General features: G+C 39.0%; 1 protein-coding gene across 1 annotated transcript; it reads right to left on the bottom strand.

Annotated features, from left to right (window-relative positions):
* Positions 1-44,364: 44,364 nt before the first annotated feature.
* On the bottom strand, positions 44,365-46,197 carry LOC112818014 (proline-rich nuclear receptor coactivator 2-like). The gene has a single exon (XM_025865285.2). The coding sequence runs from the start codon at positions 45,817-45,819 to the stop codon at positions 45,400-45,402; it is 420 nt and encodes a 139-aa protein (XP_025721070.2). The 5' UTR covers positions 45,820-46,197; the 3' UTR covers positions 44,365-45,399.
* Between the last annotated feature and the right edge of the window lie 25,892 nt (positions 46,198-72,089).

The raw sequence follows: 72,089 nt of genomic DNA, 5'->3' as shown, positions 1-72,089 counted from the left end.
GGATTCCTGTTTCCTCACGCATATCTTGTTTGTCACTCTGTGCCTGTCTGCTTGTTTGGTTTTGTTTTCCCCTCTGAGATAGGCTTCCTCTGTTTTTTCCTAGAGGAGAAACATAAGGGGGATGATTTGCTGTAAACAACTCATAGCTCCTAACTTTATGGTTTAGCAAGTTAAGCCATTTCTTCTCTCAGCCTCACTTCCAGATTCCCACCGAAGAGACCCTATTTGAGTTGAGTTGAGTCAGGGGCTAACCCAGCACTGATCATCCTCCCCTTCTGGGGTACATCAGAAACAAAGTTTGGGTGGGAATTTTACTTTTTCCTCTCCTGTTCTTGCCTCCATACAGTAATGATCTGGAATAAGGAGAAGAGGTGAAAGTGTTAATCTGGAGATTTGAAATGGTAGTTGGCTCTCATGTTATAGACCTGCTTCTTTGTGTCTTTTTACTTTTTCCAAGGACAAGATATGGCACATTGAGGCTAATGTTTTCTAGAAAAGTATCATTTCTTAAGGGGGCTGTCCGTTCAGCTTTGAAAAATGGTGAGTAAAGGAAAATGATGTCTGTCTTAGTAATTTAAAGAGAGAACTGAATAAGCGCTGGTACAGGACACCTGACTTTCATCTTAAGCAGCAAGCGGTATGGATTCCTTGGTGTCAGGAAAGAAATGCAGCTTTAGATCTTGACACCTGTTCTGAAAGCATCTTTCTCCAAATTGCTGCTTTCATTAATCAAAATAAAGAGCCCATCCGTTCAAGAGCTCTGCTAGCCCCTTGAAGACTCCATATCTCTCTGTAAACAAAGAGCCAAATAGCACCCCTGAGCTCTCATTCCACACCACCCTGGTCTCAGGGACGTAATGTCCTCTCTAGTCCCTGGTCTATGCTGATCAAAGCTGTTTCAGGACTGGTTGTCTTTTTCCAGAGTGATAATGATGTTGACTATCTCACAAACATAATCACAGACTGACCTAACCTTTGAAACGGAGAAGCATTATAATAGATCTTGCCTTCTCCTCCTCACTTGGTGGGAAGATTTGAATCCCAAGCACATAATTACCAACTGAATCTTTGCTAGTGACTATTTGGCTTCTAAGTTCCCTACAGCCTTAATTCTTAGCCCAAGCCACCGCAGGAGAAAGTCTGTAAGGGGTGCAAGCTCTAGTATCTTGAGCCAGAGAAGATTTAAGACAATAATTCCCAAAGTTTTATTCCTTCAACTCTGTATACCCGGCACTAGCTTTTGATGCTTCATTATCTCAGTAATACCTTTCAAGCAGGGAGATCACAATGACCAGAGAGAAATAAAATCTTCACTTTAGATTCTGCCTTCAAAACTAAACTGTTTACTGCACATGAACAAATTAAGCCTGGTGTTTACTCTCTTTTAGAGAGATGATGTTCGTCTTCCTGTGGTTGTTCATAATGGGTTTTTTGGACAGATATGAAAGAATCACCACTACCAGAATTCCCTCATCTAAAATAATATACCTGAGAGGTGAGAAGCAAATCTCTTCTCAATTTTTGAATGATAGAAAAGTGCCAAAATTACTTTCTTTAGATGTTTCAGAGATTTTTCATAGTAGGAAATTCTTTTGAATACCAGACCTAAATGTCTAATGGTCCATAGGTTATAAATAAAATTTTCTCTGTGTTAAAGTAACCTGTATTTGGTGGGGCAGGAGAAAGGCAAAAGTGTGGAAAGGACTCCCCCTTCCTGAGATAGCAGGGCTTATCTTGGAATATAATGCACAGTTCTTATGATGCACGCTTTATCATTCTAGGAAGTAGGTGGACTAGAAAAGAAGGAATGCTCTTAAGTTTCTTAAGAGTTAGATTTTTTCAGGGGCACCTGGGTGACTTGGTTAAGCATCCAACTCTTGATTTCGGCTTAGGTCATGATCTCAGGGTCATGAGATCAAGCCCCACATCGGGCTCTGTGCTGGGTGTGGAACTTGCTTGAGATTCTCTCTCTCTCTCTCTCTCTCAAAAAAAAAAAAAGAGTTAGACTTTTTCATAGCACTTTGCTCAGAGGCTTGTTTTGCTTGGACTAGTAGTGGACTCCACTTGCCCTTTTCAACACCACCGCCTGCTGCCCTACGCCGTGTCAGGTTCAGCCTGATTCTGACACCTGGGGGTGTAGCTCTTAACCTGGTAGCTCATATGAATCACCTGTGCAGTTTTAAAATGCACAGATGGCTGGCCCAAAATAAAGAGTACTCTGATGAGATGGTTCTTGGATCTGTACATAAACAGTGACAAAATAACAGCACCAAAAGTCCTCTGAGGATACTTCTGATAGGCAGCCTCAGTCAGGCCCAGCCTAACTAGAAGCAGGAGGGATTTAGGAGGCTCCAGCCCATCAAGACAGCATTTCTTCCAGTGGGTTCTAAGGTACGTCCCCACATCATATATGAAAGTGAGGTTCACTGTTGCTGAGCTCCTGACTTGGTAAATAAAAGAAAAACACCACCTTCACTCCAACTGGGTGGAATTCTGCCCTTCAACTAAAGACCAATACTTGGAGCTCTGTTAGCTACTTAGAACATTTCATGATCCCCGAGTGTCGGTCCTGATTTCCCGGTGTTGACCGTTGTTTCCTTCATTGCCATTGTTGCCGTTTAGGAAATCAGCACTGTTTGATTTTGGATCCTACAGTAAAAAGTTCTCCCCTGGAATGCCATCCCTGCATTTTGCATTTTGGTTTTACCCCCTATTCCCCCTGCCAGGCTTGGATTTGCTACCTAAGCTAATAATTGATATTGGATATGTCTCGACCTGCGATGGCTCTTCTTAATATGCTCTGTCTCATTACTGTCAGACTATATAGTCAGCAAGGCCTAGAAATATTTCACCATTTTCCTACCCCAGACCCCAGAGGAAGAACTGATAGCAGTTCATAATGTGCTAGTGGAGGCCATAGGAATTACTGAGATTTAGAATCTGGAATAAACCCAGGGATTATTGACAGCCAAAGCACAAGGGAGTCTGAGATGGTGACCCTAATACTGGGCAGGGACCAAAAGTGGTCAGCAGGACCAGGGGCAGTTTGAGCTCAGTGAGGATGTCATACATACCTGGAGCCACACAGTTAATCTTGAGGACATCAGTATCCAAATGCCGGTTGCTAGTCTGTTATCAGATGGGCAGTTTACAACTCCGACTCAGAACCCAACTTCCTGATTTTAGGAAGCACCTGGTTTGAAAGGCACGGAGGAGTAGTTTTCTAACTGCAGTGTCTAGTTGGCCTATACAAATGCAGATTCAGGTGCCCTGGATACCAGGTATTCTCATTCATTAGGTCTCTAATAGGAGCAGGGGATTGCATTTGCTGGGGGGAAAGAAGCCTCAGTGATGTTAATAGAGCTGGTCAGGAATCATACCTTGAGGAACTCTACCCACGTAAAATATATCCTAAAATTTGAAGCCTCAGGATAGGAGGCAAATCGTCTTATTTGTTGGGGAAGGGGAATGTAAGCTTTGGTTACCAGGCAGGGCCTGACAATACCTGTTGAATTTGTTACAAGTGTTAAAGGCTAAACTGAGGCACATTACAATTTTGAAGTGTTTCTTTGAGCAAGCATCGATTTCAATTGGACAGCACCAAATCCAAAATGATTAGGAGTGCTTCACAGACAGGAGCTGGGGCAAGGATTCTATGGAGAAGACAAAGAAGTGAAAGAAAGTAATTATTTGACTGACTGTAGCTTAAGTGGTTGCCTTATTGGGAAACCTAGTGGGATCTTTGTGATTGGTGGTTTTTAAATTTCTTTTTCTCTGCTTCAAGGGCACTGACTCTGGCTTAGGTTTAGCTTTGCTTACCGTAGGCTACCGAGGCATTAGAGCCAGCTCAGTCTGTTGGGGTCCTTGTTTAATGCTGGAAAACAAGCAATTTTATGAGTGCTCTGTTCAGCCATTTACTATATCGTAGGGTTTTCCTAACGTAATTTCTTGAGCACTCTCCAAATCCTTTGTTTTGTAGGTCCCAAGCTAAGGATTTTTAGTTAATATATTTAGAGTAGAAACACCTAAACTGAACGGCCTCAACTGATCATCCTGTGACTTAATGGTTCCTAAATGGATCCCACCCGTGTTTGAGTGTACTTGGCCCCAGTAACAAGCACCAGCGGAGCACGTCCCTGATTTGGCTGTTGCCACGTATGGCTGGCAGTCTTCAGGCCTTCTGCTGCCCAAAAACGGAGTAAGAATTAGAGTAGGAAGTATGTTACTGATGTGCCTATGTGATAATGCCCTTTTATATTGAGTGGATCCCTGAGTGCTGATTTACATAAAAGCCTAAATAAAATCATTTAAAAGCAGTGGGCTCGTGGTTGTTAACCCTTCTCACATTATAAATTCTTGACTCCATGCTGGCTCTGGTGATCTTCCTCCAACGTCAGGCAGAAGTGTCTCCATGAGGAATGACTCGGGCATCATGGCCTCGTGTTCACACACGGATCCTTTCTGCTGCTTTCCTGCAGGTTAAGCAGTAAATTGAACCGAAGACAACTTAAATCAACTCTGAACCTTTATTCGTAGCAGTCTTGAGCCTCAGACTAACAGTCGTGGTCTGACCTAGCTCTCTAGAAGATGCAAACTTAGACTCGCAGATATTAGATAATTTAATGATCTCCCATGCAGTTTCTTTGTTGGGAGTATAATGACTTACTTCATCGTTTTAGCTAAAAATGTCTGTTAGGGAGAAAGAAGGAAATAAAACTCCCTGGAGGTGGTTCTTTTAAAGATGCATCAGATTAACCACCTTGCTCCGCTATTGGTGATGTTGCCATTTGCAGGCCCGGTTTTCAGCGTGCCACCACCATTTGCAGATACCTATGGTGGTTCTCAACTGGCTCTTGAGTTGAATTCAGTTTCCTGATCCTGGGTAGTAAGGATCTCCTCTTCTTCATTCTCCTTTAGCTAAAATTTCTATTTTCTGCCTGCCATGTTCACAGCACTCTGTATTCCAAACCTAATTATTTTTGAGGGTTGATGTTTTAGGCTGTTTTCATATTTACTATTATTTCTCCTAGAAAAACCTCGCCAATTTCTTTTGCTTACTGATTAACACTGTCTTCAGAGGTCTCCGAAGAGGAATGGCCTTTAAAACACTTTTGCAGGTGTTTTCGCTCAGTATAATAGTTCCCGGCTCCTGGTGGTTTTCAACGCCCACTGCACATTAGAATCACCTGGGGAGCACCCTGCTCTGGGACCACACCCCAGGCCAGTTACAGTAGGATGTCCGGGGCAGGGATCCAGGCAACAGTGCTTGGTAATCCTGCCCAGGTGACCCCCACATATTGCACAAATTGACAACAAATGCCTCAGATTGTTCCTCAAATCTTAATGTGGGTAAATGCTAAGGATGCCTAACCTTGGGCGAGCACGTTTTTGTGCATGCATGACTGCTTTTCATTTTGCCTTTGCCAGCTTCCCTAAAGTAAAAAGCATAGGCATTTTAAAATATCACTTAAGGCCTTAAGTTTCTTAAGAAAAACAACTCCCTTCTTTTTCTCTTGCCCTTTACCTTTATATTCAATCACAATGGTAGCCGAGGAGCTTCCTCCATGCTGTGACTTTTAGAGGTGGCCAGGGCAGAGCTAATGACACACTGCTTCTGTGTTATATTAACTCTGTGTTGAAAATAGTGCTGTGTTTGCTTCAATGCAAACAGACATCTCTGACATGTATTTCTGAAAACACCCGGGCTGCGATGTTGAATCAGTACGGGGAGTTTGAGCTGTAGCATTGGCGGTACCCCAAAACATACTGCACTGATGGCTCACTAAATCATTGATAATACATGACTCTCTTACTTCTGTGCAAGTTGGTATGAAAAAAGATGCAAGGGGCGCCTGGGTGGCTCAGTCGTGAAGCGTCGGCCTTCGGCTCAGGTCGTGATCCCAGCGTCCTGGGATCGAGCCCCGCGTCTGGCTCCTTGCTCAGCGGGAAGCCTGATTCTCCCTCTCCCACTCCCCCCTGCTTGTGTTCCCTCTCTCGCTGTGTCTCTCTCTCTCTGTCAAATAAATAAAATCTTGAGGACGCCTGGGTGGCTCAGATGGTTAAGTGTCTGCCTTCGGCTCAGGTCATGATCCCAGGGTCCTGGGATCGAGTCCCGCATCGGGCTCCCTGCTCCTTGGGAGCCTGCTTCTCCCTCTGCTTCTCTCTCTCTCTCTCTCTCTCTCTCTCTCCCCCTCTCTCTCTCCCTCTGTCTCTCATGAATAAATAAATAAAATCTTTAAAAAAAAACTTTAAAAAAAATAATAAATAAATAAAATCTTGAAAAAAAAGACGCAAATATCTGGTTAAACGGGAACTTTCAGCACAGCAGGGAAGGAATCATTTTATCAGATAATTCACTCTTTTGGACTAGACCATTAACAGTAGACAGGTGCAAGCATAGCAAGCAGAGAAACCCAAAGATTGTGATTTAAGAGTTCAGAAGGGATCCCCAGAACTGAAATAATAATAAACTCCCCAGATCATTCTGAATTAGGGGGTGTGGAACATACTTGGAGAGACTCTAGCTTTTCTGACTTCTCCAAAGTTGTATTTTCTCATGATATGCCTGCATAATTATATCTAAGAATGCTCTTCTGAAATGTGAAAACACATTATAATTAGGAAAACAGAATATGGTCAAATGAACATAGGCATTGGAGCAGTGAGACCGAATTTTGAATCCTGGCTCTTTGCACATGAGCTAAGAGAAAAAATTAAACTATGTCATTCCTACTGCTGAGGTTCCAATTTATCTGGGCATGCTTTGTGATCCAATTGGCTCTGCAGCTATCTGTTGAGAGAGCAGGACTCTAGTGGACAATTATTACTGCCCAGCTTATTATTATTTTTTATTTTTTTAGTTTTCGTAAACTATCCTCCTGCTAACTGCTAGGGATGTTAATTACATGGTTTGCCCTGCTTAGTAGCAAGGGTTGGCAACCAGAATTCTCCATCTCTCGGGCCACAGTGGCTGGCTGAGCTATGGGCCCAGTTCCTCAAGCTACAGCAATCAAATGCATACCAATGACTTTTTCTGGAACCAAGAAGGAGGACGTGCTATCCCCCTTTTTGTTGGGGGAGAGAGGGTCTTACCTGAGACTAAAGCCAACATAAAGAGTAACAGATTGAAAAAAAGAGAGATAACGTCAAAGATATTATTTTTTTTTAAAGATTTTATTTATTTATTTGACAGAGAGAGACACAGCGAGAGAGGGAACACAAGCAGCGGGAGAGGGAGAGGGAGAAGCAGGCTTCCCGCCGAGCAGGGAGCCCAATGCGGGGCTCGATCCCAGGACCCTGGGATCATGACCTGAGCCGAAGGCAGACGCTTAACGACTGAGCCACCCAGGTGCCCCAACGTTGAGGATATTATTGAAGTCCTTGGACAAGGCTGTGCCTAAAGACAAAACTACCCCTGGGATTTGAATTTGTTGAGCTAGTAAGTTTTCTCCACCATCCCCTAACAGTTCAATATTGAATTAGATTTCTGTTACTTAAAACCAAGTAATTTCTGACTTAGGGGTTGAGAGGATTTTGAGGAGAGCTAGTTCTAAGAGCTAGTTCTTAGGAGCTAAGTAAGATCAACCTGACACAGTAAGCAAGCCTTGGTTATTAGAAAGAATAGTCTAATAGTAGGCGTGCCTGGGTGGCTCAGTCGGTTAAGCGTCTGCCTTCAGCTCAGGTCATGATCTCAGGGTCCTGGGATCGAGCCCCACATTGAGCCCTGTGTCCAACTGCCCGTGTGCTCAGCGGGGGAGTTTGCTTTTCCCTCTCCCTTTGCCCCTGCACGCCCCCCCCCCATGTTCTCTTTCTCTCAAATAAATAAAATAATTTAAAAAAGAAGAGTCAATAGTAAATTAAACATGACATCCCTCTTTGAGATTTGTCATCCAATGCAATTTCTCCACCTTCCCTTCTCCCTGTCGAAGTCCTGTGGAATACTGGCATAAAAATATCAGGGTGGAGGGATTAAATTTAAAAACCAAAACCAGAAGGAACACTTCCAATAAAAATTTTGTAAAGCATTAAGACCTGCAAAGATGTTTTGGGATATGAGGAGAGGGAAGCACTTGGCACACCACTTCACCACACCACTCCTGACTAGCTTTGCCAACAGAAGTGTGCCCATGCTTCATTTGTAGTGTTTGGCAACAACACTAGATGTCTGGCCTAACTGAAGATGGACCCGATGGCACTTAGAGAACGACTAGCAGAGACTGAGATGTCTCTGGATGTCTGGCAGAGTAACAGCGTGTCCAGCCGTGAGTGGAAATGAATAGAAGTTTCCATTGTGCATCCACTGCCTGTGGATATAATGGTACTTAGGCACGTATGTGAACACACATAAGTTAACACCTGCAGACTCTCAGATATAACCGAGTGTGACTTTTGCAAGCAAGTAGAGGTTCTTTGTCAGTACCTGGGATAAGAGCCACTGAAATCTAGGTTTTTCCTTTTAATATGATACCATTTCAACTCATGGTTTCCTGGGGTCTGAGGAAATTCTGATAATAAATAAGAAAGCATATATGAAACTACTTGGTATATTCCTAGTAAGCATTTATTAAATATATGCTTATTGTCAACATCATCAAGAACATTGTCAACAACAATCAAGAAAATTGTGAAGAAATTATAATAGACTATGAAAGAACATGGCTTAAGAAAGCAAATAATTTACATCAAAAACTAATGATGTAATGTATGGTGATTAACGTAACAATAAAAAATTTTTTAAAAAAGCAAATAATTAAAATATTCAACTTTGAATCTTTTGCAGTTTTTTTTTTTAAAGATTTTATTTATTTTAGAGAGAGAGAGCACATGCGGGAGAACCGGTGGAGCGGGGGAAGGGCAGAGGGAGAGAGAGAGAATCCCAAGCAGACCCCGAGCTGAGCACGGAGTCCACATGCACCTGGATCTCAGAGCCCTGAGATCATGACCTGAGCCGAAATCAAGAGTCAGATGCTCAACCAGCTGAGCCACGCAGGCGCCCCTAATCTTTCGCAGTTCTAAAGGATGATGTTCTATATACTGATACTTTTGAATATATACTTTTTAAAAAAGATTTTATTTATTTATTTGACAGAGAGAGAGCGAGAGAGGGAACACAAGCAGGGGGAGCGGGAGAGGGAGAAGCAGGCTTCCCGCCGAGCAGGGAGCCCTACGCGGGGCTCAATCCCAGAACCATGGGATCATGACCTGAGTCCAAGAGAGACGCTTAACCAACTGAGCCACCCAGCTGCCCTGAATATATGCTTTTCATCTTACCTGATTCATAAAAAAGTTGTGCCCAGAATATATCACATGACCCTGTAATGTTTGCTTGTATTAGTTCGAGTCTGATTTCCAGTCTGTGGTCTTTCTGTATGTATTTCATTAATACTTTTCTGTTAGCCAGTAAGACAAGAAATATTTTATTGCTGTTTGTGCTGCTGCCTTTTTTACTTTCTATTTTTTTCCATGTGAATATCTAATGCCCCATCCCAAATGCCAAGTAGTAGTATTCTCACCTAATAATAAGAGAAATTGTCCAGTTTTGTATCTTTTTAAAAAGTGTTCATCTCATATGAATGAAATGCATTACAAAAGGTTTCTTTTAGCAGCACTCACCTTGTCTTTTTCTTAGTAGTTTTGGGAAAACTTTTTTTTTTTTTTATTTTCCTAATAAGATTAAATGGCAAAACCTGCCCCATACTAGTCCTGTCTCAGATAGTAGCCATGATCTTTATCTCTGGTCTGCTCAGACTGGATCCAAGGAGAATTTTTCAGCACAATCAGGAAGTAGTTTTCTTAAATATCAAGTTTCGTCTTTGGTCTGGTCTCTGGCTGATCTGCTTCTGCCTCTGTCTCTTGGATGACCTAGGGTTTCTCCATCCCTACTGTGATTCTAGTGCCTTTGAGAAGCCAAGCACCATGTCTCTGCCCACCTTTCCCAGGAATGGAGCCTGGTGCAGCAGTTCATCGTTGCTTCACGCTAGACCGTTCTTCTGTGCCAGGGGATATCACGAGTGTCTAATTCTCCAGAAGGGGTTAACCCACCCCCTCCCCAGCCTTAGCCCTCATCAGTCAGGCCAGCTCTTTCAGTCATGGACACACCTCCACGGTGGCTCTCCACTGGCATATGCTTCCCATGACTATTGCTTGTAGCTTTTGCTCTTTCCGTTTAAACAGCTTGTCTTTTCATTTTCATCTCCCCTCCCACTTCATTCCCTGGATTAGTCAGGAATCTTGCAGACTTGGCTTAACAGACACCAAATTCGAACAGATTTACTAACTTCTGTTTTTGAAAATTCCAGACTCCAGTTTCTGCCCCCTTTTCATCTTTTGTAATGGCTTTGCTCTCTGCATCCCATGTTCTCGGGCAGGCTTTGTCCATTCGGGGCCTGGCCACTGAGGCTCACCTCAGAAGCGCTAGCGGGATAAGCTAGTGGCTGAGCAAACATACCTCTTTTGAAATAACTCAGGTGAAAATCTAAGGTGACCGTCAGTGGCCTAACTTGAATTAGATGACAATCTTGAATTACTCTCGGGGGCACAAGCCTGCAATGCAAGTCCTACCCTTAGACACAGGGGTGGGCCATCGCCACCAGAACTATGTGAGATTGGGGTAAGAATGGACCTCCCAAAGAAAAACTGGAATACTTACTAGAATAAGGGGGGAAACAGATAACTTAGCGGGCAAAAGGGGCATTCTTACTACTCTCAGCATATGCTGACTGTCTCAATACTCAGTGGATACTTTAAATTCATCTGGCAGTCTTCGCTTTCATGTATTATTGACAGTACCTTCATTGATAGTGAGACTGTGCAGTAACTGACACAGAATATTACCTTTCTGCTAATTGGAAGACTAACAGGTAACATTTTAGAGCACTTTCTACATGACAGACTGTGAGTAAGTGAGGTCTGCGTTGATGCAGACTTCACTGAGACTGACACAGGGCTCTGCAGCGTTGTTGCCCTGGAAACAGTAAATAAAAACGAGGAATGTTGGGTCCGCCTCCTTTGTCCGGTGGAACTGCACCCCTGTTAAGGGAGCTTTGCCTTGGTGTGCAGGACTCTGGCCTGTGTGATAAGGACAGTATAAAATAGTAACAGGAGGATGGGTTTGTAGATTCTATATGTTCAGGTGGCCCACAGGTACCTCAGTGCTTATGCTCTGGATGGGTGATGGGGCAAAATAACATGTGCACTTGGGCGGATGCTGGGACTGCTGATGACACACTGCTGATGTCCCTGTTGTCACCCCCGCCTTGAATTGTTCTATAAAGTTAAGTAAATGTAGCACCAGATCGAAGCCTATTTTTGTCTTACAAGTCTCGGTGCCATCTCAAACCCATAACTCCAGCTTTCCTGCAGCATAGACACTGTTCTAAGAGCTTTATATACCACTACTTCTTGACTCTTTCCGGAGAATTCTATTAATTTGGAATGACTTAGAGATGAACAAATTGAGACCTGAAAGGCTGCACAATTTACTCATGCATGAGTAAAAACCATGATCATCCTGACAGTCTGACCCAAGATTCTGTACCCTCAGCCCATATACTGTACTGGCCTATCTGTCCCATATGACCTTTCATCTCTTTCATGGTAATGACCTCAATATTGTTGAAAGTTTTTCCCGCTTCTATCTGAAGAAACAGTGTCATCTCATCTTCAGGTGTGAATTTTACTAACTTAGGTCAGATCACTGGGACATGTTAAAAAGGTGTTTTCTTACTGACTTTTTGATAGGGGCACACAGCCTGTTTGTCCTATAATCTGCTGACACACATTTGTTTATGTCAAGTTTTGGAAGACTACTGCATTTCTCCTTCCTGTAGCATTAAACAAAGTTTGTTCTTTTTAATATTGTTCTTACAAGATTGTTTTTCTCTTGACTGAAGTTTCCACCCACAAAGGATTAGCTAAAATCCTTGGTTGGGCTTTTTTCTTACTACCTGTGAAAGCATTCTGTACTACCTCTTGCTAATTGGAAACCATCCATCTGGAAGTTTTGAGCTCAAATATTTTAATGGTGGAAGCTCCTTTTTAGAGAGTAAGTATGTCTTTGCTGATATAGGTGATTGGTTGTTTGAGGCACAATTTGAAAAGCAAGCAGTAAAAGTAACATTTAACCTATTAAAATGATATTTTTACCTAATACTCAAATTGTACTTAATGAAGTCTAACTTTATGTTGTAATTAAGGTGAAACAGACATTTTGTAATATTGAAGTTTTAAAAAAACTTTTTAAAGTGTATAAGGATGATGACCCTGGAGCGCCTGGGTGGCTCAGTTGGTTAAGTGTCTGCCTTCGGCTCAGGTCATGATCCCAGGGTCCTGGGATCAAGCCCCGCATCGGGCTCCTTGCTCAGCAGGGAGCCTGCTTCTCCCTCTCCCTTGGCCCCCCATTCGTGCTTGTTCTCTCTCTCTAGTGCTCTCTCTCTCTCTCTCAAAGAAATAAATAAAATCTTAAAAAAAAAAGATGAAGACCCACATATCAGAGGTCTAAATGGAAGGGCTAGGAATAAAAATAAAAATGTATTCCTTATTGAATTTAAGTTCATAGGAAATCAACCACACCCTCTTTATTTACCTTAGGACCTTATTGGCTGAGTTAATCTGAATTAGATTCCAGCTACAACTGTCAGTCTTAAAGCTAGAAGTTGTAAAGGACCTGCGTAGTTTAACCAAAGTTCTGGGTTACATTAAAATGGCCTCAAATAAAATCAGAAGATTGACTGGATTGAAATTGTTCTTTTGGACATAGGAAAAGTAGTCATGAATGTTGTTTGAAGGCCAAAAAATCAGCATATAAAGTGGTTTGGTTTGGGGATTTTTGTTTATGTGATACTACTCAATATTCAACGAATACTTCTTGAGTAGCTGTACGCGGTCACATGGGAAAGGAGTGACAGCAGAGCAAAGTGAAAAACAGTTCAGAGAAGGGTAGAAAATGGGGAACAGCCAGCCAGGTATTTGCATTAGAATGAACACTAGGAACTATGAATTTACTTAAAACACATAGAAAAATGTAGACTCACATCTATCTCTAGATGTAAGGAAAACACAGTGATTGGACCTTCCCTAAGTAGATGGCAAGATCCAACCTATATTCTTTCTTTCTAGGGGTGCATGTCTTTGCCAGTCCAAAGAATGCTAAACCATAAGAAATAATGATGTCTCCAGAGAAATTGTAGTTAGAACATGGGTTCAAGAAGTAATGGTTTGCATTCATGATTAGAAAGACTATCAATATGCTTAGATTTTTATTTGGACTTCAGTAAAATAGTTACAATACTATAAAGGGTGATTTGTTTTTACTCATAAAACCTTTATCAATGAATTGTTATTCTTCGTAATTGTAATTATTCCTTTTCTTTGTAAGCTGCATTTACAGCATAGAATTGATCCAAGGGACATATTTTGTTGATTGGTGCATTATTTTCTCATGTAGTGTTAGATTAAAAAATGCTTCTACAGGTTTTTCTTTTTTTCTGCATTATTATTTCATGTTCAGTTACTTTGCTTTGGGATTATGTTTCTTAAATGGATAGTTGATATTCAACATCTCATATGTGCATATAAGAAGTCTCATGCCCAGCAGGACAAAAAGGGAAATCATTTGTGTAGATAAAGGTTGTTAGTTGTCATATACCTGGCCCTGGGTACTGTGATGGAGAGATTGTACATACAGACTCTGGAGCCAGCTTGCCTGGGTTCAAATTCCAGCCCTGACACTAGCTGTGTGATGTCAGGCAAGTTACTTATCTTCTCATGACATTTTTTTCATCTGTAAAATAGGGATAAGAATAGTACTTACCTCATAGGATTGTTTTAAGTAGTTAATAAATGTCAGCATTATCCAGTATTATACTATTTTCCTCTGGGTCTATATTTTTCCAAGTCAATCCTTAAAATTCAATGGATTAGATAAGAAAAAATTCATTTCTCATTTTATTAGATCTCCTATGTGTCATGACTCTTACACTACTTTTCCTGTTCCTGTTTTCTTTTTAAGGTAAGACAGTCTAACTCTATTTTGATTTAGTATAATACAAAAGTATAGTATTCATGTTCCCTAATGTTAGGTATCTGTTTACACTTAATGTCCTGTTGGATGTCAATATAATCTGGTGGGAAAGTAGTCATGGGTGGTTTTTGAGTTAACTTATTCCTCCTTTCACAATATTGTGCAGTGAAATGTGCTAATATTCTGAGGGATTCAAAAAGAGAAAAATGTCTAGAATCTGACTAGTAGGAAGAGATAAAAAATTAGGCAAATAACTACTGAAATTATTCCATAGATGGTAAACAGTAAAGTTATGATTCATGTATTAACACCAGCACTTGGTAAATATTAATTCATTCTAAAATGTAGACAATAATCTGAACTCTTCATGACAGATTGGAGATTCCAGAATTCATTTGGGAGATAGAGATTTTATTCTTATCCCAGGAGACTGAAGTCAATTTAACATGAAGGTTAGATTTAAAGTCAGCGTATACAATATCATTTGAAGTCAAAATTACCTTTCATCATTTTTTTAAGTCTTTATTGAAATTCCAGTTAACATGCAGTGTACTATTAGTTTTAGGTGTATAATATAGTGTTTCAACACTTTCATACATCACCTAGTGCTCATTGCAGGTGCCCTCCTTAGTGCCCATCACCTGTTTCCCCATCCCCCCACCCACCTCCCCTCTGGTAACCAGCAGTGTGTTCTCTAGAGTTAAGAGTCTCTTTCGTGGCTTGCCTCTCTGCCTCTCTTTTTGTTCCTTTATTCATTTGTTTTGTTTCTTTTTTTAAAAGATTTTATTTATTTATTTGACAGAGAGAAAGAAAAAGAGCACGAGAGTGGGGTGAGGGGCAGAGGGAGAAGCAGACTGCCTGCTGAGCAGGGAGCCCGATGCAGGACTCCATCCTGGGACTCCAGGATCATGACCTGAGCCGAAGGCAGATGCTTAATCGACTGAGCCACCCAGGCACCCCATTTGTTTTTTTTTCTTAATTTCCACATAGGAGGGAAATCATATGGGTGTTGATGAGGGATGTGGAGAAAGGGGAACCCTCCTGCACTGTTGATGAGAATGCAAGCTGGTGCAGCCACTGCGGAAAACAGGTGATGTATGGGAGTGTTGAATAACTATATTGTACACCTGAAACTAATATTGCACTGTATGTTCACTAACTGGAATTCAGATAAAAACTTAAAAAAAATACGATGAGATAGCACCTCACACCTGTCTGAATGGCTAAAACAACAACAGGAGAAACAACAGGTGTTGGCAAGGATGTGGACAAATGGGAACTCTCTTGCATTGTTGGTGAAAAGGCACTCTGGAGACCAGTATGGAAGTTCCTCAAAAAGTTAAAAATAGAGCTACCCTATGATCCAGCAGTTGTACTACTAGGTATTTACTCAAAGAATACAAAAATACTAATTCAAAGGGATATATGCACCCTAATGTTTATAGCAGCATTATCTGCAGTAGCCAAATTATGGAAATAGTCCAAGTGTCCATCGATTGATGGATGGATAAAGAAGAAGTGGTATATGTGTGTGTGTGTGTATACACACACATATACATATATATGTATACACACACACACACACACACATACACACACACACAATGGAATATTACTCAGCCATAAAAAAGAATGAAGTCTTGCCATTTGCAGTGACATTGATGAAGCTAAAGAATATTTTGCTAAGCAAAATAAGTCAGAGAGACTTTTGTTCATTCTTAAGATTACAGGGGTTGGTTTTGTCTGGACACCTCATCTCATTGGCAGCTTTTCCTCCAGCTTGAGAAGAGCTCTCTTTCTTCAGTTTGGCAACAGATTAGGCAGTTGGCTTATGTTTAAAAGTGCTACTGTATGAAAAAGATGTGTATTTTTATTTATTTATTTTTAAAAATTTTATTTATTTATTTGACAGAGAGAGACACAGCGAGAGAGGGAACACAAGCAGGGGGAGTGGGAGAGGGAGAAGCAGGCTTCCCACGGAGCAGGGAGCCCGATGTGGGGCTCGATCCCAGGACCCTGGGATCATGACCTGAGCCGAAGGCAGTTGCTTAACCGACTGAGCCACCCAGGCGCCCAAAGATGTGCATTTTTAAACACTGGAATCACTCTCATAACAGCAAGAAGCTTACACAAATAGAGGAATTCAGAGATGGGGTGAGGTGGATTAAAGGGGGAGTAGAATTATAACTCCTAGGGCACCTTTATTTTGTGGCCCATTTGGTGGGATGGAATAACTAACAGAATATTGCCAGTGCCCGACTGGCACTATTTTCATTCTTTTTCTGCCTCTCATTCCTCAATTCTTTTCAGTTAGCCTGAGTGTATATACTTGAATTAGTATGAGTTAAATGCATGTTTGTGGTTCTCCAACGATATCATATAAGGATAGGGATGCATAGCATGGAAGAGGTGCACAGTGTGCTGAGGGATTCATCCATCCCAATTGTATTCCCTCCACTTCATAATTTATTTACATTGCTTCATACACATGAAAGTCTTTATTGCTAGACATGTGAGTCAGGTGGAGTGGTAAGCTCTGAAATTTAAATTACTTCGTCCCCTTCATCATGACCCTTCTAAATTCTAGTCCAAGTCTGGAAGAGGCCTATGTCTAGAGGAAGGCTGAGGAATGGCTAGACTAGCCTAGTTCCACTTCGTGGAAGAGGATCCCATCTTCCTTGCATGAAAATTATTAATTTGGGCCTTTCTTAGGAGAACTGTGCCAGTACAGATAGTGAATGGCAGAAACCATTCTTGCCAAACTGTACTGTTAGTTATATCATGCATATGATTTAGATTTGGTTGTGTAATTTGTCTTAGTCATTTCTTTCTTTTTTTTTTTTTTGACCAAGGGCTTTTTTTTATTTTTATTTTTTTTGTCTTAGTCATTTCAATTGATCTTTCTATAATCCTGATAGAGAATACATGCAGCAGTCATCCTTCAGTGCACTAGTGTTAATCTATTTCTCTTCTGCGTCATTAGGAAATATAAGAAAAAAGGATGGGCACCTGGGTGGCTCAGTCATTAAGCATATGCCTTTGGCTCAGGTCGTGATCCCAGGGTGCTGGGATGGAGTCCCACATCGGGCTCCTTGCTCGGCGGGAAGCCTGCTTCTCCCTCTCCCACTACCCCTGCTTGTGTTCCCTCTCTCACTATGTCTCTCTCTGTCGAATAAATAAATAAAATCTTTTAAAAAGAAAAAAAGGATGATATAACTACAATTTATGAAGAAACAGTACATGACTGTTTTGCTAGATTCTTCGGTTATAGCTAGATTCTTTAGTTAGCCGGTTTTGTTCAGTTACTGAAAATGACATCTGAAAGTTAATGCTGAGTTTGCAAATTGAGGTGATGGCTATATGGATGTTCCCTGAACAACTCTTTGAAATTTTCTGTTTTAAAATTTTCATAGTAAAATACTGAAAAGAAAAGTCCTTAAAGTTAAGAGTTTCAAAATAGATCTTTTCAAACATTTCATCCCATAGTCATTTATTGGTTGCACTTGGATAAGTGCTATGGACAAACTTGAATTCAATGTGGTGTCTGCCTTTAAGAATTATATCAATCATCTATTGCTACAACAATGCTGAATAACCTGCTTGGTAGCATGTGATCATAAGTGTTTATTTTCACACTCATGAGTATGCAGGTTAACTGCGAATTGGGTGATCTCTCCTGGCTGTTTCAAATTGAAAATTCCATTGGGTGTGGTTCCTTGCTGCATTTAGGCAACACAGATTCATTCTGAGACCCTGTGTCTTCTTAAGATGATGGCAGAATTGCAAAACAGTAAACCCTACCAAGGAACTAGATTTCATGCCTTTGGTTACATCACTACTCCTAAAACATACTGGCCAAAGCGAGTCACATGGTTGAACCCAAAGTCAAGGAGAGGGAAAGTACACTTTGCCTCTAGTGGGAAGAACTATAAAGTCATGTGGGGAAAGGCATGGTACCGAAAGGAAAGCATTGGGACCAAACTTAAGTCTGTCCCAAAAGGCTTGGATCTAATTCTTGACAAACCAGACAAAATATTGTACTGCCAGCAGTAAGATGGTCATCTTGAACACAGTGATAATGGATTGCTCCATTTGTTCAAAGGATAAATTAATATTATTGAGTACTAATCTGCAGGTCCATGTTTCATATTCAGTGATCCTCACCTTAGATCATTTGAGAGCTGTATAGATTAGTCTACTTTATTATCAGACTGTTTTTATAACAGAGAATAAAAGCAATTCAAAAAGCACTTGTTAAGCCCTTATTATTTTTAAGATTCTTTTCTAGACCCATGGAAACAGTGATAATTCATGTCCAGTTCCCTTCTTTCAAGGAGGTCTCCAGGAAGTGAAATATAAGGACATTTTAATTCTTGTGCCACCTGCTTCTTTAGCAGTAAATCTATGGGTGATAAATTACAGACTTGACTTAGTTTCTGAACAATTTTTAGGAATAAACTGAATTTTCCTTGTGTTTTGATGAAAGGTTTACATCCACTTAAAATTATACCCTTGTTGTATAGATCAACATGGAAGGAAATCAACCATGACATTTTATAATTAAAAATAATGCAGGGGTGTAAGATCTTTATTGCTTGCAGAACTTTAAAAATCTATTAATTTCCCGTTAGTTGCAGCATAATAACCCAAATCCTTAAATGGAAAGGAGAATAAACTTCTTGAACCAAAGTTTGTGATAGAGACCCACATGTGCTATTAATTTAAACTGTTTCTCTGAATAATTTGATTATATTTTATGATACAACCAATTCAGTGAATTGGAAATGTAGAAAATGTTTCATTTGGTTCCCAAATGAGGGATAATGAAAGTCATAAAATGTTTACTAAAATGAATAAATTGCTATTAAGATAAAGTATGTAAATAAGTCCAACCAAAATCAGTCTCTTTCTCTTCATATATGTTGAGAGAGAGAATATATGAATATATATATATATATAGAGAGAGAGAGAGAGAGAGAATATATATGAAGTATGTATATATATATAACAGAATACTTAAAATTTGCAGTGATCGATTATATTTATTTACTTTATGTAATTAATTCACTGCCCCTAAATGGTAGATAGCCTATTCTTACATGCTTAAATGCAAATTTTTTGAGAATTTAAAAGCAAAAAGGGTTAGAAACACATGCCAATCAGAATGCATAAAACTAAGATGCCTGACAGTTTGAAGGATTGTCGAGGATGTGGGAATAACTGGAACCATCATATCCTACTGGAAGGAGTTTATACTGAGAAAATTGCTTTGGAAATTTCCTTGAAAATATCTTCTAAATCTGAACATATATACACTCTGTGATATAGGAATTCAACTCCTAAGTATATAACCCAAAGTAATGTATGTATGTGCATGCATCAAAAGATAAAAAAGATAATATACAAAGGTGTATATAGCAGCATTATTCATACGATCTCTAAACTGGAGTTTCAGGGGTGCCTGGCTGGCTTAGCAGAAGAGCATGTGGCTCTTTATCTCGAGGACATGAGTTCGGACCCCACATGGGGTGTAGAGTTTACTTAAATAAATAAAACTTTAAAAAATAAAAAATATACTGGAGTTTCAGTGCACATCACCTCTAGAAAGAATGAACAAATTAAGAACTATTCACAGTTGAACATTATCCAGCAATGAGAAGGATTAAATTATTGCTATCAACTATAACATGTATGAGCATCAGTATAATATTTAGCCATAGAAGCTAGGAAAAGAGTATACAGTCTACAATTGCATTTATATAAAGTTCAAGACAAGGTAACACTAAGGTATCAGAAATCAGGGTAGTGGTTGCTTTTATGATGGCACTTAGTAGAAGTGGGCCTGATGGGGCCGTAAAGGTGTTGGTAAATATTGTACTTTTTCATCTCGGTGGCGCTTAGATGGGTGTGTCTACTTGATGAAAATGTCATGCTGTATAATTAAGATTTGTGTGCTTTTTTTTGCATGTATGTTTTGAATTGCTTTATTGAAGTAGAACTGATAAAGAATTGCACGCACTTAATGTGGACATTGACAAACACCTGTGATACCATCCCCACAAACATGGGACTACACATACCTAACACCTCCCAGAGGTTTCTTGTGTCCTTTTGTTTTGTTTTTTCAATATGTTTTATTTCTCTAAGACTTAAAAAAAAAAGCCTATGTCTGATTTCTCAATCTGCTGACTTCCTGCCACCCTTATTTTTCACAATTTCTGAAACAGCTGCTTAATGACTAACATATTTTTACAACTTCCTGTTATTTTTCATTCTTCAAATCATAGAGGAATTATTGTAATCTTTTCAAGTCACTCATTCTGTTCACTTACTATTAATTCCTTTTGTGGGGATCAGACAGGAGAACTTAGAGAATTTTATAGACTCTCTTCATTCTTGTATCTGCCAAAAGAAACTTTATGTTACAAACCTTTATTATTGATTCTCTCCATGACATTTAAAATTATATCTTTCATAGGAATTTTGTCTGCTACCACCTTTCTGCCCAAAGTAATTTACAGCAGCCGTGGAAATTCTGAAATTAGATCGGAGACCTTCTGTCCCAAACCACATGCTTCTTGAAACAGAGGGAGTTTTGAATAGCGTGAGGTTATTCCTAATCCTGGCAATAATACTTGAGAATAACGAAAGACTTAATGGGTTGATCTTTTAAATCCATTTTCATATCAAAGGTGAGCGTTTTTTTGTTTTGTTTTGTTTCCTTGAGAAATCGAGGTTAGGTCTGTCTCCAGGCATGCTTTAAGCAATGAACTTGAGTTCCTAGGAATGGAAGACCTCCTAAGGTAAGCAGAGGGCACACTCATTCAGTTGGAAAGCCCTTTAACAAAGGAATTGCTTCCTTGTGAACAGTATTAAAGCAACCTCCCATTACTGAGGCATGTTAAACCACCCCTGGGGTATTTGGCCAGATCTTTAAGCTGCATTACAGGCTTTTCATATAAAATGTGTTTTTCTCTGAAATAGCTCAAACACTCTCCTCTCTCTCTCTGTCTCTCTTTTCCTATACCTAACAGACTCTATCAAAGTTCCCCAACTTCAAACCCTAATTTCCTTTATAACTCTCATGAAGTTCCACATAGGGAGCTCTTGAGAAACAAGAAATCTGGTGATGGGGCAGAGTTCTTTTGTGAGTAGAAGAGGAGAAACCCTTGTAAAATGTACAAGACTTGTCAAAATTATTCTTTTTGTCTTATGCTAAAGTATAGCTTGTAGAATAAAGAAAATCGGTATATAGTGAAAGATAAACAGCATGACTTAGGCACTAAGCACATTTAATCATGAATTCCCGGAAATTCCTTCAAGTTTTATTACTGGATGCTGTGGTTTTAAGTGGCCACATGTGCTTTGTAAGGAGATGTCTTTGACTGCTAGTTGCCCCTCCAAATCTGTTATACATTTATCCCTAATTATATAGGGCACCCCAACTGGAGACCATAGTCCCCAGCCTCCTTTGCAGCTACATATGGCCATTTAGCCCAATTCTTGCTAATGAAATAAGAGCACAAGCAATTTTTGCTTGATCTGGCTTTCTTTTATTGTCTCCTCACACCAGCTGGACGCCAAATGCGGGAGAGGAGCTGGCTATGACTGTGCAGAGGAGGGCTGTGTGCTGGGGTGGGGGGTGGGGGTGCACCAGTGCCCAAGGTGCCTTCACCATCGAGCATCTTGATGGCTCTGAGCCAGACCACACCTGCGGTCTAGATATGGAACTAGCATGAGAAAGAAATAGACTTCTATCGCTTTTGTATGTTTTTATCTTTGTTATGGAGGCGAATCTTTTTCCTAACTCATCCAGATAGGGTTCTTTTCGTTCTTGATTAATAATTTTTGGTATGCTTTCAATTTTTTTAAGATGATAGAACACATATGTGATGATTTCCATGATAAAAATGCTTTCTATTTCCGAAGGCTATTGGTTTTCTCAGGACCTTTGTCTGTATTCTGTGATATTCAAAACAATCCTGTGGTGGCACTTAACAGGATTCTTTATCCCTAGTTTACACATAAGGAAACAAGTTTATTGGCATTTGCTCCTTGATCTTTCCAAACGGTCTCAGGAACCTGTACAAGTTTAGAGGAAATGTAGGTGGATGACAATTTATTCAAGTCAATCCAAGATCTTTTATTGAATTAAATTCCACAAGTATAATAAGGTGTCTCGGCATTTTGGATTGCAGTGTATATGGCTTTTTTAATGTATTCATTTGAATGCAGTTTATCGCTTTATCTCTTTAATAAGATAAAAATATAAATTAAGTGCCTTTTCAAATGAAGTTTTTAAAATATTAAGAAATTTCCTATTTACTCTTTCTTTTTATAAATATAGCTAATTGGGAAAATACAAAGGAAATGTTATACATTTCTCATAGTCCCCGGTACTCCAAATTAAACACTCTTAATAATCGTCATGGAAATTATTTTAGTCATTTTACAAAAGTCTCCATTTTCATGAGTTTCCAAATGAATTTTTAAATGATGTATTTTATTCTTACGTACTGTAAAATTAAGTAACAGGAAAGAAAAATCTGAAAATTACCTGTAACTCCAAGACTCAGAGATAACTACTTTTTATGTATGTGAATGCTTTTATTTTTTTGTATGTGAATACTTTTTTACAAAAATGAAATATGCTCTTTAAAACATTTTCACTTAATGACAGTGGCTAGTTTTCGTGATCCCCATTAGGGCCAGCCATTGCACTGCCAATGTTGTATCCATTACCTTCTTTAGCATTCAGAAGAAAGCCTGTAAGATAAGTGTTATCATTATCACCATCTTTCCACCAGAAGGCACTGAGACTTGGTTAAACAACTTAAGCATCATAAGGAAGGTAGGAAAGTATTCAGTACAGCCACAGGTTGTCTCTATTGAAAGGCTGCACTGCAAACATTTTACTCTGTCAAGAAACACGAGACTGTGAGATACTCCATCCTATACAGGCACCCCACCTGTCCCAGTCAATGTTTTACTTTGGGATATATGTTTCCTAATATTGACAGCATTGTATTTGTTTTTAAGTCTTTGTACGTGGACATTTAGATGGAGTTCATGTTTTTAATTGGGGAAATTTTATATTCTGTCCAGGAAAGGAGAGAAATGGAAAGAATCTGGTTATGTGGCATCTAAGCCCAGTGAAATATTCAAAAAGCATCGTACGTAGAAGCCCCTTGGGAGCATGTTTATCAAAGTTATTCAGTATGGGTGCAAAAATAAAACATTTGAAATTAAATATTTACACCTTGCATTATGAAAAAATGGTCCCTGGAATATGCTCCATTTAGCAGAATTAGCTCAAGCTCAGCAGACACCTCGCCACCTGTACAGAGACACTCTCCTAAGTTAACATTATTAATGCCTGAAGAGAAGAGGCTTTTGAAGTCATCAACAAGTTAATTAGCCATCAAATGCAACTTTAAGGAAGTTGCAAATGATTTTTTGAAAAAAAAAATTAAAAGCAAGTCAACATTGGAAAAATACCTTCTTTAGGATAATACTAATGGTACATTACTAGAAACGTATATAAATATCTGATAAAAGTATATGGATATATAATAATAATCGTACCTATCTTAAATTTTAATGTTCAGAATATGAATAAAAGGATTGTTTGGTTTGATACATGCAGACACGTGATTTCTTAGAAATTATTTTGGAAGATAATTTTTGAGCAGGACTCTTTCTTAGGTTCACTGACATAAATAAATCAAATGTTAAAAATTTATATTTTTTGTTATTTTAACATCCCTTTTGAATTTAACATTTTCCCAGTTAGGACAATAAATTATATGGTCTCCCTGCCCATAAACATTTCTTATCCATTTCTCAGTGATATATGCTCCTTTATTAGCTCAGTCACTATCCTTTTATGGTATCTTTTTAACATTTCAAATAATAAGGTAAATCATTAAATACTTTATATATAAACTAGTAAAAGAAGAAGAAGATGAAATCTTTGCTACAACTAGTCATGAAATTGTATATAGTATTGATTTAAGCTTGTTTCGTTACACAGTTTATTTTCCCTTTACCTTCAGATAAAACCTCAATTAGTCACAATAATTTGCTTGGTAGCATAATTCAAAACTTCATTTCTGAGGTTTCTGAGCCTAGTGGTCCTGCTTGTATTCACTTGATGTCTTGTGCTATTAATTTTTACCATCACACAGAATGATGCAAGGCACCTTTGTGTCCTTGATTTTCTCAGGTAGGTAACTGTCCCAGTATCAGTGAGGGACGCAGTCTGTGCCTCTACAGCTAATTATTACCCCACTCCTGGAAGTGAAGTTGCAGTCCTATTCAATCTCTGCTCCTTTCTTCCATCTTGGATAATCCCTTAGCCTTGACTCCACCGATTTTTAGCTACCTTCACTTTACCATATGTTTGTGCCAATATTTTTTCCAGCGTGGGTCATAGTTAATGCCTCTTGGATTATGGGAGTTAAGAGCAATTTTAGTTATTTAAAATAAGCTGACATGCCAAACACATTTGTTTTCCTGCTTTGTAAATTTTGAAAAACTGTGTTCAGTTTTAAATTAGAAGTAGACATATTAACAAATTTATAAAATTTAGTTTTGGGAAGGAACTTATTTATATATTCCATAATACAATTTATTACTTGATTTTTGTCTTATATGAATTTCTCAGGGAAAATCATTTTTATTCTTTATTTGTTTATATTACTTATATTAACCTATCAAAAAGCTGTTTTTTTTATCTGTAACTAAGAGAATTGCATCTTAAAATAAACAAAGTTCCAATATTACAAAATAGGAGTTTTGTTAATGAAAACTCATCACAGTGTAATGGCTCTTTTAGGAAATAAGGGCAAACTGTTGTTCGTAATTTCACTTGTAGTTCAGAGGAATTTTACCATCTTCTTGAGCATATTAAAAGAAAAAAATCCATCACTGTCTAGCAGCCTTGTAATCTCTATGATGAGCATCATTTCAAGAAAAGACTAAAACTTTGTGAGGTTTTTTTTTTTTTTGAAATTATTTTCTCCTTGCCTTACAGTACATTCAAGGTTTTTTTAATTTTTCTTTTCATTTATAAAGCAACAACAAAACAATACCTAGAGCAGTAAACAACAAAAGACTGAACTTGAAAGAACAATGTGTTCTTCTGTTAAATTTGCTAGCTTTATCTTGTCACTACAATAACCTCTTAAATTTATTTAGTGCTTTATGGTTTATACTTTCACATGCTGTAATCTTAAATTTGATCCTCATAAATAACTCTGAGATATCTACTGTGGGTAATTTTTTATGAAACAGAGATGCGCTGGCTTATACATAATTTTTCCAGCTCTCCCCAAGACCAGTGATATACACAGCTAAGATTATTGACTGTGTCCCTGAATTAACCCTGAGAAATATTAAACCTATCAGCTCAATCTCATTAGCATCATGGTTGACCACCAACCAATGTTACCCAATTTGTTTAATGCTGTTGTTGCAAAAAATGTTACAAAAACACCACTGAGCTGAATGAATGTAGAACTTAGCAATCACAATCACAGAATTCAATTACCACAATTAAGATGCTTTAAAGTAAATTAAAGGGTTTTGCTATATTTATGCTACAATCCTCAACAGAAAAATAAAGGGATTTTCAAAGAGAACCAGAAGGGCATGAACTCTCTAGAGAACCACACTACAATGAAAGATTTATTACTTTGTGTCATTGGGTAAAAGAATTTGAAGATAGTACTCCGTTTTATGGCTTGGAATGGAGATCGTCCATTCTAGGTTATGTTTTTATGGCTTATGTTGGCCATGACTACTGTCATTTTCAGTTTTGGTGTGCCCGGGTATAGAATCTATTTAAAAATTCAAAGTTTTTTTTACATGTTTCATGTAGAGCTTTGGCTTTAGCATTTTTAGGGGTTTTAGGATTGGATCTACATGGCTTGTGTGAACATATAATACAACCAAAATAATTTTTGGCTGAACACAAGGTAATCAATACATTTTGGTTAAAATCATGGTAAAAAATATTAATTAGTCCTGAGTATTTTGGCTATTGGTAATTTTGGTGTAGCCTGCGACCATTTTGTAACCCTTAATATTTTACAGATATATTGTATTTTGTAGAATTTTTCAGGTTTTTTGCACTACCTATTTCCTTTCACTATAATTCATGGTCTGTTGCTCCAGCTTTGTCCTGTCATGGGCAACATAAGAGAATCACTTGAAATAATCAATTGAAATAATGTATCTTACAACTGCATAGATAAATGTACTTTGTATGTTTCTGTTTTTATAGTATTAATATCTCTGTATATGAGGCTGAAATAAGTGTTGTTTTTAGGTCAAAACGATTGGATAGCAGTAGTTTCATAGGGTTTAAACTAATATATATATGTAATATCTATATACATCTGTACAATTTGGAAATATATACATCCAGATGTTGGCAGTGGTTACCTTTGAAAAGATTAGATGATAGTAATATTTGGTTTCCTTTTCTATGTATGTTTTATTTTATTTTATTATTTTATTTATATATTAGACAGGGAGAGAGAGAGCACAAATAGGCAGAGTGAGAGGGAGAAGCAGGCTCCTCGCTGAGCAGGGAGCCCAATGCGGGGCTCGATCCCAGAACCCTGGGATCATGACCTGAGCCAAAGGCAGATGCTTAACAAACTGAGCCATCCAGGTGCCCCTGTATGTTTTATTTTTGAAGAATGAGCAGCCCTTGGGATGCCTGAGTGGCTCATTCAGTTAGGTGTCTGCTTTCGGGTCAGGTCATGATCCTGGACTCCTGGGATCCAGAGCCCTCTTGGGCTCCCTGCTCAGCCGGGATTCTGCTTCTCCCTCCCCCTCTGCCCCTCCTCCCACTTGTTCTCTCAATCTCTCTCTCTCTCAAATAAATAAATAAAATATTTTTTAAAGATTTTTATTTATTTGAGAGAGAGAGGGAACACAAGTAGGGGGAGTGGGAGAGGGAGACGCTGGCTCCTCGCTGAGCAGGGAGCCCGACGCGGGGCTCGATCCCAGGACTCTGGGATCATGACCTGAGCCAAAGGCAGACGCTTAACGACTGAGCCACCCAGGTGCCCCATAAATAAATAAAATCTTTTAAAAAAACGAGCAGCCCTTGATTTGTAATATGGACAGTAATATTGAACAACACTGTACAACAAGATGTGTGATTCTAGACAAGAATGTGACTTGAGATAAATGTTTTTAAATCTCCCACCTGAATTGATGACTCCAAAAAATTACTACTTTTTTTTAACTTTGATTTCTAGATATCTGAGAAAGGAAATCCAAAGCTAATCTCTTATTTTCCCCAACCTCATCAACCCCTATCCCCACTGAATTTTCTCTTTGTGGCCTTCCCTTTCTCAGTAAAATGTAATTCCATCTTTAATTCCCTTAGGCCTAAAACCATTGTGTTTAATCTTGAGATCCTTCCTTTCTCTCACTCCCCACATTCAGTCTAATAGAAAATACCACCAGCTCCACCTCTATCACCCTGGTTCATAACTTCATCAAATCTTACCGGGGTTTATTGCAAATTGTCTCCTAACTGGTCTCCTTGCTTCAATTCCTGGTAATTAGGGTCATCGTTTTAAAATATCAGTTGCAGTATGTCACCTCTCTTCTCAAAACCTTTAAGAGCTTCTCATTTCAATTAAAATAAAATCTATATTCCTTACTATAATCTGCATGGTCCCTGGTGATCTGTACCTGGCTACCTCCGACCTCATTTTCTCCACCCTCTCCACCCCCCCCACCCCCGCCGCCAAGCTTCCTTACCCTCTCCAGTTACACCAGCTTCCTCTGTTTCCTCAGTTGACTGCAATTGCTATATTGGAACACTGTTTCCTGATGTAGCAATATGGCTTCCTCAATCACTTCATTCATGTCTTTGTCCAAATGTTGCAACATCAGAGGACTTCCTTGACCATTCTGTCTAAAATAGTCAGATAGATGGATAGCTAGATACACATATAGATGGATGTAACTATAGATATAGATACAATGTTTCAAAATTCGTCATTTAATGATAGCAAGCAAAGTCTCTGTTGTTTTCTTTTTTAAGATTTTATTTATTTATTTGACAGAGAGAGACACAGCAAGAGAGGGAACACAAGCAGGGGGAGAGGGAGAGGGAGAAGCAGGCTTCCCGCTGAGCAGGGAGCCCGATGCGGGGCTCGATCCCAGGACCCCGGGATCATGACCAGAGCCGGAGGCAAACCACTTAACGACTGAGCCACCCAGGCGCCCCGGGCAGCGGAGGTTTTTAAAAGAACAGAACCACCACCGTCCACCTTTTCTATTCAGCTCATTTAGGATTACAGGAGCAAGAAGTGCTTGAAATCACTTTAGAAGCTAGAAGGACAATTAGCTACTGCGAAAGAATTGGCTTGTTATAGATACGCTAATCCTTTCTGTGTCCCTGAATTTAGAGTCATCCTGTTGAAAGATGATTAGCATCTGAGTTGCTGTAGTGGCAAAGGAATCAAAATGAGAAGGTGAGTGGAGGAGGCTGAGAAAGAATTTGTGGAAGCTGATAACAGATCAGGTGTGGAAGGTGAGGGAAAGAGGGGAAAGTAGCCGCACTTTCTAGCCTGGGCAGTTGGGACAGTAAGGATAAAGTTCTGCCATTAGCCTCATTCGGGAACTCCTACTTCTCCTTTACTAGCAGTCTTCCCTTGGTGTCACAACTAGCAATTCTCCTGACAAATTCGCCTTATCTGGAAGAAATAACACCAACATTGTAAAACCACAGTAGCAACTGTGCTCGTCGAGATGACTAACATAAGATAGGGACAAGGGAACAAAAACCTTCAAGTAAATCAACTCTTTTAAAGATAAAGCAATATCTCAAGAATGAATATAATGGCATTTAAAACTACCGAGTACTTTCTTTCACTGGGAGCCTTTGTTCAAACAAGTACTGCCACCTTTCAGCCGGCATTTCCTCCCTTTTGGATCTACTAAGATAATTAGTCATTTTTGTGCCAAACAGACCTCCATGCTGTGTCATGAAATAAAACACTGATGGAGACCTGTGACCTTGAAATAGTCTGTTTAACTTCTGAAGGTGATGATTTCAGATTTATATTACTAATCACAAATTAAACCTAAGTCTTCTTGTATCACTAAATAATATATTCACCTGCAACAGTGAGGGAGTTGCATATAGACCAATGGTTCTCAAACTTTATCCATCATCAGATTCACTTTGGGGGTTTATTAAAATACAGGTGACTGGGCCCTAGCTCCAAAGATTCTGATTCAGTAAGTCTGGAAGGAGGCTTGCTAATTTGCATTTTGAACAAGTTCCTGAATGACAGTGAGGCTACTGATCTGAAGACCACACTTTGAGAGTCACTGTCATAGAATAATATTTCTCTCTTCCCGGAGAAAGTGTTCTTCAAAATACTGCATTTTAAATCCAGATGTAGAGTAATAGCTATGAGACTGGGGTATTTCTTCAACCTTGTCATTGCCAGTAGGGCAATTTCACACTCCTCTGAACCTCTAAGAGATGTAATCCTTGGGTGAAGTGTTAATTAACCAAATCGCTAGCGAAAAAGAGAAAATAGGGAAAGGAGAAACAAAGAAATGCAGTTTCTAGGTCTGTGTCCTGGAAATGTAGTTCTGGCCTTTATGAAAGGAGTATTTTTAGGCTCCCCACTAAACTCTTATTTTCCACATCTATTGTTATTCACTAAGATGGTCAGGTCCGGCCTGATTCTTTAACCTTAGGGGAGTCAGGGAAGAGAACAGAAGAACTGTCTGCCAGCAATTTCTCCAAATGTTTATGTAAATCATGAGCTGTTTGCCCTTATATTTAAATATCATTTCAAATTTAACTTTTTTCTAATACCAAGGGCTTTTTTAAAAATACGTATTTTTATAGGGAAGCACATCTCAAAATCTAAGACCTCTTTCTGTAATTTACCAGTCCATCATATGATATGAAAGATTGTTCTGGCCTGAGATGCTTTTTCCATGCTAAATGCTTTATACTACAATAATATTTTCACATCAACCTATTAAGGATTATTTTCCACTAAAATAGTTTCTGTAATATATTGTGAACACCATCTCTGCAAGCAAAACCAAACCAAAAAAGTCCTCTTCTCCAAAGAAGTTTTTTGATGATGAAACTTTCACGAGTCCCTCGTCAATGACAAGAACAGTGCCTGGAACACAGCAGGTGTTTTATATCCTTGCCCAGTGATTGGCTGCATGTTTCAAATGAGTCCATAGTACATGAACCACTGTTGATCTAACCCTCACGCATTTTGGCTTCCCAGAAGAAATGAATGAATTAATACAAAGTTTGAATTTGGAAAATGGCTACACGAAATGCTCAGGCAATTGGTGAGCATATCAGCAGAGGATGAATTTCAGTGGTATAGGTGATCATCATAAAAGTGGAAACAATATAAGATGGGTTTCTACTCACAAAAATATATTGATCAACATCCTTGATAAAATTTCTTTTTTTCTCTTTTATTTAAATTCAATTAATTAACATATAATGTATTACTGGTTTTAGAGGTATAGGTCTGTGATTCACCAGTCTTATATAATACCTAGGGCTCATTACATCACATACCCTCCCCAATGTCCATCCCCCAGTTACCCCATCCCTCCAACCCCCTCCCCTCCAGCAACCCTCAGTTTGTTTCCTATGATTAAGAGTCTCTTATGGTTTGTCTCCCGCTTTGTTTTCATCTTGTTTCATTTTTTCCTCTCTTCCCCTATGATCCTCTGCCTTGTTTCTTAAATTCCACATATCAGTGAGATCATATGATAATTGTCTTTCTCTGATTGACTTACTTTGATTAGCATAATACCCTCTAGTTCCATCCACATCGTTCCAAATGGCAAGATTTCAATTTTTTGATGGTTGTGTAACATTCCAGTGTGTGTGTGTGTGTGTGTGTGTGTGTGTGTGTGTGTGTGTGTATCACATCTTCTTTATACATTTATCTGTCGATGGACATCTGGGCTCTTTCCACAGTTTGGCTATTGTGGACATTGCTGCTATAAACATTGGGGTGCATGTGCCCATTCGGATCACTACATTTGTATCTTTGGGGTAAATAACCAAGAGTGCAATTCCTGGGTCGTAGGGTAGCTCTATTTTCAAATTTTATTTTTTTAAAGATTTTTATTTATTTATTTATTTGACAGGGAGAGAGACAGGGAGAGAGGGAACACAAGCAGGGTGAGTGGGAGAGGGAGAAGCAGGCTTCCCGCTGAGCAGGGATCCCGATGCGGGGCTCGATCCCAGGACTCTGGGATCATGACCTGAGCCGAAGGCAGATGCTTAACGACTGAGCCACCCAGGCACCCCTATTTTCAACTTTTTGAGGAACCTCCATACTGTTTTCCAGAGTGGCTGCCCCAGCTTGCATTCCCACCAACAGTGTAGGAGGGTCCCCCTTTCTCTGCATCCTTGCCAACATTTGTTGTTTCCTGAGTTGTTCATTTTAGCCATTCTGACTGCTGTGAGGTTGTATCTCATTGTGGTTTTGATTTGTATTTCCCTGATGCCAAGTGACGTGGAGCAATTTTTGTGTGTCGGTTGGACATTTGTATGTCTTCTTTGCAGAAATGTCTGTTCATGTCTTCTGCCCATTTCTTGATTGGATTATTTGTTCTTTGGATGTTGAGTTTGATAAGTTCTTTATAGATCTTGGATACCAGCTCTTTATCTGATATGACATTTGCAGATATCTTCTCCCATTCTGTTTGTTGTCGTTTGGTTTTGTAGATTGTTTCCTTTGCTGTGCAAAAGGGTTTTATCTTGATGAAGTCCCAATAGTTCATTTTTGCTTCTGCTTCCCTTGCCTTTGGAGATGTATCTAGCAAGAAGTTGCTGCAGATGAGGTTGAAGAGGTTGCTGCCTGTGTTCTCCTCTAGGATTTTGATGGATTCTTGTCTCACATTGAGATCTTTCATCCATTTTGAGTCTATTTTTGTATATGGTGTAAGGAAATGCTCCAGTTTCATTCTTCTGTGTGTGGCTGTCCAATTTTTGCAACACCATTTGTTGTACAGACTGTCTTTTTGCCATTGGATATTCTTTCCTGCTTTGTCAAAGATGAGTTGACCATAGAGTTGAGGGTCCGTTTTTGGGTTCTCTATTCTGTTCCATTGATCTATGTGTCTGTTTTTGTGCCAGTACCATACCGTCTTGATGATTACAGCTTTGTAATAGAGCTGGAAGTCCAGGATTGTGATGCCACCAGTTTTGGTTTTCTTTTTCAACATTCCTCTGGCTATTCGGGGTCTTTTCTGGTTCCATACAAATTTTAGGATTAAGTTGATGGTATTTTGATAGGGATTGCATTGAATGTATAGATTGCTCTAGGTAGCATAGACATTTCAACAATATTTGTTCTTCGAATCCATGAGCATGAAATGTTTTTCTATTTCTTAGTGTCTTCCTCAATTTCTTTCATGAGTATTCTATAGTTTTCTGAGTACAGATCCTTTGCCTCATTGGTTAGGTTTTTTCCTAGGTATCTTATGGCTTGGGGTGCAATTGTAAGTGGGATCGACTCCTTAATTTCTCTTTCTTCTCTCTCTTTGTTGGTATATAGAAATGCAACTGATTTCTGTGCATTGACTTTATATCCTGCCACTTTACTGAATTCCTACATGGGTTCTAGCAATTTTGGGGTAGAGTCTTTTGGGTTTTCCACATAAAGTGTCATGTCATCAGCGAAGAGTGAGAGTTGGACTTCTTTGCTGATTCGGATGCCTTTTATTTCTTTTTGTTGTCTGATTGCTGAGGCTAGTACTTCTAGTACCATGTTGAATAGCAGTAGTGATGATGGACACCCCTGCCGTGTTCCTGACCTTAGGGGAAAAGCTCTCAGTTTTTCCCCATTGGGAATGATATTTGCTGTGGGTTTTTCACAGATGGCTTTTATAAGATTGAGATATGTTTCCTCTATCCTTACACCCTGAAGAGTTTTAATCAAGAAAGGATGCTGTACTTTGTCAAATGCTTTTTCTGCATCTTTTGAGAGGATTGTATGGTTCTTGTCCTTTCTTTTATTAATGTAGTGTATCATACTGATTTGTACATGTTGAACGAACCTTGCAGCCCAGGGATAAATCCCACTTGGTCGTGGTGAATAACCCTTTAATGTACTGTTGGATCCTATTGGCTAGTATTTTGGTGGGAATTTTTGCATCCATGTTCATCAGGGATATTGGTCTCTAATTCTCCTTTTTGGTGGGGTCTTTGTCTGGTTTGGGGATTAAGTAATGCTGGCCTCGTACAATGACTTTGGAAATTTTCCTTCCATTTCTGTTTTTCTAAGAGATATATTTCTGTAGTTTTAATTTAGCAGGTTAAAGTACAACAAGATACCACCTAAAAATGATCAGTGGACATTTTTCTCTACTGCCTTGGACTTCACTATCCCTTTTAGCATTTTGCATTACCAACTGTAGGGGAGAAAAAAGTTTTCCTCCACCCTTTAAGGGCCTTTGGGTGGGTCTGAAAATTAAACCAACAAAGACTGTTTAACAGGAGAAAAGCATACAATTTTTATTGAATCTTTACATGTACATGGGAGCTTTCACAAGAGAATGAAGACCTGGAGAAGTGACCAGAGCAGAAAGCTTTTACACTTTTTAGACAGAGAAACAGTACATTTGTGAAGAATTGACAAGACAGGCAGTTGGGCTGGGGTAGTAAATGGTGAAATAATAACGAAGGTAAGAATAATGAGAATTAGTTTAACAAGGTTTCCTTATACAGGTTTCTCGGCCCCCAGTTCCCTGTCTCTGGTGATAAGAATGTCTTCTTTCCCCCTGATACAGGGAGGGTGTGTTTCACATGGGAGTTTTATGACCTCTTCCTGAGAAGGGCAAGAGGTGACGTCAGGGATACCTTCCTGCCTGTGCCATTTTCTAGAATTCCTTCAGCTTAAGATCTTTAGTGTGCCTGTGTGCCATATTGGGGGGGATGGGCGCTGGGGGTCATGTCCTGAAGCCCATCACAGTATTTCCTTATTTCACATTTGGTGACTGGACAGGAGACTACTGCACACTGAAGGCACACTTCATAAGCCTTTTTAGATTTTAAGTAGATGAAGATGAGAAAGATGGAGAGAATGCTAAGTGGCCTGTGCTTCTACTAAGTGACTATTAAAGCTGATTTAGAATTACTATTATCTTAAGACTCCAGAGGTGGACTCCCAGTGTAATTCATGGCATAAAAAAGGCTTTAGCTGAAGACCATGGGGAAAATCTAACTTTTTAGATATAATCAAAGTACAAAATTGGACTTTTGGGTGATAAAAGCTTAAATTAGACTAAATGAGCATAAATATCAAAAAAATATCTTGGAAATTTATGAGAAACCAGGGTAAGATAAGTCAAAAGAATTAATTTGGAGTCTAAATAAGGACGAGCTTGAAATGTTTGTGATATAGGTAACAAGATATAAAAGCATGTGATTGACCAAGATGTATCATGAATCTACTGTATAATTCAGGTTGTTTGGAAATCCTATTAAAATTAACTCCTCATAATTAAAACTGACTTCCTTAGTCACAGAGAAATTTTCACATTATCTTTAGTCTGGCTAATTAGTACAGTATTGGTCTTGATATTGGTGTCCAACTAAATTGTGTATGTAAAGTTAGGGAATATATTTGTCAAGAAGGTTGTCTAATTTCAATGGGTTTGGCCTTAAATTTTTTTTTTCCTATTTACTTGGGATTCTTATAAAGTCTACTCTTGAGACTTCATGTTAGTCACTCCCTCCTGATTGGAAAAGACAGGACTAGAGACTGTCATTCGTATTCACTGCCTTATATTTCAGAAGAGTGCCATGTAGCTTGAATACAGGTTACACACAGTTTGCTCTGTGGGCTTTTTCTCCAAAGATAGCTGTGCAAATAAAAATGAAAAAAAAAAAAAACCCTATCAACTGATCAAACCAGAATTTATTTCTTGTTAAACTATGTTTCCAAGAGGATAGGAAGAACCAAGGGGTGCATGAAAGCAAGATTCACTGTATACCAACATGGTGCCTATGAATCAAAATGACAGATATATAGAACCTCCATAATTATTTGTTCCTGTATTGAATCAATGGTGTGACTTAAGGGGACACTATCCAGTAAGCATCCTGCCTGCTAAAGTCATATTAAAATGGGATTTGTAGTTTCCTCAGTACCCGAAAGTAACACTGTCACTACTTTTTAACTCTGATATTTAAATACAGTATCTTTCTTTCTCTAACCCCTTCCCCCAGTACTGAACAACAAGTACTGAACAAACAGGACTTGTGCTGCCTGCCTTATCACAGTGGTTTCTTTATTTATTTTTGTTTGTTTTAATGTGAGTTCCTCTGCCTCTAAATTGTAAATTTTCCAAGGACAATAACTGTGCCTCAGTACTTGGCATATCATGCACGCTAAATAAATGCTTATTGATTAAAGATATTTTGGGCAGTGTGAGCATAAACATAATTATTCGAATAATCCAGCCAGCCTTTATTGAGTGCGGGCTATGCACAAAATATGTGGCTTGACATTAAGATACAAACATAAAGGGGATACCTCTTTAAGGATCTTACAGTCTAGTTTGGGATGCAGATACATAAAGAGGCACCTTTTGTATAGCATGGTTAGAGAAGGATAAGCTAGACATAAGGCAGTATGGGAACCTGGACTGGGAATACTCATAGTTTGGTTTTAGAAACATTCTTTTGAGGGACACCTGGGTGGCTCAGTCATTAAGCGTCTGCCTTCGGCTCAGGACATGATCTTGGGGTCCTGGGATCGAGCCCCGCATCGGGCTCTCTGCTCGGTGGGAAGCCCGCTTCTCCCTCTCCCACTCCCCCTGCTTGTGTTCCCTCTCTCGCTGTGTCTCTCTCTGTCAAATAAATAAAATCTTAAAAAAAAGAAACATTATTTTGAAATGTGGTTCATATATTCAATGGAGTATTATTCAGCCATCAGCCACCATTTGCATCGACATGGATGGGACTGGAGGAGATTATGCTAAGTGAAATAAGTCAAGCAGAGAAAGTCAATTATCATATGGTTTCACTCATATGAGGAACATAAGGAACAGCATGGAGGACATTAGGAGAAGGAAGGGAAAAATGAAGGGGGGGAATCGGAGGAAGAGAGGAAACATGAGAGACTTATGGACTACGGGAAACAAACTGAGGGTTTTAGAGGGGAGGAGGGTGGGGGACGGGTTAGCCCGGTGATGGGTATTAAGGAGGGTACGTATTGCAATGAGCACTAGGTGTTCTACACAAATAACGAACCATGGAATAATACATCAAAAACTAATGAAGTACTGTATGGTGAATAACATAACATAATAAAAAAAAAGATTCTTTTGGTAGGAGGTATGCAAAGAATTCAGGGAAAAGGAAGGAGGACATGTGAGTGCTAGTCATGATTTTCCCCAGAACTTTCCATCCTTTACAACTTTTTAAAACTGCTCCCTCTTTCTAGGCCTTATGCCCCTTTCCCAGTTTTCTTTTCAAGGCGATAGATTCAGAACATCTGCTCTATGTTCACATATAGGTATTTGATTCTTTAGTCTGTCGTTTAGTACCTATGAGCCCTGGACAAGTTACAAAATAACATCTTTGAAGATAGAATGTATTGATTCATATGAAAGGTTTCCCGTGCTGCTTGGCATTTTGAATGATCAAATGTTCTTTTTATGAATGATCCTATCTGGATGATATACATGACTTCTAGTCACCGTCAGAAAGCAGAGGACAGGGCGCCTGGGTGGCTCAGTTGGTTAAGCGACTGCCTTCAGCTCAGGTCATGATCCTGGAGTCCCGGGATCGAGTCCCGCATCGGGCTCCCAGCTCAGCAGGGAGTCTGCTTCTCCCTCTGACCCTCTTCCCTCTCGTGCTCTCTCTCATTCTCTCTCTCAAATAAAATAAAATAAAATAAAATAAAGCAGAGGACAACTCTGGTAATCAGCTCTTCAATAATAGGAAACAAAAGTTTTACATAAAGAAAATGAGGATTTATAGCCTTTTTTGATGCTTTGTTTAGTTTTCTCAAAAATAAATTATTTTATTCATTTTTAGAAAAATGACTTTTTAAAAATTTTGCCACAGTTATACATGTATATGTTTTAAAACCAAGTTATATATGTATATGTTTTAAAACCAATCTGCTGGACAGATAGGTTTATAATACAATCACTGATCTCCTGCCCTCAATCACCCCTTCTTTGTATTACCCCCTCGCCCCCCCATAAGGAGTTTGAAAAATTTCTGCTTTCATTTCTTTTTATGGCTACTGTACTATTTCTAAATGCTATTATTATATGATAATTTTTTTACTTATTAAATGTATGGTTTAGCTACAGCTTTCCTGATTGATGATGCACAGTCAGCTTATTATCAATATCTCATTACCTCTTTCTGCTCCTGCCAAGTCAGTTTTATATCAGTAATGTAAATTCTTCCACGTGTTTTTTCCTCCCTCTGAAACATTTTTAACCTCCATTTCTTTTGTTCCATTATTCTAAGTAAATTTTTGGATCACTTGTTGTATTAGGGTTTTTAGAGAAACAGAACCAATAGATATATAATAAAATATATAATAATATAATAGATTATGTATATATGTGTGTGTGTATGTAAAAGAGATTAATTATAAGGAATAAGGTTATGCCTTATGGAGTCTGGCAAATTCTAAGATCTACAGAGTAAATTGGCAAGCTGGAGATCTAGGAGAGTTAATGGTGCAGTTCCAATCTGAAGGCCTATTAGGCTTAAGACCCCGGAAGAGTCGATGTTTCAGTTTGAGTCTGAAAACAGGAAAAATTCTAATGTCCAAGTTCAAAAGCTATCAGGCAGGAAGAATTCTCTCTTACTCTGGGAAGGGTCAGCATTTTTGTTCTATTCAGACCTTCAATGGATTGAAAGAGGTACATCCACATTATGGAGGGCAATTTGCTTTACACAGTCTATCAATTGAAGTATGAATCTCAGCCAAAATCACCATCATAGACTCGCCCAGGGTAATGTTTGACCAAATTTCTAGGTACCTCATGGCCCAGCCAAGTTGACACATAAAATTAACCATCATAGTTACTCTGGGCAGAAGCCAGGCACCACATCAAGAAGATAGTCAAGCAGCCTTGGAGAGAGGTGCATGTGGGGAGGGACTGAGGCCTCTAGCCATTATTCATACCAGTTTGTCAGCCATGTGAGTGAGTTGTCTTTGAATTGAATTCTCCAACTCCAGTCAAGTTTAGATGACTGTAGCCCTGGCCAACATTTTGATAGCAACTTCATGGCAAACGGCAAGCCAGAACCTCTCACCCAGCTATTCCCAAATTCCAGAGCTGCAGAGACTCTGGGAGATAATCAGTGTTTATTGTTGTTGAAATCACTGACTTTAGGGGTAATTTGTTATGCATCCATAGATGTCTCATACACAGTATTTTGGTTAGGTGATTATTATTTGCTACTGATTCTAGCAGCATGATAGAATAATAGTTTGTTCTCTAACTGGCTCAGTGTTATGGCTCCTATGACAGTGAGCTAAGTTTCCAATGTCAAATTCAAATGGATTTTTTTTAAATCCGGAAAATTATCTTATCATACTTTCAGTATTGTCTGAAGACTCATTCTTAATGTCTTTTCCTTCCATTGGACTCTCTCCACCGCCTGAGGACCTCTCTTCTTTTGTTCTAGTACAAACTGATTCTTCACTTGCAGGGCTGTTTGGCTGTCATGCTGGGTGTTTGGCTGGGGTGTAGTCACTCTTTCCAGGGAAGAAAAGAGTTGGGAAGGTGTGGTAAATACCTGAGTACCATGGTTTGTTTGTTTGTTTGTTCAATGAGAATCAAAAGGAGGCTGCTATAGGAGTAGGGAGAAATACTGGCTACAATTAATCAGTTATCAGCACAAATTCTCATTCTTGCCCTCCTATTTCACTTGGTCTTTCTGAGTTACACGTTTCTTCAGGGTCATTGACTATACCCATTCCGTGGGTATTCTTGGTTGCAAATGGTTTTGCTGAGTTATTAACAATACTCCTGGATATGCTGATCTTTTTACAGATATTTGTTATCATTGTTTGTCTGTTGATAGCACTACTGCCATGGTTTGGGAGCCTTAGGCCTTTCTATTCTATGTATTATAATTTTAATGAAGTGTCCGGAGAACTAAGGAAGACATGTCTGTATTTTTTTTTAATTTTTTATTGTTATGTTAATCACCATACATTACATCATTAATTTTTGATGTGGTGTTCCATGATTCATTGTTTGTTCATAACACCAAGTGCTCCACGCAGAACGTGCCCTCTTTAATACCCATCACCAGGCTAACCCATCCCCCCACCCCCCTCCCCTCTAGAACCCTCAGTTTGTTTTTCAGAGTTCATCGTCTTTCATGGTTCGTCTCCCCCTCTGATTTCCCCCCTTCATTCTTCCTCTCCTGCTATCTTCTTCTTTTTTTTTTCTTAACGTATATTGCATTATTTGTTTCAGAAGTACAGATCTGTGATTCAACAGTCTTGCAAAATTCACAGCACTCACCATAGCACATACCCTACCCAGTGTCTATCACCCAGCCACCTGATCCCTCCCACACCCCCACCACTCCAGCAACCCTCAGTTTGTTTCCTGAGATTAAGAATTCCTCATATCAGTGAGGTCATATGATACATGTCTTTCTCTGATTGACTTATTTCACTCAGCATAACACCCTCCAGTTCCATCCACGTCGTTGCAAATGGCAAGATCTCATTCCTTTTGATGGCTGCATAATATTCCATTGTGTATATATACCACCTGTTCTTTATCCATTCATCTGTCGATGGACATCTTGGCTCTTTCCACAGTTTGGCTATTGTGGACATTGCTGCTATAAATATCGGGGTGCACGTACCCCTTAAGATCCCTACATTTGTATCTTTGTGGTAAATACCCAGTAGTGCAATTGCTGGATCGTACGGTAGCTCTATTTTCAACTGTTTGAGGAACCTCCATACTGTTTTCCAGAGTGGCTGTACCAGCTTGCATTCCCACCAACAGTGTAGGAGGGTTCCCCTTTCTCCACATCCCCGCCAACATCTGTCGTTTCCTGACTTGTTAATTGTAGCCATTCTGACGGGTGTGAGGTGGCATCTCATTGAGGTTTTGATTTGGATTTCCCTGATGCCGAGCGATGTTGAGCACTTTTTCATGTGTCTGTTGGCCATTTGGATGTCTTCTTTGGAAAAATGTCTGTTCATGTCTTCTGCCCATTTCTTGATTGGATTATTTGTTCTTTGGATGTTGAGTTTGATAAGTTCCTTAGAGATTTTGGATACTAGCCCTTTATCGGATATGTCATTTGCAAATATTTTCTCCCATTCTGTCGGTTGTCTTTTGGTTTTGTGGACTGTTTCTTTTGCTGTGCAAAAGCTTTTTATCTTGAGGAAATCCCAATAGTTCATTTTTGCCCTGGCTTCCCTTGCCTTTGGCGATGTTTCTAGGAAGAAGTTGCTGCGGCTGAGGTGGAAGAGGTTGCTGCCTGTGTTCTCCTTTAGGATGTTGATGGACTCCTGTCGCACGTTTAGGTCTTTCAACCATTTGGAGTCTATTTTTGTGTGTGGTGTAAGGAAATGGTCCGGTTTCATTCTTCTGCATGTGGCTGTCCAATTTTCCCAACACCATTTGTTGAAGAGACCATCTTTTTTCCATTGGACATTATTCCCTGCTTTGTCAAAGATGAGTTGACCATAGAGTTGAGGGTCCATTTCTGGGCTCTCTATTCTGTTCCATTGATCAATGTGTCTGTTTTTGCACCAGTACCATGCTGTCTTGATGATGACAGCTTTGTAATAGAGCTGGACGTCCGGAATTGTGAAGCCACCAGCTTTGCTTTTTTTTTTTCAACATTTCTCTGGCTATTTGTGGTCTCTTCTGGTTCCATACAAATTTTAGGATTATTTGTTCCATTTCTTTGAAAAAAGTGGATGGTGTTTTGATGGGGATTGCATTGAATGTGTAGATTGCTCTAGGTAGCATTGACATCTTCACAATGTTTGTTCTTCCAATCCATGAGCATGGAACGTTTTTCCATTTCTTTGTGTCTTCCTCAATTACTTTCCCCATTGAGAATGATATTTGCTGTAGGTTTTTCATAGATGGCTTTTATGATATTGAGGTATGTACCCTCTATCCCTATACTCTGAAGAGTTTTGATCAAGAAAGTTTGCTGTACTTTGTCAAATGGAAAACATGTCTGTATTTAAAGTGCCAGAAGCCCAGCTTATTCTATTTTGAAATATCTATTTTATACTATCTCAGAAGCCATCTGATTGAAAAATATTCCTAGATTTAAGCCACAAAGCCTACTTGGATTTGGGGAGCAATAACAGATTTGGAAGAAAATAATGTGGTTCCCTATGAAGCAAAGTCAGTTTGAAAAGTAGTGAATCACAGAACTAAGTATAAGAGATGCTTTAGAGGATACTGACAATATGCTTTATACTTTCATTCATTCTTTCAGCTGATTCACTCTGTGACTATGTAATAGGTGATGTCTTTTGTTACACAGGGGCCTCTGATGGGGGGATGAAAAAAAAGCAAGGTGTGTTTTCTGGCCCCAAGGAATTGATGAAATAAAAACTGATCATGTGAACAAATAATTCCAATTAAGTATAGAATGTAACAACTAGAAAATTGAATGAAAGAAAGAGACATAGAGGGCAAGAATGACACCATCTAGGCAGGAATATTTTTTTTTTTAAGATTTTATTTATTTGACAGAGAGAGACACAGCGAGAGAGGGAATACAAGCAGGGGGAGTGGGAGAGGGAGAAGCAGGCTCTCCGTGGAGCAGGGAGCCCGATGCGGGGCTTGATCCCAGGACCCTGGGATCATGACCTGAGCCGAAGGCAGACGCTTAACGACTGAGCCACCCAGGCGCCCCTAGGCAGGAATACGTTCTTATTCACTTCAAATATCCTACATCTTAATCCAAGTCTTGGCATAGAGTTGATGCCTGTATTCATTGCATGTATGGATATGTGATTGGGCTGAAGTCAAAAGGATCTACAAAGCTTCATGATAGCAGAATTTGGTCTGGGTCTTAAAGAATTGGCAGGATTTTGGCGGGTGAGGTTTGAAGATAAATAACATTCCCAAAATATCTCTATCAAGCTTTGAAGAACTGTGATAGCATGGAGTACACTTTAGAAACTCAGTTGAATCCCTTCAGTGACCCTTGAAAAGCATTGTGACATTGGAACATAGAGCCATTTGAATGCATGATTAGAAATAGGAAGTCTGTTTGGCAAAAAACTGGGCAGAGATTGCTAGTCTCCCCCATATCAGTTATAACCTTCTTCCCTTTAGTGATAGAATCCCCTGGGCTTAAGCTGGGTTGGGGACACTTGATAACTTCAGGTCAGTGGGACGTGAGTAGAAGTCCAGAAGCTGAGGTTAGTTTTCGACATGCTCAGTTTAGAATGCCCATAGTAATCTAAGTACAAAGTTCACTTTGTCATTTGGACTTAAATTTTTCAAACTCCAGAGTGAGATTTGGGCAGGAGACCATTCTAAACACTGCTGCCAAATAAATCTTCCCCAAACTCAATAATGTTCAGCCTCTAATAGAATAATATTCACCATTTAACAGTTTCATATAAAGGTTGGTTTTCATGGGGTACCTGGGTGGCTCCATCATTAAGCGTCTGCCTTCAACTCAAGTCATGATCCCAGGGTCCTGGGATCGAGCCCCACCTTAGGCTCCATGCTCAGCGGGAAGCTTGCTTCTCCCTCTCCCATTCCCCTTGCTTGTGTTCCCTCTCTCGCTGTGTCTCTCTCTGTCAAATAAATAAATAAAATCTTTAAAAAAATAAATCAGCTAAAAAAAAAGGTTGGTTTTCCTAAAAAAAAAAGTGCTGGATTGAGCTGTGTTTATCATGGTATTGCTCTCCTGAAAATAACTTTTTCTGTGCATTAGATAAGGCACAGATTAAACTATTCTAACAAAGAGACCTCCTCAAAACCATTGTTATACAGAGAAGTCCAGGAAAAGTAGATGAGAATGGCTCCATGAGGATATCCAGGACTGAGGTTTGTGAGGCATCTCAGCCATCCTAAATCCACATTTTTGAAGGTCCTTAGTGTCACTGTCATTTCCATCTGGTGGGATAGAAGGAAATCCAAGGCAAGTAGCTTAATCGTAGTCGAGAAACCCTTAAGCTGTATAGTTCACTTCCACTCCATGGCATAGACAGGACACATAGGGTATATGAATTAAATGGTGTTGAAAGAAGTAATATTTTAGGAGGAAAAATGGTTGATTGCCACATAAACAGACAAGTATGACTGTCTGTGAGAAAACATCCTGGCCTGATTTGGAGCAGTAGCAGTGCATAGAAGAAAAAGGGGGCCAATTAAAGAAATACTGCATTAGAGGATTTGTTTGTGAAGGAAAAGTCACAAGTCTCTCTGGAATTTTGGAATTGAATGACTGGGATGATAATGTTATTAAAGAGAGAGCAAAGTCAAAATTATAGTGAATTTATGGAGGAAATTAATTAGTATAATATGTTGGAATTGAGTGTTCATGAGACATCTAAATGGAATTCATCTCAAGAGGACAAATCTGATTTTTATAAAGTTCCATGTTTATTTTCTTTTGTCAATAAAAATGATCGAGGAGAGGCTTCTCCCTCCTCCCCCTGTCCTGGCTTCTCTATGAATTAATTCGCAAAGCAAACATATATTGAATATTTGCATTGTTTTTTGGGGGGGGGAGAAGCAATTTTATTTTAATTTCATGCTTGAAATTCACGTATGTACATTAAGTACTATGTAAACTTGAATTTAGGATAGCATTATTTGACTTGAGCAATATTATTACCTCATCTAAGTTTACTTGGAGAAATACGACTTGGCCATTCTGCTTTAAAATGTCAAAAAGCTGCCAAATTAGAATAGGGCACTTAGGAATTTTAAATTGACTCGCCCACACACGTTTGTAATTTACTGTTGGGTTAGCTGTTATACTTAGGTAAAACATGGTATCAACAAGGTATTATGCAAGAAATTACATCTTTTGCATAAATGGTCCCCTGGGTTGCACTTTGACTAGTAACAAAAAATATATATACTGACATATGCTAAACTATATTTGTTATAGATTACAAAAGTTATTGAAAGCCAAAATGAATCTTTAAGGTTGGAGGGACCCTTTAATAGTTAATCTTTGGGCTTAAGGAAGAAGAATTAAAACAGTCCCATACTGCATTTCACATCTCTTAAAAATAGGAAGTGTTTTATCAGCTTAAAACCTTTACAGTTATATAAAACTTATTACACTAGGATTTACTTTGAAATATAGTTTACAACCAGATCAATTATACATACACTGGCACTTTAGCACAAGGGCAAACTTTAAAAACAAATTATCTTGGACCTTTAAAATCAGGCCATAGTATAAAAACAGAGTCCATGGTCTTACATTCAGCAAATTCATACTAAAATATTCTATTTTCGTAGGATAAATGCCAACAAAACTTTACATATGCTACAAGTTTATTACATATATTTACATGGCTCTTTCCTAGGTACTTAAAACTTTCACATTATATAGCTCCCCACTTTTAAGCTTTGCGGGGAATGAGTTGAGACCAGATCACTGTCAGAATAGCTTATGCAGTGCTATAATACAAAAATGTATTTTGAAAGCTACCCAGTGACCACCAAATACTGTCTCTAAAAAATGGTTTTGGTGCTTTAGTTGGCAGATACTGCATGAAAGAAAACGGCCACTGGGGTATATGGTCTCATTCTAAATTAGATAGCCCCTAGTGCCCTTTCCACATTCACCAGCACACAGTTTACTAAAATGCAACTATTCTCTTAAGAAAAATTCACATTTTCTTTTTGGCAGTGCATCAGGTTGTTGGCGTATTACTGGTTTGGGTGGTTCTAGGACTTAAAACTCAAATATTCAACTACTTTTCAATCCCTGTATGTCTTTTAACTGGATGCTTATAATCAGATTGACTCGTTTTCAACAAGTCAATCTGATCCATGAATGATATTCTTAAATTAGTATTTTTGCCCAACCAATAGGAAAAGCTTATTACCATTCCCCAAATCTAAACTTGACAGGTTTAAGAGTTACTCAATTGAGAACACAATATCAAGTACAATTAGCAATAATTTAGTTAATTTTAAGTTGCACTGATACTACCATTACAACACAGTGCACACAACAGGTAAAACAGGTTAAGATGATGTCTGTATTTTCTACATTCATTAGCAGTTTTACAGATAAATTCCCTAATGAATTTGGTCTGAACAATGGACAACTACCCTTAAATATAACTAAATTTAAACATTAGTATCTTACTTTATACCTGTACTTTAAGTAAGGTTTTAAGTTGAAATGTCATTATTTCCTTATCAGAAGGATTAAAAGAAACTGAAACCCAGTGGTTTGGTGGTTTAGGAAGAACACTTGGTGATGGTGGCTCACTAAACTTGGCTCCAGCGTAGTTCTGATTAGTCTGAGACTTAAAAAGTAAGCTAGGACTTGATAAGCTAGAGTTCCAGTTTTGATTATTTGGGAAATTTTTGTTTTTTCCCCCATTTTGCATGGCCTGCCGTGCAGCTGCTGATGAGGTATAAGTATGTCCTCTTTCTTTCTTCTTATGAACGATCTTCATTTGGGAATTCTGATCCTTGGTCTTCTGTCTGTTAAGCTGTTGCTGGTTCTTACTAACGTTTCTTGATTGAGGGGCTGGAATGTTATACCTCTCTCCGCCACCCATCTTCAGCTTCTTTGTCACCTTTCAGTCTGCTTTTCGGATTGCAGGATTTCCACTACCTGTCCCCTTCCCTGCTGCCAAGCCCAGGATAATAGGTGTTGCTTTCTGCCGGATCCTTTCCTTTGTCTCAATACAGAAGTTTTCATGGGCCGATCTGCTGAGTTCAGCCTAGGAGCTGAGGCCAACATCTGAGTCTCCTCAGCACACAAGTTTGAGAGAAGTCCTAGCCACTTCAAGCTCGGACGGTGGCGGCGGCGGCTCCTGCTCAGCGTCGAAGCCTCCCTCCCCTTCCAGGGAGAGACGAGGCACGGAACGAACAAAGCCCACGGGCACTGATGAGCTAGCTGCTGGCCACCTTGGCGTCCCGACCCGACCTCCTCCTTCTGCTTCTACCCTGTTTTTTTTTTTTAGTAACCCCATGTTTTATCTTTATAGCCACAGTAGACCTATACATGAACTGCATTTTTGTATAAATGTTTTCATTTATGAGTTTGATTTTCCTTCTTCCGTTTAATTGAGCAAATGGAATTTTATCGTCTGATTGTGTGTAGAAATCCTTGTGTCTCTGTCTCCCAGTCTTTGTAACTGAGAAGGGACAGGAATTAGCTCAGGCCCCTGATCTCCTTTAGGTAGAACAGGCACTGAAGACACCAGGCTGCCCTTTATATAGTTAGTGTGAAAAAGAACAGGGAGAAAACAGGCTCTGCTCTAGCTCCAAGAGTTAATTTAATTCCTCTTGCTGACTTTGTTGACAGTTGGAATCCCATGATTCTGGACCTTGCTGACCTATCCGTAACTGTTGATTACTCTGTGTTTATCTGCCTGAGTGGCAGTCTCTGGAATCATCCTCTTTTCTGTCTAGAATTGTTCCCTGCCTGCTAGACTACCCATTGAAATCTTTACTTTTAAAAAGACAATTTATTATTGAAATTTTCAAATATCTCCAACCCTGGAAAGAATAATATAATGAGCCCAGGTATCCATCAGCCGAATTCAACATCTGTGAATATTAAGCCAATCTTTTATTGCTTCATTTAATCCCCCCTTTTTTTAAAAAGATTTTATTTGTTTACTGAGAGAGAGAGAATGGTAGAGAGAGAGCACGAGAGGGAAGAGGGTCAGAGGGAGAAGCAGACTCCATGCCGAGCAGGGAGCCCGACGCGGGACTTGATCCCGGGACTCCAGGATCATGACCTGAGCCGAAGGCAGTCGCCCAACCAACTGAGCCACCCAGGCGCCCTAATCCCCCTTTTTTTTATAATTAATTTTGCTGGACTCTTTTAAGGTAAATCTCAGACATCATATCATTTTACCCAAAAATACTTAAGTATGTATCTCTGATCAGTATATGAATATATACACATAGATGGATACCTGTGTGTATATATATATATCTTCACATATATTATTATTACACTGAATACATTTAACAATAAGTCTTTAATACTCCATACTGGATTTTTTAATTAATTTATTTTTTTAAAGATTTTATTTATTTTTGAGAGGGGGGGTAGAGAGAGGGAGAGAGACCGAGAGCACCTGCAAATCAGGGGGAGGAGCAGAGGGAGAGGGATAAGCAGACTCCGTGCTGAGCATGGAGCCTGATGTGGGGCTTGAGCCCAGGACCCTGAGTTCATGACCTGAGCTGAAATCAAGAATCAGATGCTTAACTGACTGAGCTACCCAGGCATCCCCATACTGGATTTTTATTAGATTTCCATGATGGTTTCAGAGATATCTTTTTATAGTTGGGTTTATTTAAATCAGGATCCATATAAAGCCCACATATTAAATGTGGGTGCTAAATCTCTAGTCTTTTTTATTACCTAATAGTTCCTGTATGCTTTTGTGTCTTTGAGAAAGAAGGTCACACTCATATATATGGTACTTCCGAGCATGTATTTTTCTTTCCAGAACTTTCTGGAACCAACCTCTTTCTTGCCTAGCCATCTAGTAACTATTCTTGCTTTGTCAGATTCTACATACTGCCTCTTTGTGATAAGCCCTGTTCTGTTGCCAACAATAGCCTTGAGGGACAGGAACTCTTTCCCCTAGACGTACTCATCTGCCTCCTGGTAGTTTTGTCTTTGTTTTAAAACAATGCTGATGGGATCTCACATAGACACTCTCTTAGACAAGGATAAATGGTATTTGTATACGCTGTCCCTCACTTCATTATTTTAAGACTTTGTATTAATTTTATTGGAAATCAAAAAATATAACCATTGCATCACTGAAGAAATAACAATATTAAAAACAAAAGACGGTTTTTATTTTAATTTTTAAAAATATTTTATTTATTTATTTGACAGAGCAAGAGAGGGAGAGAGAGACCACAAGTAGGGGGAGCAGCAGAGGGAGAGAGACAAGCAGGCTCCCCACTGAGGAGGGAGCCTGATGTGGGGCTTGATCCCAGGACCCCAAGATCATGACCTGAGCCAAAGGCAGATGCTTAACGGACCGAGCCACCCAGGTGCCCCAAAAGGTGGTTTTTATGAACAGAGACAGGGAGTAAAAGAGTTATAATATGAAAGAATCACCCATATTTGTCAGATTTGGAACTAGACCACCAGATGTAATTTTTTTTGTGGATGTTTGCTCCTCTCACCAGAATGCTATTTTATAATAGACTCAAATGGTTTACATATTAGTATTCTAAATTATGTCACTGCATATGATGTTGAGCTTTCAAGATCTACATCTATCTAATGAACACAGCCTTCAACTTTTAAGTACAGATCTTTATTTGCTATCAAGTCACTGTTTCATTTCTCTTTATTTCTGTGAAAAAAAATTATATACTTTGATTTGTTCGTTTGTGTCTTGCCACCCTTACAAATTCTGGTGAGGATATAATAGGATGTTAACACAGTATTTTAAATGCTTTCAAAGATGGGGGCTTGTGCAGTTGTCACCAAAGCAAATGCAGCTGGAAAAAAATGATATGTCTAATATCAAATACAATTAATGTAGTGATTAAGTAGACTGATGGACTATCTGGAATCTACAAAATATAAGAATCTCTAATCAGTAATGTTATAGTGAATTTCAAGAGCACCTAGAGGGCAGTGTCCTAGCGTCTGTGTGTGTAGAAGAACACTGATATTTCTAGGTGAAATATAAACTATTATATCAAATCACACCATGAGCAGTGGAGACTGTATGTAAGAGACGACTTCTGTTTTTAGATGGACAGTTTTAGATTAGCAACTGAGAGATTATTTATGCCTTTGAAATATAACTGATTTTTATGGGACAAATTCTCAGAGTCACTTGAATCCATTAGCCTCTATAGCATACTAAAGGAATGGCAACTTAAATCAGAGAGGGAGGCCTAATTAAATTAATGGTTAGATATTCCGTATTTCAGAAATATCAACTCAGGAAGAAACTGCAGTGACTACTCATGGTAGGAAAAGAAGATCAATTTGGAACTTATATTTTTGAGTAAATGAATGAATAATCTCTTTTGAGCCAAGGCATCTTTTCTACAATATCTATATATGGGAACGAGGTCATGCCTCCTCATGGATCTTTGGAAGAAAAATCAATATTAAAAGCTAAGGTAGGGACACCTGGATGGCTCAGTCAGTTAAGCATCCCACTGTTGATTTTGGCTCGGGTCATGATCTCAGGGTCATGGGATTTAGCCCTGCATGGGCATCTGTGCTCTGTGCAGAGTCTGCTTCTCTCTCTGTCTCTTTCAAATAAATAAATAAACAAATAAATAAAATTATTTTTAAAAAAAACTAAGGGAATTAGGATATTCTGAAGTTAAGAACGGTACCCACTTGGAGAAACAAATTTTTCCTTTTAACTTGCTGGGCAGACCAGTGACCAATGGATAACACCACTTCTGGTCCTCTCCTCTGGGAAAATGTGCATCCTGGAAGTTGTATGGATTGGGGCTGCACTTACACTTCTCCAACATTGCATTAAAAACTGAAACAATTTTTCAGTCAAGTTCCTTTTCTTAATTGTTTTCATTGCAAAACCCTGCACCTTTTAAGTTTCATTCTAAATTCTGCTTTATTGACCTGAGGAGTAAGCTGAATTTTCCCACTTGGGATGTAGGAGGGATTCCTTAGTAAAGATATTCCACCATAGTTTCTCATTGTTATTTTACTTCCCTCATTTTGCAGCAAGGAAATTAAAGTAAAACCATTAAATTTTTAAAAACCTATTTTCCAATAAAGATAAATGTACATTTTCATTCTTTTTGTGTTACTGAAGTTCATAAACCTCAACTACTTTTTAGAAGTTATCTATATTGATAGGGATGAGAAATATTTCTCCAGACGAAACACATTTTAAAGATTTATTTATTTATTTTAGAGAGAGAGAGAATACACGGGTTGGGGGGAGGGGCAGAGGGAGAGAATCTTCAAGCACACTCCCTGCTGAGCATGTAGACCGATGTGGGGCTCAGTCTCACGACCCATGACATCACAACCTGAGCTGAAACCGAGTCAGATGCTTAACTGACTGAGCCACCCAGGTGCCAGAAGAGACCCATTTTATTTTTTTTAATAATTTTTATTGTTATGTTAATCACCATACATTACATCATTAGTTTTTGATGTAGTGTTCCATGATTCATTGTTTGTGCATAACACCCAGTGCTCCATGCAGAACGTGCCCTCTTTAATACCCATCACCAGGCTAACCCATCCCCCCACCCCCCTCCCCTCTAGAACCCTCAGTTTGTTTTTCAGAGTCCATCGTCTCTAATGCTTCGAGAAGAGACCCATTTTAAATGAAGAGTGGAAAGCCCAATATAATATATGTTGTGATATTTATTATTGCATTTTTGCAAATCACATCTGAATTACAGTACATTAATGTCCCTGCATGTGTTCATTCACTTATGGTGAAATCTGCAAGTGAGTGGGATAAGTTGAGGTAAAACATAATAATTTATGCAATTATTTTCTTCTTGTGAACATATGTATGATAATTTTCCATAGCCCTTACATTATTTTCTGGAATATCTCTCAGATCTGACATTTTCTGGCCTTGATTCTAATTCCTAATAATAGTTACTTACAGACACAGTAGCTGTGGAAACATCTGGAGATGGTGTGTACATACCTGTGAGTGAGAGAACAAGTTTTCTTTTGATAGATCTTTGAAATATGACAGTACTGCCATATGTAGGTTCGATCTGTTAGGTATATTTTTAAATAACACTAATACATAGTTTGGGAGACCAGTATGTTTGGGGAGGAGGGGTAGGTGGTGAATACATAAGGAAAGCCACTTATTGTATTATCAGGGGACTTTAATTGAAGTTCTTCAAATCAGTTGTCTCTTCCCATTTAATTTTAACTCTTTCCAAATTGTCCTGTTGCTTAATGTTATTTACCATTTCTTAATTGTACAGTTCATGTAATTTTCAAGCATTGCAACATAGAGGGAAAAATAAATTCTAACTAGTCAGTGGTTCCAACTGTTAGTATTTCATGTCTTCCCATGCAAGTTTTGGTACACTTCATTAACATTGTTGTCATCTTAACTGTACATGTGTTTTTGGATTTTGTGTTTTTTGTAAGTGTAACTTTCTTTTTAAAATAGTTTTACATTAGTTTCGGGTACACAGTATAGTGATTCAGCACTTCCATACATTACCCAGTGCTCATTATGACAAGTGCCCTCCTTAATCCCCATCCTGTATTTCATCCATCTCCCCACCCAGCTCCTCTCTGGTAGCCATCAGTGTGTTCTCTATATTTCAGAGTCTGTTTCTTGGTTTGCCTCTCTCTGTTTTTCCCTTTATTCATTTGTTTTGTTTCTTAAATTCTACAAATGGGTGAAATCATATGGTATTTGTCTTTCTCTGACTTATTTCACTTAGCATCATACCCTCTAGCTCCATCCATGTTGTTGCAAATGGCAAGATTTAATTCTTTTTTATGGCTGAATAGTATATCTATATCAATATCTATCTCTCTCTATATATCTATATATATGACCTCTTCTTTATCCATTCATCTCTTGATGGACACTTGGGCTGCTTCCATAATTGGCTATTATAAATAATGCTGCTATAAACATAGGGATGCATGTATCCCTTTGAATTAGTTTTCTTGTATTCTTTGGGTAAATACCCAGTAGTATGATTGTTGGATCATAGGGTAGTTCTTTTTTTTTTTTTTAAAGATTTTATTTATTTATTTGACAGAGAGAGACAAAGTGAGAGAAGGAACACAAGCAGGGGGAGTGGGAGAGGGAGAAGTAGGCTTCTCGCTGAGCAGGGAGCCCGATGTGGGGCTCGATCCCAGGACCCTGGGATCATGACCTGAGCCTGGGATCATGACCTGAGCCGATGGCAGGCACGTAATGACTGAGCCACACAGGTGCCCTGGTAGTTCTTTTTTTTAACTCCTTGAGGAACCTCCATTCTGTTTTCCACAGTGGCCGCACCGGTTTGCATTCCCACCAACAGTACACGAGTGTTCTTTTTTTTCCATATCCTCACCAACACCTGTTGTTTCCTGTGTCATTGATTTTAGCCATTCTGACAGGTATGAGGTGATATCCCATTACAGTTTTGCATTTCCTTGATGGTAAATGATGTTGAGCATCATTTCATGTGTCTGTTAGCCACCTAGATGTCTTCTCTGGAGAAATGTCTGTTCATGTGTCCTGCCCATTTTTTAATTGGGTTGGTTTTTGGGTGTTGAGTTGTATAAATTCTTTATATGTTTTGGATACTAACCCTTTATCAGTTATGTCATTTGCAAATATCTTCTCCCATTCCATAGGTTGTACATATGTTTTTTGAATCAGCTGTACCTTCTGAACCAAAGAGTATGTCAAAGCACTTCGTTGTGTTATTATTGGCTTCCTAACAGTTGTTTCCAGTGGCTGGGTAATATTCTGTTGAGTTTCTTTATCTATATTTCTATCCTTAGATATTTAAGTAGTTTTTATTTTTCCTTTTCCATAACTAACACTAGGAAGTCTATCTTAATGTGTAGAGGTTTTTTATATTTTAAATTTGCCTTAGGATATAACACTAGTATGTATTGAATATGTAAAAGAAAAAACAAACCCAAGTGCTCCTTCTGGTTAGGGCTCTCTGTTCCAGATTTTCTCTTAGTCCATTCCTTGTGTCGTTCTTCCCAGGCATACACATTCTTATTTTAGTGTTCCTTCACATCAGGAAAAACCTTTTCCAAATTGAGCTCTCTCTAGAGCATTATTATCTCTCATGCTTGTTCTTGGGGATTGTCCTCGAATATGTTTTATTCTTTGAGGCACTATGCTATGGTGAAAGAGCATGAATGAACTTGTCATTTACTCTTGTGTTATACACTGCCTTGGTTTTCTCATCTCTAAAATGAGAAGAATATGTATCCATTAGGATTGTTGTGACCCTTGACAAAGAATAACATCTATGAATCCATAATGGAGATACACCCAAGACTCTAATAAAATGTAAGTTGAATCTTAATCAAGGCCCAAGGTCTTAACCAGATACTCTATAGACTTTTTAGAGCAGTACTGTCCAAGAGAACTTTTCACCGTGACGAAATGATGTGCTTTGTTCAGCATGGGAGCCACCAACCACTTGTGGATATTGAACACTTGAAATGGGGATACTACAACTGAAGAATTGAATTTTTTTTAAAGATTTACTTATTTATTTTAGAGAGAGAGTATGCACAAGTGGGAGGGGCAGGGAGAGGGAGAGAGAAGAACCTCAAGCAGACTCCATGCTGAGCGTAGAGCCCCTCATGGGACTCGATCTCATGACCTTGAGCTCATGAGCTGAGTGAAAACCAGGAGTCGGATGCTCAACAGACTTTGCCACCCAGGTGCCCCTAAAGAAATGAATTTTTAATAAGTTTAATGAATTAAAACTTAACCAGCCATATGTGGCTAGCGCCTACTGTAATTCAGTAACACACTTCTGGGGAATATGTCCTTGCTTTTGTTACCAAATAATGAATACCGTCCTAATGATGGGAAATTCTGTGTAGGTAAAGCCAGGACTACACCATGAAAACTGATGAATGAAATACTCTGAGACTTAGAAGACTTTGTGAAATTTTTTAGTCATAGTTCTTCAGGCAGATATGTACTCTTAGCCCTCATAAGGCTGGGACTGGCTTTAATGAGGACAGCTAACCAGGCCACCTTGATCTTGTTAGAGCCATAATGCATTCCTACAACCAAGAGGATTGTCTGGAAAGATTGTGAGTAATCCATGAGTAGTTTATTGCAGGGTCAAAACTAAATATATTAATGAATCAACTTTGGCTTACTGAATATGAAACCACATTTTCAAAAATATTAAGCACTAAACAAATTTTAGCAATAATGAGCCTTTCAGTTGGTGCCTTGTTTGCTCAGTGAGGCATTCTCTTGAAGTTAAATTGGTGGGCGAGATTTAGTTTTCTTTGTGAAGAATACAAAAAAAGGAACAATTTTTGAATCTGATTGCTAATAAAGTGAATGAATAATGGTTTATAAATGTTAACATGTGATTGTGCAGTATTTAGTGTGTAAATGCTTAAGAGTTCATTTTCAGACATTCACATTTACTAATTAGTAGTGTTGCACTTACAAATGTTGGAAGTTATTCCTTTAAATTTCAGTGGTGTAGTTACTATAGTGCTATCAACTTTATACTTGCAGTTGTCAGAGGCATAGGGAAAAAAAGCAGGCATTACATTTTATATAATTATTATAAAATATTGACTTGGATTTGTGAAATTTATCACAAAGCTTTGTTAACTGTATGTAAACTGCTGATAATGTATATTAAATTATCAATTCTAAACCTATTAATATGACAAATTATAATACAGATTATCAGTGAAAGGGGAAAATGTACCTAATAAGAACACTTTTTAATAGAACTTGAAGTCTGGAATTGTGATGCCACCAGCTTTGCTTTTCTTTTTCAACATTCCTCTGGCTATTTGGGGTCTTTTCTGGTTCCATACAAATTTTAGAATTATTTGTTCCATTTCTTTGAAAAAAGTTGATAGTATTTTGATAGGGATTGCATTAAATGTGTAGATTGCTCTAAGTAGCATTGACATCTTCACAATATCTGTTCTTCCAATCCATGAGCATGGAACATTTTTCCATTTCTTTGTGTCTTCCTCAATTTCTCTCATGAGTATTTTATAGTTTTCTGAGTACAGGTTCTTTGCCTCTTTGGTTAGATTTATTCCTAGGTATCTTATGGTTTTGGGTGCAATTGTAAATGGGATCGACTCCTTAATTTCTCTCTCTTCTGTCTTGTTGTTGGTGTATAGGAATGCCACTGATTTCTGTGCATTGATTTTATATCCTGCCACTTTACTGAATTCCTGTATGAGTTCCAGCAGTTTTGGGTGGAGTCTTTCGGGTTTTCCACATAAAGTATTATATCATCTGCAAAGAGTGAGAGTTTGACTTTTTCTTTGCTGATTTGGATGCCTGTTGTTTCTTTTTGTTGTCTGATTGCTGTGGCTAGGACTTCCAGTACTATGTTGAATAGCAGTGGTGATAGTGGACATCCCTGCCATGTTCCTGACCTTAGGGGGAAAGCTCTCAGTTTTTCCTCATTGAGAATGATATTCGCTGTGGATTTTTCATAGATGGCTTTTATGATATTGAGGTATGTACCCTCTATCCCTACACTCTGAAGAGTTTTAATCAAGAAAGGATGCTGTGCTTTGTCAAATGCTTTTTCTGCATCTATTGAGAGGATCATATGGTTCTTGTTCTTTCTTTTATTAATGTATTATATCACATTGATTATTTGTGGATGTTGAACCAATCTTGCAGCCCAGGAATAAATCCCGCTTGGTCGTGGGGAATAATCCTTTTAGTGTACTGTTGGATCCTATTGGCTAGTGTTTTGGTGAGAATTTTTGCATCCATGTTTATCAGGGCTATTGGTCTGTAATTCTCCTTTTTGATGGGGTCTTTGTCTGATTTTTGGGATCAAGGTAATGGTGGCCTCCTAAAATGAGTTTGGAAGTTTTCCTTCCATTTCTATTTTTTTGAACAGTTTCAGAAGAATAGGTATTAATTCTTCTTGAAATGTTTGGTAGAATTCCCCTGGGAAGCCATCTGGCCCTGGGCTCTTGTTTGTTGGGAGATTTTTGATGACTGCTTCAATTTCCTTAGTGGTTATGGGTCTGTTCAGGTTTTCTATTTCTTTCTGGTTCAGATTTGGTAGTTTATACATCTCTAGGAATGTATCCATTTCTTCCAGATTATCTAATTTGCTGGCATATAGTTGTGGGTGATAGACATTGGGGAGGGTATGTGCTATGGTGAGCGCTGTGAATTGTGTAAGACTGATGAATCACCGACCTGTACCCCTGAAACAAATAATTTATTATATGTAAAAAAAAAAAAAGATAATAGGAAGGGAAAAAAGAATGGGGGGAATCAGAGGGGGAGACGAACCATGAGAGATTCTGGACTCTGAGAAACAAACTGAAGGTGCTAGAGGGGAGGGGGGTGGGGGGATGGGTTAGCCAGGTGATGGGTATTAAAGAGGGCACATATTGAATGGAGCACTGGGTGTTATACGCAAACAATGAATCATGGAACACTACATCAAAAAAAAATAAAAAAAAACCTTTCTGACCGTATTCTAACTTTAGTAACGCATTATAAGAGCAAAAATAAGTCATTTATTTCAGAACAATGACATCCTCAATGGAGTGTTGTCCATATTAGAGTCACTGTCCTAACGTACTGTTTTACTTCTGATACTGACTACCCACTGGAGGAATCACGCTTGGACAGAAGTAGCTTGCCTCTAATACCCTGGACATGAATGTCAGTTTTTATGTGTCAAATTGATGAGGTCACAGTACCCAGTTATTCAAACACTAATCTAAGTGTTGCTGTGAAGGTGTTTTGTAGATGTTATCAACATCTACAATCGCTTGACTTTCCGTGGGGGAGGTTAGCCTTCATAATGTGGGCGGGCTTCATCGATTCAAGGGATGGGCCTTAAAAGTGGAAATGAGGTTTCCCTGAGGAAGAGGAAATTCTGCCTGTGAACTGTGCCTTCAGCTGGTGCCCAAGAGTTCCATCCTGCCCTTCCTGAGGGCTTGCGCTGTGATTTTTGAACTTGCTTAGGCAGCCCGCACAGTTGTGTAAACCAGTTCCTGCTGATTATGTTTCTCTGGTGGAACCCTGACTGGTAGACCTGCCATGCTCAGTCGCTGCCAGGGAGCTCCCCAGGGAGATTTTGGCCTTGGCAACAGTGCTGTGCAGGATCCCAAAGCGATGACACCTGGAGGCTATTGGTCCCCTATACTGTTTTCAGCAGCTTCTCTCTTGAAAGGAGGTCAGAGGGCAGATGCTAATGGTTACCACATACTTTTACAAGGATTACCTAGAATCCACAAAATGTTAAATCCAGGGATTTCATTGCAGGATTTATTTGAATTCTTTCTCAAAGTCTGTTCTCCTTCATCTTCAGAATCACTACTGTCTCTAGTTCTCTGAGTATTCTTTGCAAATCTCTTAATCATTGTTTTAATCATCGTTATATTATATTTTAATCATTGTTTTATTATATTTTAGTTTGGGATCCCCCAGAAGCAGACCATGAGAGAAGGATTTGAGTGCAGGTAGTTTGTTTACAAGGCGAGCACAGATGCTAACCAGTAGCAAGGTGAGAAAGTGAGATTTGGATGGAAGGAAATTTTTAAAGGAACAAAAAGGTAGTTTTTTTTTTTAAGCTAATTATCACAGTGGATAAATGAAGTTTAATCTAGCCGGAGAGGTCTGGGGGACTGTGTAACACAACACCTCAGAGTTACCCCATCCAAAGACATTAGGGAAATGGAGTATTTATCCATCAGTTTCCTAGAAGTCATGGTAAATTGCTGCTTTTAGGGTAGGTGCCTGATTATCAGCACCTTATACCTCCATCATTTTTTGCATGCAAACAGAGTGGGCTCCAGGGGTCGGAGAGAGCTCTCAAAATCACAGGCACTGGCAGCTGGAAACCTGTTGATATGCACTGAAATGTCACATGCCATAGGGATATGGGTGGAACACTATCAGCATCTGCTACATCCTACCAACACATGGCCCAGAGTGATGCTGAAGTTTGTTTATTGAATTACTGAATGACTTTGTAGACCTGGAAAATAACTTCCATATTTGTTTGAGGGTTTATCTGATGTCCCATATAGAATGGGAGTTAGCTCTTTGTCATTCTGACTTTCAAGTGGAATGATGGATCCAGACATGGGATTCTCAATCTCCTGGGTTTTGCTAGTTCGTAGTCACCCTCACATTTCCCTTACTTTAAAAAATGTACACCTTGAGGAAAATTGTTCCTTCCTGCCCTCAACTTTCTGAAATACTCCAAAGAATGTGCAATAAAGCTCTCACCATTTTATGATAGTGATAAAGTAAAAAGTTATATTCTGTCAATGATCATAGTAAGTGCAAGCTATTTTAGGACAAAGTATAAAAAAGGGCAAACAAAAGTATGCAGTTTTGGTCACTTCTTCCATAAAATTTCCAAAAGGGAGAATAAATGATACCTGGGCCAACTATTCTAAGACTGCAGGGTTCTGGGGCACCTGGGTGGTTCAGTCAGCTGAACATCCAGTTCTTGGTTTCAGCTCAGGTCATGATCTCATGGGTCATGGGATTGAGCCCCTTGTCAGGCTCCATACTCAATGGGGAGTCTGCTTGAAGAGTCTCTCCCTCTGCCCCCTCCCCAACTTGTACCCATGCACATGTGCTCTCTCTAAAATAAATAAGTCTTTAGGGGAAAAAAAAAAAGACTGCAGGGTTCTTCCAGCGCACATTAATACTACCTTGCCATCATGCTGACAAAATTTGCTAAACAAGTACTGCTTAAGAGGATTGCACATTACTAAGAGAAAAGGGCAACCTATAATATAAAACATTAAATTGCCTGTTGGTAATATTTACAAAATTGATTTGTGTTGCTTGATATCCTCGAGGCAATATGGAAACTTTGTAGCACTCAGCTACAAAATAAACATTTTATCTTGATGCTCTGCGTATTTCTTTCCCTACAGTCGACAGAGATTTTTTTTTTGAATAGTTGAATTCTTCATATTTCCCAGCATACAGAGATCTTAGAAGAGTGTGTAAGTCCTTCAATAAATATTATCTGTTATTATTGCAAATTGATTGGATCCATTTCAACCATATAGAATTAATAAGGGTGGTCCTAGGATTGTGTTCATGGTAAATATGGCAGTGAATATACTTTTTGTTCCTGAAACCAGATTGTAGGTATTAAGACAATTACCATGCATGAAACAACAGTGGAGACTTCTAATTTCTAAACAAGTGTGTCCTTTAGCAGTACCTTTCAACAGATCCCCGAAGAAAACACTGATCTTGAAAAAACCGTAATATCTGCTATGTCCTGTTTCCATTTTAGTTGCTTCAGTTTTAGTTAAAGAAATGGCCATAGGCTCTCTCCCCAAATGGGGAGAAAGATACAAGGTTATCTTGTCCAGTACAATCACATGCACATAGGTTAAGGAGAATAAACAAAGAAATTCTGACCAAATAAGAGCTCCCTTCCTTGCCTTTTTTCTGAAAATGGCTGATCAGACTCACAGTGTTTCTGTCCATCAAGTTCCTTTAAAAAGCCTGGTGTACTCACATGACTTTTGCCCTGATGGTCAAGAATGAAGGGTCTGGATATAAGCAGGTCTGATTTCAAACCCTAACTCTGCCAAGTTTATCATCTGAGTCACCAAGAGAATGTAACTGAAGTTCTCTGAGTCTCAGTTTCTTAATCTACAAAATGCACATAGTACTAGTATGGAATCAATAATAGGGTTGCTGTTGGGGTAAGGGAAGTTACTTATGGTAACATCTGGCTTACATTAAATTTTAACACTGATGATTAATTTTTAAAGCTTTATGTTTTTCCTATTGTCTTCAGTGACTACGTGTGACATCTCTATACCGTGCTTAGGAAAATAATCCTTATATTTTTAACCATATAATTTAAAAACTTGGAATCTGAAATTCTTTTAAAAAAAAGACAAAGAATTAGGACAACCCTTCATTAGGAAAATAATGCAAGTCATCTTCCTTTACCTTAATGACCAGTAGTAAAATATTAATTTCCTTCAAGAAAACTTAGATAAAAAAGAAACCCATATTTCTATGACTGCACATATTCTGTTGGGATTTCATATTAAGTTATTAAGTATTTCCTGTTAAGTTGAGAAATTTAAATTGACTATCTGGCAATACTCTTGACTATTCATTTAGTAAAAGCTTTGCTCTATCTCTGTAAAAATATAATTCCATTTCAATGTCAATTGTTGTGAGATATTTAATTTCTTATCCTCCCAAAAGACAACATTATAGATCTAGTGGACAGAAAGCCTCATTAAACTCTGAAATTAAATCTCAGCTGTGAACAAGTCAGCTTAATCCCATCTCTATAGCATTTTCATTTTCAAGGGTTTTATAAATAAGTTTTCATCTTAGCAGTGACTTAAATATACTTAGTGTATGATTATTCAAATGAGAATAAATATTAATGAATGGTATTAACAGAAAATGTGTACCAAATACTAAAGGTGAAAACAATCATTATTTCAAAACAGGGGTTCTCAGAGTCTAACCCATGAAGAGATATAGTTTACTTCCACCAGTAATCATGACTCAACAACAGCATTTCTTTTACTTGGCAGGGGCAAGAAGGAAGGGTAGGAAGGTTCCCTGGAAAGGGTGTAACAGAATGTCTGTGGGGTTGTAAATTAAAATCTTTCACTAGGGTCTTCTGGCATGATCTCCTGGGTGGCTGGGTTTGGGCATCATCGTCAAATTCTTCCAACTGTTTTCAATAATTGTAATTGTGTAGCACATTTAGACTTTAAATCACATGATTTGTTCATTTCTCTAGTTATGAGTATTTTTTGTTTTGTTTCATCTGGTTATTATGATCTAGGAGAGGGCATATTTATATTGCTGGAGGGATTAAACAATACAGAATTGGCTACTGAGATCATTGTTACACATGAGTAGAACAGATTAGTGTTTGTGGCATATGGCTTCTTATACACCTCAAATACCCCCCATTCAGCTTACTGTTGCTTATAAAATATAATCCCTCTAATATTAATCATAATGGCATTTACAGTGATTAACATATGTATTTACTTATTTATTTAGTGCTATGTGATTTACATATATTAACTCAATTAACCCTCAGGTTACCCAGTGAATAGATAATGTTTTTATCCCCATTTTACATATTTGGAGACTGTGTCAAGAAGAGAATCTGCAACTTGCCCAAGGTTGCATTAACGAAAGACAAAAATATATAGTAAAAATAAAGGCAACAGTAATATTAGTAAGACAATATCAATAGCTACCATTTACTGAATTTTTATCTAAGAATTCCCTATTCAGTATTATGCTCCCAGTATTGCTCTAAAGCAGACCTTATTTCCTTTTCTTTTCCAGAAAATAAGTTCAGAGAAGCAAATAAATTTTCTCCAGGTCTCACAGCTAAGTTTGTGACATAATTGGAATTAAAATGCATGTTTTTCTGACTCTAAGGCTGGTGCTCTTTCAATTATAAGGCATTATATCTCAAGGAATAATATCAGGAAGGGCAATAACATTTTAATATAATTTACAGCTTGAGTAACCAAAATGGAGTATTTTTTTGGGAATCAGATTTCATAGTAGTGTGGGGAGATAACTCACAGAGTCCTGATACTCTGAATTTTGTGGCCATAAAAAAAAATTTGACCTTTTTTTTCACTAATGTTTAGTTCAACTCTGGTCTACTTTATGCATATTTAGATAGGAAGTGGTTTTTAAAATGAAACACACTGTTGAAGTTTTTGACTTATTCTCCTGCTTGTATTTTTAGATTTCTCATTTATTTTTCTTGACATGAATGAATGTCTTTTGCCTACTTCAAAATCAGTTTATGTTTTCAATTTAATGCTACTAACTGCCATTTGTTGTAGCATTGAACCAGGAGTCAAGAGGTGTGTTCATCGATCACTATTGACTTATTGGCTACATGATGCCAAACCCTCCAAATGACAAGTAAATAATAGTTTTTAAATTGTGCCAATATTTTATCCACACTTTGACATTTATCTAATTATTTAAGACATGCTAAACAATTGATAGGTTTTCATTTTTATCTGATTGACAATGTCATTTGAGATAGTGAAAGACTAATTTCCATCTATTTAATCTGCAGTAAACAGGTATGAAATTCACACACAGAATATTTTCAAGAGCTTTGGCTCTAAGATTCCATATAAGTAGAAAAATAGTGAATGTGGTTTACTGTACTAATTCTAAACAGATATATATATATATTATCATGTAAAAATGCATGCTCTGAAGAAGACCTAACATTTTGTGCTATAAACAATAAAGCAAAAAATAATATTGCCTGGAGTTTTAACTTTCATTCGATATTGATGTGAATTCACTTCCAATGTTAAAATATCCAATATTTGGTACTCAGCATTTTGCCAGAAGAGAGGGACAAACAATGAGTGAGAAATGTCTAACTTATCAATGAGATGTACTTACTAATTTCACCTCCAAATCTGTCCTTTTTAAACTGCCTAATCTTCCTCCTGTTGTAAGTAACCCTTCCACACCCTAACCCACAAAGTGCTCCAAGTTTTTATTTTATCTGCTTCCTCCAGGAAAGTGTGACAGAATAGCTCTCGTTGAGGGAGGAGTGGCCTTGGCATTTTGTTTACTAATTGATTCACAAATGATCAGTAATCAATTTCTTCCCTCCCTCCCTCTCTCAGTTAAACTAAATCCAGGTAAATTGTATATGCAGACATTAATGTTTGTATTAATAACATGATGGCAAATTTAATTTAAAATTATATAATAGAGACTTGTCACATTTATCATTGGTGATTTCAAATTTTTGTATAGAACGGTGTTAGGAAAGAAGCCCTTCTCGGTGTTCAAAATAAAAATGCTATGTTGTCTTAAGTAGCTGCTTTTAGGTAGGCATATATCTTGTTAAAGACAAAACAAATAAACAACAAAAAACCAAAGTAAAAAACTTAAAAAGGAAATGCGCCTGCAGAGAAAGAGTAAGGTGATCGTTACTTGGCTAAGTGACAGTGCTTAGCTGCATTTCCTTATAAGTACATCCAGATAAGCTTGAAACAGAACAGGTGACAAAAGAAGGCCAGACAGGTGATTTTGCCAAGCTGATAGTGGAACCAAACCAAAGGGAGTTGGCTCCTTGGTGAGTCAGAAACTGCAACAGGTTGAGTTGTCCCGCAAAGAAACTTTTATTTGCAGCAAATAAGGAGATCACAGGGAATGGCTTCCAAAGCCAGTGACTTCCTGAGAGAGGGGTAATGGATTCCTTTGTTTAGGGTTAAGATAAATATTTGACTAGAGAAGCCTTGTCTTGGAATGTAGAGGCAGGCATAAGACCGTCAGTGCCTTAAGGACACATGCCTATACTTACACTGTATGTTGTAGATGATGCTGAAGCTCCTCTTTGGGTGGAGATTTTCATGTTATTATGAGGTAAAGGTGATTGTAGGTGATACCAGAGGTCGAAATGTTACAGGGTTACAGGGTTCTTGCAGAGCTGAAGAATGAATTTTGCGGACATGGGAGGGTGAAGTGATAGTTTATTAAGTGAAGGTGAGGACAGAAAGAAAGCTCTCTAGAGTGAGAGGGGTCTTGAATGAGTTGCCAGTGAAGGCTTTTATGGTTGATCTTAAGTGACCAGGGAACTTAAATCTTGATGTCACCACTGATAGCACCAAGGTTACTTCTCCTTTGGATATCTCTCTCTGATGTTTAAGACAGACAAGGTGGTCTGGTTATGTTCCCTTATTTCTGGTTTCATTATGCCTCAGCATTTCTGGGATTTTTGGTGAGTGTGATCATGTTGCCCCCTACCCATCTCTCTCCTTACCTAGCCCCTCCTTTCCCTTATTCAATGAGACCCTTCCAATGTATATTGCTGAGTCATATGCTTGGGGATGATTGCCAACATGTATCTTGGGGGGTAGAGGTACAGGAAGTTTCCAAAGGAATTTTTATATGTTAAAGTAGACTTACAGGATCCTGGGAGTTGGGCTAAGCTTGCCTTTTGCCCTTAGCATCTAGGCAGCTGAGTCCCTAGGGGAATGTCACTCTGCCTGTTTCGTGGACTAGTAAGTGGGCTGTAGGTAGTAAAGAAATTTAATTTTTCTTTTGCCTTTGTTTCCCACATGAACTCCAAAGTCCATCTGCACAGACACAAGTTGGGTTTAGTTCAACTGGTCTGGGTGGTCTGGGCCAGCAGAGGTCATGTCAGGGCAGTTGCCATCACCTGAGGCGGGGTGTAGAGTTTCATTTGCCTGAGTCAAGAGGAAAGCCGAAGAAGGAGCTTAGGGGAAAATGTAAGATAAAGGTTAGTGAGTACAAGCAGGTGGGCAGTAGATGCCAGGTCTTGGGGTCTTGCTGGTGACAGTGGGACAGTTCAAAAGAAGTTTGGACATTATGCCCCACTGAACACAGGATTCGCCTATTTCAGAAGGGAAGTTCTCCACCTCCCAACGGAAAATAAATATTCAGACTTGATTTCATTAAATACTATCAGGTTGTTGTCGAAAACCGACCTCCGTCCTTCACAGCCAAAATGTAACAGAGTTTGGGATAAGGAGGAACAACAGGTTTATTGCTTTGCTGGGCAAAAGAGGCAAGCTATGGCCTTCAAAAATTGCAAGCCTGTGCAGGGGAAGGGGCTGGAGGGGGTGGGAGAGGGTGAGTGTTTAATAGGGAAATACAGGATCTAGCTGGTTTTGACAGGAACTGTGTACTTGTTGCCAGCCTCCTTTGTCATGTCTTTAGGCTGGTACGGGTGGTACGGGTGGTACGGGTTCCTGAAACAAAAGGCTAAGAAGGGAGGAGGGGGGTTGCCAAAGAGAGGAAAAGGTTACTTGAAAATTGAGCTTTGCTGAACAAAACCCATTTTGAGTTTTGTTCAACTTTATGCTTTGAAGCAGTTTCCAGATTACCCTTCCAAAAGCCTTTACCACTTAGACGTAACAGGTGCCTGTTTCTCCTCATTCTTGGAAAACCTTGATATTATGAACTTCTGATTTTTTTTTTTTTTACCTGATGTTTGTTGAGTATCATCTCCTTCCCCCTCCCCCAAGTTTGAGTATTTTAGTTATTAGCGGTGGTTACCAAATAAACTGAAGATTAATTTCTTCCAAGGAGCTGCTCATAATATGCTTTGTTAAGAAGAGGCAGTGATGTAGTTTTGGAATGCTGGTGAGGCCCGCAGCCGGCAGCCAGGATAGACTTCTTGAGGCATCTTTGGTGCAAAATGGGGATTTGATTAAAGCCCTGGGCAGAAAGAGCTGCTGCGCCGGGGTTGTGAGGACGGGCTGAGTATATCCTTTGGAGTTGAGGGAGGTAAGGAAAAAGGGAGGAAGGGAGGTGTACAAAAGGACTTTGAGGTGCTAAGGATGACTTTCAGGATACCGGAGGCCTTGCTATTGTCAAGCTAACGTTCTTCCCTCTAGCAAAACATTAACATTAAGACAGTTGGGAGTTTCCTGGAGGAAAGGTGTATTCGGCCTGCCTCAAGTACTAGTCAATGGGCTGCAGGTTCTAAGGAAATTTAATTTTACCCACATTTCCTTCTACCTTTGTTTTTCACATCACTGGGGGGGGGGGGGGGGGGGGAGGATGATGTTAGGGCTCCAGGAAATTGAGTCTGTGGGTCTCTGGAAGTTAGGTTATTGATAAAAATGCTTTTTCTTGTAAATCACTAAGACTTTTTTAAACTGAGGGAGACTCCTGCCCTGCAGGACTGTGATCTCTATAAGTTAACCATTTGTTTTTCCCTTCCCTTAGTTTTAGGGCAACTGGGCACGCCTGAGGAATGTCACAGGTATCCCACCTGGGAGTGTGGGGGGAGGGCAGTGTAGGGTGTCAGCCTGTGCTTTGTCCTCAGCTTATCTTCTGCTCCCTCATCGTTTCCTCCCTGACCAATTTTGACCCTTTAATCTTTGAGGTTGTTGAAGGCACAAGGTCTCATCCTCTGTAACTTCTTCCTGCTGAGTAGGGGTGTAGAGATGTCCCTACCTATGGGTCATTATTGGTCAGTCAGGGAACATAAAGGGGAGTTACGAAAGGTGGACGCAGCTGAATCCAACATGGACAACATATATGAACCTCCTTGAGTAGAAAGGATCATCTGTGAGCTGGAAGTTATGGCAGTGAAGGGGTCTTGGCACCAGGCAGGGAGGTACCGGAAGTGGCAACAAAACGAGGTTACTGCTATTATGAGGGAGAGGAGCCTGAATAAAAAGACTTTTGATAGTTGACCACAATTTTCCTTCACTCCAGGAGTTTAAAGCAATCACTAAAGGAAAGAGAGGGATCATTTAAAGCGCCAATTTGATTATTCATGTCTGTTAGAAGCACGAATGTTCTGTGGTAATCTGGAATGTGTACACAGTATTCTGTTTTTATGATAGCACAAGTTCTACCTCGTACGGCAGTTAAAACATCTAACGCCATTCTATTTTATAGAACTGCTTTACACATTTGTGATACTAAAGTATTTAATGGAGAAATACTATTTTGAGTGTCATTTAGGGCTTTGACTGTGTACTTATTAAGAGTTTCCATGTGCCAAACAACAACCTCCAGTCCCAAAGAGGGAACAAAGATGGATGCTAGGTGGTCAGACCAGTGAAACACAGACCATATCCACCATTGTTTTTAAATTTCGAAGGTTGGTTGGTTTGGTGATGGTTTGAATAATGTGTCTGTGTATGCAGGCAAAACCCAGAGTACAGTGGCCTATATCCGGCCTGGGGGAAGCCATGGCCACAGGTTAGAGCCACATAGGCACTGGGTCCCCTTAGGACCCAGCCGTCTGGTTCTAGGCCTCCTTGAACTGCACTTAGGCTATCAAGGGCTATTCAGTTTTAGAGGGCTACCTTTTGAATTTGTTGATGACTGCATGGCAAGCTTAGTTAAAGGTGGTTACTGTATGCTTGGCTAAAGCCTCTACTTGCAATTTTACATTAATAGAGGTAGTTCCTGGGACAAATATGACTAAGGAATAAAACCATGGAAAAGACCTCTTTGTTTGAAGTCTAACCTTAACAATGTTGTAACTATGAGGAATCACTGGCAAGTGCGAAAAGACTTCTCAGTGGATAAGGGCAACCCCAGCGCAGCAGCTCTTTCGGCCCACGGGTCCTGTCGCTGTGCTTTAAGAAAATCACCTTTTTGCATCAAATACGTGTCAAGAACTCTTTCTTGGCCATTGGCTGCAGGCAACAGCAACATTCCAAAAGTACATCGGGCAGCATCTCTCTCTCTCTCTCTCTCTTTTTAATTTAAATTTTAGGTAGTGAACATAAAATGCAGTATTGGTTTCAGTAGTACAGTTCAGCGATCCAACACTTCCATGCAACCCCCAGGGCTCATCACAAGTGCGCTCCTGCTACCCATCCCCCATCCAGCCCGCCCCCCACCCGCCTCCTTCCATCAACCCTCAGTTTGTTCTCTATCATTAAGAGGGCACTGTGGCTTCTTTCCCTCTCTCCTTTTTTTTTGTTTTCCCCCTTCCCCTATGTTCATCTGTTTTCTTTCTTAAATTCCGCGAGTGAGCATCTCCTTTTTTAATATGCATTCTTGTTGATTGGTAACAGTGATGAGCATCTTTTAATATACTAACTGTTCTTTTCCCGTTTTCCTGTTGATACCTAGGCATTGACTGTTCTGCATCTTAACATCTCGATGTCCTGAGCATTGTAAATAACATCATACTGATACATATCGATGTGATTTCAAGTGGAGTTTGGGAGTGAATGGTCGAGAAAAAAATTCTTGAGACATTTTCAGTGTTAAAAAAAAAAAAAAGAGGTGCTTTTCTTAAAGCACAGGGACAGTACCCGTGGGCAGAAAGAGCTGCCCTGGGATTGAGAAGCAATTGATTATATACTTTGGAATTGGGGGAAGTAAAGCCAAGGGGAGTTGCCAAAAGGATCTTCATATGTTAAAGAGGACCTACAGGATCCGGGAGGCCTGACTATTGTCAAGCGAAGGTTGTTTTTCCCTCTAGCAAGGCATTAACATTAAGACCCCTGGGAGTTCCTGGAGGAATGTCATACTCCTCCTGTCTCAAGTGTTTGCCAGTGGGCTGCAAGTTATAAGGAGATTTAATTTTATCTACATTTCCTTTTGCCCTTGTTCTCCACATCGTATATAATGTTGGGGAGGAAGACATTCCTCTGCCCTCTGGTCCTTCTCACTGGACCTAGAATCAAATTGACATGAGACAAATTAACAAGAGAAAATCAAATTTAGTTTTGTACCTATGGGTAATCCACACAGACATGAAATTCCAGGCAGTGAAGCAACAGAAAGCTTCTGTGAGCTAAGGAGAGGGCTAGGGCCTGAGGACACAAAGGGGAGAAGGCCCCTGGCAGGAAGGAAAGGAGATGTGTAGAAACACAAGATTGTTGTCTTATGCAGACGAGTTCCTTCAGTAAAGGGGGCCTCTGTTCATAGCTTTCTTCCTGGGGCAGGCTCTCCTTTCCAATGTAAATTTAGACAATTAGGAGGGAGGCAGAGTGCCTTTCCTGCATCTGCTGGGTTTTTATGACTTTTAACTCAAAATAGTCTTTATGCCAAAGTAGCACGTTTTGGGGTATCTCATCCTGTACCCCTTCAATGCTCTTCTTAGAAAATAAATATTTACTTTTTAAATAATTACATCTATGTTAACTTGATGATGCAAGCTGTATTTTCATCTTAAGTCTTAATGTAACACACACCACTCACCGCAACACAAGAGTGATGAGTCACAGACCTGTACCCCGAAACAAATAATACAGTATATGTTAATAATATACAAATAAATAGAAAATAAAAATGCTTTTAGATTAAAAAAAAAAAAGTCTTGATGCATTCCCCCAAACAAAAAGGTATTCTTACAGTTTCTTCTGTTCTTTTCAGAAGTTTAACTTTCACATTTAGGTCTCATATCCATCTAGAGTTGTTTGTGCACGCATTTGATTGTCAACATTTCTGGATCCATACTGGTAGACATTTTTGGACTTTTTAAATATTTCAGTCATAGGGCGCTGTGTTTAGAAGTGCTGGTAATGTGGAAATGTTGGGGTTTGGAGCCAACAGTCAAGAAGGAATTCTTGAGATATCTTCATTGCAGAAAGGCGGTTTTATTAAAAGCTCGGGGACAGGACCCGTGGGCAAAAAGAGCTGCACCGGGGTCCTGAGGGGTGGTGGACTATATACTTTAAAGTTGGGAGGGGGTTAGGGATATTGTAGGTCTCCAAAGAATTTGAAAGCAAGGTTTCCAGGACCTTGAGGGGGCTTAACTATTGTTAGGAAAAGGTCACTTATTACTGTCTAATAAAACCTTAGTCACGAGACCCCTCCGAGGTATATCGGTGGGCCATGTGCCTGGAAGATGATTGCTAACATATGTCTTGGGGAATAAAGAAAAAGCAGGTTTCCAAAGGAACTTTTCTATGTTAAAGTAGACTTACGGAATCCTGGAAGTTGGAATAATGTTAAGCTAAGATTGCCTTTTGCCCTCGATGGGGTTTTGGAATATAGGTGAGGTTCCGTGGGGGTGGAGTCCAGAGCCACGACCAAGAAAGAATTCTTGAGAGGTCTTTGGTGCAAAATGGTGGTTTATTAAAGTACCGGGACGGGACACGTGCTTTAGAAGGAGCTGCTGCCCGGGGATGGTGAGGGGTGGCTGATTATATACTATGGGGTTGGGGGAGGTAAGGAAAGACAGAGGTTTCCAAAGAACTTCCATATGCTAAAGAGGACCTACAAGATACCCAAGGCCTTGCCATTGTCAAGTTAAAGTTGTTTACCCTTCTAGTAAGGCATTAACATTAAAATAGTTGGGAACTTCCTGGAGAAACATTGCGCTCTGCCCGCTTCACTTAAATGTCAGTGGGCTGCAGGTTCTAAGGGCATTTAATTGCGTGTACATTTCCTTCTGGAAGCTAGGTTATTGATGATAGGATGCTTTGTTCTTGTAGATTGCTAAGACATTTGTAAACTGAGGGAGACTCAAGTCTTGCAGAATTGTGATCTCTACAAGTTAACTATTTGTTTTCCCTTTCCTTCTCTTTAGGGCAGCCAGGAGTGCCTGAGGATGTCACATATATAGCATATGGGGCGGAGGGTGGATTGTGGGGTGTCAGCTTCTGCTTTGTTCTCAGCTTGCCTTCTGTTCCCTCATCACCCTTAGAAAGTATAACATCGAGGCAGTTGAGTTCCTAGTGGAAGGTTACTCGGCCTGTTGCAAGCGCTAGTCAGTGGGCTGTAAGTTGTAAAGAAATTTAATTCTTTTCTTTTGCCTTTGTTCCCCACATCACTAGGAAAAAAATATTTACTTTTATTTCAAACACTGTCATATTTGGATTGTTTTGTCATTATTTAATTTTTTTCTGCATTACTTTTCTCATTTTCCTTTAATTGCACAGGTTTACAGAATTACATGCCCTTTCTTAGGTTAATGTCTCTGATTCATCACCGTTGTTTCTGCGGCCTATTCTGAGTGGAACTTGGGGTAAGAAGACGTAAGTTAGTTTGCTATGTAGTCAGGAAAAAGGTGTAGTTGGCACCCTTCTGGATCCCTCTTTAGACCTGAAGCTCTCGTCCCCTCGATGGCTGGGAATGTTGGCTCTTGACAGTTTACAACTGAGTTCCTCCATCCCTGGGAATTGTCAGAGGCCAAAGGGAACTGCTTCTCCAAGATCATGTCCCAACAGAGGACAACCTAGTGGCATATCGTAAAAATTAATTTACATGAACGTTACGTACTAAGGTTATCAAAACTTAGTTTTCTCTATTTGTTGTGAGCATTTACTGGCTGGGTGTCTTCTACTTTTAAGATACTTTGGGCAGATTAGAAATATTGAATATGTTTTAAGATATTTGATACATTCAAGAGAATATATACCTGTATGTGTCTGTGTGTTTCTAAGTTTTAATCATAATAATATAATGAATATTCATGAGCTTGAGACCCAAATCCAAAATGAGAATTTGTTGGGAAAATATAACTAAAAACAAAATCTCCTACCAACCCAGAATACCTCTCCAACAGGGTAGAAGAGAAAGAAAGCAGTTTTACTACCGAATAAGCGTTACACCAGAACGTGATTTGCGTCACAGGCCACCCACTAAAGAGATTGCAAAGACAGAAAGAAATCTCACCCTCTTATATAACCAAGTAGCTACAACCCATTACATCCATGTTCTCAAGTGAAAAATTAACTAGTCCTTAGGTAAGAGGACTTGACAGCAACGTTTGTCACACATAGTTCATCCTAAATTCACTTGGTAGCTGGGAGTAACCATCTGTGTTAGCTAATTGGTTTTATCCAAAGGACAAATAAATTTCTCATATCTTTATTACAGGGAGTTTTGGAGCAAGCCTCCTGCTGAAGTTAGGCTTCTTTCTGTTCTCCCACAGGAAATGGGAGATAGGGACGCTATTTTCTTTGATGATTGCATTTCAACCAGGTCTCAGAAGGAAGATATTCCTGGATTGTAAAGCTGTAAAGAAGCTTATTTAGATTTTTAAAAGATTTACATACATCTCAATGAAACAGGGAAAGAATTTACAATGAAAACTTTACTAAAGAAAATGCTTTCAAAGATGATGGGAAGTTATTTTTTTTATTTTTCGATTAGTATGTACCCTTACAAACATACGTAATGTGATACCTACCAGCAATATGCAATTCCATTTTTCATATCCTTTACAATAACTGATGTAGTCAGACTTCTTAATTTCTGCACATACAACAGGTAGCAAATGGTATCTTTTTTCTTTGAAGTAAACTCTACACCCAACGTGGGGCTCAAATTCACAACCCCCAAATCAAGAGTCGCATGCTCTACGGACTGAGCCAGCCAGGTGTCCCTAGCAAATGGTATCTTGTATCTTTAACAGATACTTATTGTGGTGTCTAAGTGGGGTGTCTCTCAATCAGATGGGGGCCCCCCAATGTGGGGCAATGGTCAGGTGGAAGCCGGTGAAAGAATTCACCTGAAGCAGAACAAAGGAGATACACTGAATACACTGCAAGGGACCTGCGGGCAGGACCGCAGAGGAGAGGTTGTCTGCAGTGAGGCAGTGGGTAGGGGTGTTTTTAAAGGGGGAAGATGAGGAGGTATGGTAACCTATGGAATCTTCCCTTTTTGTTTGGGAACTGTCTGTGCCTGGCTGTAAGTTGCCCATTGGTTAGTTAGGGCCT

The sequence above is a fragment of the Callorhinus ursinus genome, unplaced genomic scaffold, assembly GCF_003265705.2.
Source record: "Callorhinus ursinus isolate GAN/ISIS: 27379988/994484 unplaced genomic scaffold, GSC_fseal_2.0 scaffold16, whole genome shotgun sequence".
In the NCBI taxonomy this organism is placed as follows: Eukaryota; Metazoa; Chordata; class Mammalia; order Carnivora; family Otariidae; genus Callorhinus; species Callorhinus ursinus.
Note: the sequence above shows the minus strand (reverse complement) of the source record. Positions and strands in the feature narration are given on the sequence as shown.

Bases quoted from the DNA above. Each gene is read 5' to 3' on its own strand.
- LOC112818014 (XM_025865285.2), bottom strand. From the start codon at position 45,819: ATGGGTGGCGGAGAGAGGTATAACATTCCAGCCCCTCAATCAAGAAAC.